The sequence below is a fragment of the Phlebotomus papatasi genome, unplaced genomic scaffold, assembly GCF_024763615.1.
Source record: "Phlebotomus papatasi isolate M1 unplaced genomic scaffold, Ppap_2.1 HiC_scaffold_146, whole genome shotgun sequence".
In the NCBI taxonomy this organism is placed as follows: domain Eukaryota; kingdom Metazoa; phylum Arthropoda; class Insecta; order Diptera; family Psychodidae; genus Phlebotomus; species Phlebotomus papatasi.
This window is the reverse complement of record NW_026604392.1, coordinates 1-52,128: the sequence shown is the minus strand read 5'-3', so window position 1 is coordinate 52,128 and position 52,128 is coordinate 1. Positions and strand designations below refer to the sequence as shown.

The 52,128-nt window shown below is 35.9% G+C and overlaps 3 protein-coding genes across 3 annotated transcripts; all 3 read right to left on the bottom strand.

The window, feature by feature from the left end:
- Positions 1 to 12,057: 12,057 nt before the first annotated feature.
- On the bottom strand, positions 12,058 to 15,149 carry LOC129808872 (uncharacterized; the record flags this gene model as incomplete). The annotated part of the gene is made up of 6 exons (XM_055858778.1): positions 14,769 to 15,149; positions 14,425 to 14,702; positions 13,323 to 13,547; positions 12,924 to 13,247; positions 12,722 to 12,848; positions 12,058 to 12,248 (listed from the first exon to the last, which is right to left on the bottom strand). Coding segments are annotated over exons 1-6 (1,248 nt in total), but the record flags the coding sequence as incomplete, so codon positions are not given.
- A 13,226-nt stretch (positions 15,150 to 28,375) lies between these two features.
- LOC129808871 (uncharacterized protein K02A2.6-like) lies at positions 28,376 to 29,082 on the bottom strand. Its single transcript, XM_055858777.1, has 2 exons — positions 29,032 to 29,082; positions 28,376 to 28,981 (listed from the first exon to the last, which is right to left on the bottom strand). Exons 1-2 carry the CDS (start codon positions 29,080 to 29,082, stop codon positions 28,376 to 28,378), a joined length of 657 nt encoding a protein of 218 aa, XP_055714752.1.
- A 350-nt stretch (positions 29,083 to 29,432) lies between these two features.
- On the bottom strand, positions 29,433 to 32,494 carry LOC129808870 (uncharacterized protein K02A2.6-like). Its single transcript, XM_055858776.1, has 4 exons — positions 31,321 to 32,494; positions 30,842 to 31,230; positions 29,552 to 30,772; positions 29,433 to 29,489 (listed from the first exon to the last, which is right to left on the bottom strand). The coding sequence occupies exons 1-4, from the start codon at positions 32,492 to 32,494 to the stop codon at positions 29,433 to 29,435; spliced, it is 2,841 nt and encodes a 946-aa protein (XP_055714751.1).
- Between the last annotated feature and the right edge of the window lie 19,634 nt (positions 32,495 to 52,128).

Here is a 52,128-nt window from a genome sequence, read left to right as displayed (position 1 = left end):
TTCATCGTTTTATGATTGAGCTGTGCGTGATTTTGAGCGCATCCACCGTTTTATGATTGAGTTGTGCGTGATTTTGAGCGCTTTTACCGTTTTACGATTGATCGACGTGATTTTAAGCTCTTTCATCGTTTTATGATTGAGTTGTGCGTGATTTTGAGCTCATTAACCGTTTTACGATTGATCTGTGCGTGATTTTAAGCTCTTTCATCGTTTTATGATTGAGCTGTGCGTGATTTTAAGCTCTTTCACCGTTTTATGATTGAGCTGTGCGTGATTTTGAGCGCATCCACCGCTTTATGGTTGAGCTGTGCGTAATTTTGAGCTCATTAACCGTTTTACGATTGATCTGTGCGTGATTTTCAGCTCTTTCATCGTTTTATGATTGAGTTGTGCGTGATTTTAAGCGCATTAACTGTTTCACGATTGATCTGTGCGTGAGTTTGAGCTCTTCCATCGTTTTATGATTGAGTTGTGCGTGATTTTAAGCGCTTTCACCGTTTTATGATTGAGCTGTGCGTGATTTTGAGCTCATTAACCGTTTTACGATTGATCTGTGCGTGATTTTAAGCTCTTTCATCGTTTTATGATTGATTTGTGCGTGATTTTAAGCGCTTTAACCGTTTTGTGATTCAGCTGTGCGTGATCTTGAGAAATTTCACCGTTTTACGTTTGATCTTCTTCATGAGCTCTTTCATCGTTTTATGATTGAGTTGTGCGTGATTTTAAGCGCATCCACCATTTTTTGATTGATCTGTGCGTGATTTTAAGCGCTTTTAGCGATTTATGATTGTGCTGTGCGTGATTTTGAGCGCATTAACAGTTTTACGATTGATCTGTGCGTTATTTTAAGCTCTTTCATCGTTTTATGATTGAGCTGTGCGTGATTTTGAGCGCATCCACCGTTTTATGATTGAGTTGTGCGTGATTTTAAGCGCATTAACTGTTTAACGATTGATCTGTGCGTGAGTTTGAGCTCTTTCATCGTTTTATCATTGAGTTGTGCGTGATTTTAAGCGCATCCACCGCTTTATGATTGAGTTGTGCGTGATTTTGAGCTCTTTCATCGTTTTACAATTGATCTGTGCGTGATTTTAAGCGCATCCACCGTTTTATGATTGAGCTGTGCGTGATTTCAAGCGCTTTCACCGTTTTATGATTGAGCTGTGCGTAATTTTGAGCGCATTAACCGTTTTATGATTGATCTGTGCGTGATTTTAAGCTCTTTCATCGTTTTATGATTGAGTTGTGCGTCATTCTAAGCGCATCCACCGCTTTATGATTGAGTTGTGCGTGATTTTGAGCTCATTAACCGTTTTACGATTGATCTGTGCGTGATTTTAAGCTCTTTCATCGTTTTATGATTGAGCTGTGCGTGATTTTAAGCGCTTTCACCGTTTTATGATTGAGCTGTGCGTGATTTTGAGCGCATTAACCGTTTTACGATTGATCTGTGCGTGATTTTAAGCGCCTTCACCGTTTTATGATTGAGTTGTGCGTGATTTTGAGCGCATTAACCGTTTTACGATTGATCTGTGCGTGATTTTAAGCTTTTTCATCATTTTATGATTGAGCTGTGCGTGATTTTAAGCGCATTAACTGTTTAACGATTGATCTGTGCGTGAGTTTAAGCTCTTTCATCGTTTTATGATTGAGTTGTGCGTGATTTTAAGCGCATCCACCGTTTTATGATTGAGTTGTGCGTGATTTCAAGCGCTTTCAACGTTTTATGATTGAGCTGTGCGAAATTTTGAGCGCATTAACCGTTTTATGATTGATCTGTGCGTGATTTTAAGCTCTTTCATCGTTTTATGATGGAGCTGTGCGTGATTTTGAGCGCTTTCACCGTTTTGTGATTGAGTTGTGCGTGATTTTGAGCGTTTTTACCGTTTTACGATTGATCGACGTGATTCTAAGCTCTTTCATCGTTTTATGATTGAGTTGTGCGTGATTTTAAACGCATCCACCGTTTAGTGATTGATCTGTGCGTGATCTTAAGCGCTTTCACCGTTTTATGATTGAGCTGTGCGTGATTTTGAGCGCATTAACCATTTTACGATTGATCTGTGCGTGATTTTAAGCTCTTTCATCGTTTTATGATTCAGCTGTGCGTGATTTTAGACGCTTTCACTATTTTATCATTGATCTGTGCGTGATTTTGAGCGCATTTACTGTTTTACGATTGATCTGTGCGTGATATTAAACGCATTTACTGTTTTATGATTGATCTGTGCGTGATTTTGAACGCATTTACTGTTTTATGATTAGGCTGTGCGTGATTTTGAGCACATTGATCATTTTGTGATTGATCTGTGCGTGATTTTAAGCGCATTTACCGTTTGTGTTTCAATCTGTGCGTATTTGAAGCGTGTTTTTTACCATTTTATACTTCGGCTAAATGTTTGTAGCACATTGTTTATCGTTTTATACTTGAATTTCACTTTTTTAAAGTATACTTTTTACCGTTTTGTGATTGATTTGTATATTTGTTCTAAAGATGTGTAGTATGACTTTAAAATATATAATTTTTCAAATTAAGTCTTCCAGAAAGTAGAATTTTTTGTTCATGGTTGCATATAGATCTTTATATACTTGAAATTCAATATATTATTGTCATAATGGAAGTTGGTTTTCTCCTAATATGTCCCATTTCATTTCATTTACAAACGATAATCTTTGTTATAAATTTAAAATTATTAATCAGTACTCGGTAAAATATTATCCAGTAAATTCTCATAAATTTCATGAAATTTCATAAAATTTCATAAAATTTCATAAATTCCTTGAAAATTTCATTGCCATAATGTCTTACTTTAGGAAATCAGTCAACACCCAATATTAGAAGTTGGTAAACACAACGTGTTTTTAAAATCACATTTGGATTTGTAGTATATATAAATGTCAAAAACGTGTCTATGACATTAAAGTGGCTTACATTGGTTTATAATTATTAAATAAACGATTGGTGTCACTGAAAAATAATACTTTGATAAAATTTGTTGAAAAAAGTAATTTTTTAAGCTTTAAATACATTTGACCTTGAAAAATGTCATGAAGGAATGTTTCAAGGTCATTGGTATGTATGGGCGAAATATCCGTCTGGATAGCATCTACAACATATTTGACAATGAAAACTATCGGACGAGTAGTTTTCGAGATATCCCAAAAAACATGTTTTTTAAGAGAAGGGGAGGGGTGGGGGGAAAATGAAGGTCATATTTAGATTCCTAAGGTCAACTTATAGGGGGGTCACCCGAAGACCCCAAGTCGATATTTCCAACCATCTGGCTTCTAGAGCCAAAATAAAGATTTACCACCCCCGCAATACCCCCCTGTAACGGGTGACCCAATGAATTCCGAAATTAGTGACTATCACCATTGAATTTGTCGTGCCCCAATTAGCTTAAAATGCAATGTCTTATAAGGGCCGGCTTCCGCACGGTTCGAGACCTTCCCAGTGGCTGACGTCAGCAACAGGCACTTGCGCGAACTATACTACTCATGTTCTATAGGAAAATTATAGAGAACATTCTGGTCTACATTTCACCCATATATTACTTTTGTGCCAGTTCATCCAAATCCTTCATATTTTGGTTTAAATACAAAATTTGTATAATTTCACGAATTTTATTCAAGATAACTGAATGGCGACTCACAATTTCAGCTCTAAATCGAATTTGCATGCACTCCGAGTTAGCTCACGTTAAGAATCTCACCTACATAAGCCGGTTAGGATTATCTGTCCCTTTCTTTTAAATATCATTGTTATAATGTACCTTTAAATTCCATATTAATGTAAAAATGTAAATTGTAGACCTGAGGAAGGAGGAAATCCCCTCCGAAACGTCGGTTTGAGAAAGTAAAGGAGAAGAAACCAAAGGTCTTTTCCGTGTTTCAATTATCAATAAATTAACCTATTGACCGAAATTCATCTAGTAATCTGATCAATTCTCTAATTCTGATCTTTCACTCTTCATTAAAACAAACAATTTATCAGAGCACCCATAATATTGAATTTTCTCACTTGTTCATAGGAAAGAAAGATTCTTTTCGTTAATTTTACAGAAACTCCATCAAACAATGAGCACTTTTTTATCCAAATTCATAAATAATTTATTGAAAAATTTGTTTAAAACAAAATAAAAACAAGTTTACACGAATTGCTGCCAGTTGCGCCACACGTCTGAGTATTTTCCCAACACGCCACTAGGTGTAGACTGTGGCGTGAATTTATTTGTCTTGCCACCAGGGGGTTTGCAATAAATAAATCTTGCAACGAGACATTTGAATATCTCCAACGCCATTTTCCGTTCTGGATAATATTGAATTCTGTGGAGTTAAATTTATGTCGTTTTATGTCGAAATTATTGTCAATTCCGCGTCAAATTCTCGTGAAAAATTTCAAATATTGTTCAACTCACGCCCTCTGTTGCAATAAAGGAAACTTAATTGAATGGCTTCCAAAATTTTAATTTTAAATTACAATTTTCTATTAGAAATTTTTTGAGTGTAATGAATGCAATAGTAGTCGATTCTTTGAGATGGTTTTTCTACTGAAAACTATAGTGAATGACTAAAACCACAGTGTATTAAAAATTACAGTGAAATAATGACCTACTTGATCATAATTGCAGTAGATGACAGCACTTTCAATCATTCAAATTCTTTCAAAAATTAACGACACTGTGTCCAGAATAAGACTTTTTATGAATGAATAATGTTCCCACCCAATGTTATTTCATTTCATCCTCTCGTGTATATTTTTCTCCGTCGCTCCAATAGAAAAATGCAAAAAGTTGTCTCAGCGTGCTTTTCAGCCACGCCACACAACGAAACATCAACTGCGCGCGATACTTTTTCTCTCCATCACTCCTGTGAGTTCAGAGCGGGAGATCGAAAGAGAAGAGAAAAATACTCTGTGCGCACAGTTCACACAGCAACACATACACTGAAATTACATTCCTCCGCTCAAGTTAGGGGAAGGTTTTGAACCTTCGTACTAAAAAAAGGAATCCAAAATTTAAGATTTTTTACTGAATACCACACAAACCCAATCAATTATATCAATATGTCAAAAAAATCTCTCACTTATTGGGTTCATAATTCTGCCTCACAAAATTCCTGGAAGTCCTTGGATTTTCCTCTACAGGAAAATGAAAATGTAGTAGCATTTTTTACGAATATATCCGGTACCGGCCGGAATGCTTCGTACCATTTCTTCCAACCCCTGTAGGCCTCATTTTTCCCGGAAACGTTACACCGGAAACAAAAATTTGGGCATCACTACTTAGATGGTATTTTCATCTACTTCTTTTCACTGTTTGTAGAAGATATCACGCATTAAAAGATCAACTTTAAGCTATTTTTCAAACACATGTTTTTTGACACTCGGAAAACCATGTTTTCCCTGCATTCTGACAGTCAGTTCAGAGCTCGGTTAGGTGTGATTCTCTTATAATTACACCTATTGTAATCCTCGGATTTCCTCTGACACCTCCAAACAGTCTTACAGAACATATTTCGGACACAACTAATTTCAAAAATGACCAGCCATCAATTTAAAATGAAATGTGGAAAGTTTCACTTTAAAACAAGGAAAATTTTATAAAAAAAATACTCGAAATACATCGAAGTGGCAACAAAAGAATAACATCTACCTTAAACAGTCTAGTTTCATCACTGCACAAATCAGAAAGAAGCAATCACACCTATTGTAATTCTCGTAATTTCTGTAATACTTCGAATGTGTCTTACAGAACATTTTTTGAACATCAGTGATTCTTAGAATTACCAGTGATTAAATTAAAGTTAAATGAGGAAAACACCGCTTGAAAACAAAGCAAATTGTATGAAAAATGCTTAAAACGCACCGTATGGACAATGAAAGAATCACACCTATCATAAGCAGATTTAGGCTTAATGTTCGATTTAACAGAAGCGAAACAAAAACATCTGATGAAGTCACACTTTGCTGTGGAAGTGTGTGTTTTTCTTCGAGATTTTCTTGAAAAATGTTGTAATCGTTGTAATATCACAATTTTCTTGTCAACCTGTTCAGTGGAATCTCTGGATGGGTCAAAATATCCAGAGCGTCGTGCACAGTGTGTCCCAAAACAGTCTGGAATTCACAGAGTTGGTAGTCAATGATTTTGACTGATATTTTTACGAACCTGCACTGAAGGCAATCTTTGTGAAATTTTCCTCGCCCACAATTCCACCCCCTTCTAGCGAAAGATTTTCACGGTAAATATTAACCCTGATAAACCTTCCATAACTTGGAATGTTGTTTTTCTTCGAAAAGACTCTTAAAGCGTGAAAAAATGCATAAAATAATACACATCAGAATTGCGATTTTAGGCCCATTTTTTATTTTTGCTTCTAGAACCCAGGAAAAAAGGCCGAGGCTCCCAAGGTTCTCCGGAAATGTGAGATGTGGGATTAGCTATAAGAATATATGACCATGGATGATATTTATTTAGTAACTTGGAAAAAAATTAACATTTGCGAACCTGCGACGTTACGAAGGTGCAAAACCTTCCCCTATGTTGGAAGTAGCCCAGTCAAATATTTAGTTCATGCATACGATACCTATGATCGGAAAATTCGCCATTTGGTATTTTTGAAAGTCAAACATGAACCACTTTAGAGTGCTCATTTCATAACCCATTTCTCCTCGAAAGTTCTTGGAATTTCCCACCCGAATAAATCAGTCTCAATCAGCAATAAATTGGTCAAGTAAACGTATGTGATTTATTTTTCCTGAACTGTCTTTCGTATTCAATACAAATTACTTTGTATCCAATTTTCTAGTTCAGAATTCTTTTCTGATTTTTATATCAATTTAATCTATAGTTTACTTGTATACACCCAAAAATCATGCGAAAAGATAATTTATGGAAAGGCGGACCGGACACTTAAGAAAGGGTTTAAGTTTATATGTGTTTCTGTGCTGAAACCGTCTTTCAAATTTCAAAGTCCGATTTTCGATGTGTCGTCTGACTTTCAGCACTGTCCGACTATTATCAAATTACGTTATCTCGTGAGTTCGAACATTCCACAAAACTGGGACGCTTTTTACTGTTGAGTCTTGAAGCTCACTAGTGGTTTCTTCATATTATCCTTTTTTACATTTGTTACAGGATATATGTATGTATGTATGACGCATCCAGAGGGGGTCAAGAGATAGGATCATGCATCTTAAAACATGTCAAAAATCACATTGGAGACAATGTGACAAATCTGACAAATTCGGATAGCTGCGGAGGTCAAAACCGAAACATCAAGGTCACACTCTTATTAATTCATCTGCTGACCGGACACTAAAGTCTTCAAATCATCGATCAAAAATTCTTTGTGTCCGGTCACAGTTATAATAGTGCTGACAGATGTTTCGGTTTAATTGAACGCGCAGCAAAGAAAGAAGAAACTATATCGACCCCTCAAGACTGGATGAGTGCCATCAGGGCCGCAAGACAAAGAAACCCATTTGAAGTCATCAAGATGACATCAGACGACTTTGTGTCATCAAGCGAATTAGAAAGCAATGTTACCAATCGCAATAAGGATACTGAAGGGAACAAAATCAACTGGCTCTACACCCGCCAGTTAAAATACACATATAAAATAAGAATGACTACTTTCGATGGAACTGTCCAATGTTTGGATATTTTTAAGAAAAATGGAAAGAAATTCTCGGAAATAGAATTAAGTCCCATATATCCATATGGTAGACCATTACCTCTTCCGAAGAAGCAGGATTTGAAAGACTTGATGCCTTTTATTAGAGAAAAAGATCGATGCTTTTATGACAAATTAATATTTAACGAACATGTAAAAGACTTTTCTTTGGCCAGCGGAGATGAATCTTCTGATTCAGACTAATTTGTACTAAAATAAAATGGCAAAAAACAAACGAGCAGTAAAAAAATCTAAATGGGCAGTAAAAAATTAAAAATGAGCGGTAAAATATCTAATTATGGTCAGTAAAAAACTTAAATCTTTACAAAATGGGCCCAATTTATATATTTAACATTTAAAATAGTTCCATATAGAGTGAAAAGCCTTTTATTTTCCCTTTGCCAAAATTTGGACGATAATATCACTGTTTCAAATTTTTTTGTTACTGATCAATTTTAACTTTTTGCTGCTCATTTATTCAATGCCAAATAAAATTATGGATTAAACTTACTTTATTTTTTAAGAAGTTGAAACACGGTATTTTGACCTTTGATCTTCTCCTCCTTTATTGCTTGCCAACGTTTCGGAGCTTGATGGCTCCTTCTTCAGGTCTACAATATATACATTTAACATAGGATAATATTTAACAATTTCTAGATCATTTTTTAACAAAGGTTTTCTTACATGGAAAAAGAATGGTGGGAAAGGATGTCAGGGAAATGGTTCACTACTACTTTTTCACAAATGGATGAAGTGGACATCACGATGGTCAGATTGGGAATCATGGGCTTCAGATTTTCAATTCTCATCACAGCTGTAATAGGTCTCCTCTGCTCTTCTATCAGTGTCCCCTCTCATTTTTACTCGTTGTAGGAGAGCTGCATACGTTGAGCTAATTCCCTGCACTCAGAAAAATTTGTACAAAAATTTATTACACCGAGCGCTGCCCAGATTTGAAAAAGTGTTCGTGTAATAAAAACTTTACCAGATGTTAACTTATTTTTCTTTACCCACCGGTAACATTTTTAGAAAGTGTTTGACACACAATTTGTTAACCATCGTTAAAATTTAGAGTAAACTTTTAGTACTCATATTTTTAACAAAGGTTAAAATTTTATTAATATGAATTGCTACACATTTCGTTAACACTTCTTAAGGTTTTCAGCAATTTTCAACTGCTCGTTTTATTAACATTCGTTAAAACTTTTTTAACTTTTGTTAACGTTTTGTAGATTTTCTTAATTCAAATTTTATTAACCATGGTTAACATTTTGATGAAATTTTAGAAAAAAAATATTTTAACAATTAGATAGTGATAGTTATATCACTTAGGTAGTGGAATGCACCAGTTAATGCCTTCTTGAATAAATTGATTTTTTGAATATTACGGTATTAAGGAATTGCGGAATCAAAATAAATATTTGATTATTTTGTTTTGCAATTCTGATATACTATAATATTAAAAAAAATTATTCAAGATGGAATAAACTGATGCATCGCACTAAGTGATGTCACTATCCTAAACCCTTTTTATAATACCTTTCTTCCTTAAACTATGTTATTAATTTAGTTTTTCATTATATAAAAAAAAATTTAGTTATATTTTTTTATTATAGAAAGATATGAAAAAATATATCACAGAATTCAATTTTGTTCAATGTTACATTATAATTTTTTTGGAAACAATATAAAAGCATGAATTTACAATGGACATTGAAAAACATTCTTTATGTTGTATTTTATCAACTTCTATTGTACACATTTCACTCTTTGTTTTTATTTTAAAACATTGCAAATCATTATCAAATTTTTCAGTCTCATATTTTTCAGAGTATGAATAAAAAATACTATTGTACTGAAAAATACTAAGAATTTTGTGAAAGATTGGGGTATTTTTCTTGGGACATTTCAAGGCAAAAAAGAGTCCCACTTTTAAATAAGCATATTTTGGTATTGATTTCACTATTATAATATCTTGCTTAGTTAATACATTCATTTTTTCAGCAATTTCGAGTTGGACTTCTTCATCATTATATACTTCAATTTCCTCTCCAATTTCTTCATTTTTCAACATAAAAAACACTCTTTCTTGATGACGCATTGCTATTGATTTGCAAATGTTTACAAAATTTTTACTCAAATTCGCTGATGATTTTAAGGGTGCATGCTTTCCCTCAAACCTCATACACCACATGTCAATTAAAGGCCCCATTTTCTTGATAATTCCAGGATAGTGGATCATAATATGAAATTTGGCCTTAAATTTGAAATCAGGAAAAACCAATTTCAAGTGATTGTGGTGCAAAAATATTTTCTTTTTTAAATCTTCAATCATAGATATTTCAAACTTATGAGAAAAAATGAGTTGACAGCACTGTATCAAAAGGATGATTACCTTACAAATGTTTTTCAAATTAGAATCAGTCTTGTTTTTGAAATGACTCCAAAAAATCAGTGGCAAATAAGAAAGTAATGTCCAACATTGCGCTGCTTTTTGTCCAATGTTTCCTTTTGTACTTATACGGATGTTAGATGGCAAGTTTTGCCTATCAAGATATCCGAAATTAAACGATTGTATTAAACAGTTAATTTCATTTAATGTGTTGTATTTGTTGGTAATCAAAAAATTGAAAAATAAGTATAAATCGTATTGTATTACTCCTTCTAGCATGTCATGCATAATATCCACAGCTTGTGATTCAATCGTATTGTAATAATTCAAATCATTAAACAAAGTTTTACTTCTCACTCCTCTAATATGATCTACATTTTCAGAAATCTCTAGGACGTCTTTCTCATAAGCCTCTCTTGTACGCATAACAAATTCTTCTTCTTTAAACTTACTTTGTATTTCTTCCAATGTGCAATAACAAAAGCGACAAAAATAGTCACAATTAAATCCTTTTCTGTAACCTAGCAGATCATTTAAACCTAAATTGTCGCCACAAATGTTTATTAAAGCTCCTTTGACATTTTTTATTTGTCCATTCCAATTAATGTTAATACCAACAGTTTCCAATGTTTTTAAATCTTCTATAAGTGGCCGAAGTACGAGATTTATATCAACTTTTTTTAAATCTTCAATTTTAACCAAAGCAAATAGGTAGATATGATGTAGTTTTGAAGCTAGTTCTTTGGGAAAATTTCTGATATTTACATAGAAAGCTCCAATCTTATGTCGACCAGTCTTAGATCCAATCGGATTAACACATTCAAATTCATCAAAATATAAATTAAGATAGAGCATGTTCGATGTTTCTGATTCCGCAAAAGTGTTTTTAAAAAATATTCCATCTTTAAAAGTCAAAATAGTAGTTCCATTATCTTTTACTTCTGAAAAAATTTTGTGTTTTTGGACATGAGACAAACTCAAAACAAATTTTAAAGTCTCAATCAAACTTACTTTTACGAATGTTATTGGGTAAGGCATGTTTAGAAATGACTTTCTTCCCGAATCCAAACTTCTCTTTGATTTAATTCCAATATGAATTTCTAAAGGTTCTGGCATACTTTCAAATATAATATTTCTCCTTAGATAGGTAGTTTTGTAATCAGAAAGGAATTCACATATAGACTTTTCAACTTCAGATAGTCTTAAGATTTTGCAGCCTACCGTTGTAGAAGACATTACAATTTCTCTGATTACGGAAAACAAATGAGACAGGAAAGAAATCAAAAACTTGAATACAAAGTTAAGAACCGCGTTTGATAGAAAAAATCCTTGTAGATCATTTATAAATTTTTCCAAGATAAATTTCAATGTATTGACCGAATCAAAAGACGTATCGCCAAAAAAATCGCTTTGGATTGAAATATTTTCTCCGGGTTGGTCAATCCCATTGCTACTTGAACCTTCAAACTCATCAAAGACAGGGATTACTTCTTTAGATGAATTTTGATCAGGAGTTTTTATATTCTTGTACGAACAATGAATCATATGATACTTCAGCCCACTTATAGTTTCAAATGATTTTTTGCACATTGAGTATCCACATGGTACAGATGCTCCTGAATTCTCAGTGAAGCAATGAATACGTCTAATATGCTTAATATAATCTTCAGTATTACCAATATTACCGAAGTAATTTGTTTCGCAAATACTACACTGAATCATTGTTGTATTATTTTCTTTTTTTACCTTAATTTTTACTCGTTTTGTGCATTCAAGAGAAGCATGCGACACTTGTTCACTGTGGTATTTGGAATGCTCCTGTCAGTTATTTTGAAAACGTAATATTCCAAATACGTAAGAAAATTACGTAGAGTGTCTTCGTATTTGATTTCAAATACAAAATGCAATTTGAAGAATATATCGAATGCGTCAATAAAAGTGTTGTTTGTCACAATGAGAGTACCATCAACTGACACAAAAAACCGTCTTACATCGGATCGTGTTCCACCTTGTGCAATTATAGTTGGAGACGATTTCGGAGTTAGTTCCTCATTTTCCGATTGGAACACAATGAAATCCATGAATGCTCTCTTTAAAGGTGGTCGTTTAGTTCCGCGGCCATTACCAGTCGGACGCAGTAGCGTTATCCAACAGAGTGTCGCAATGATTTCGGAACACCAGTCTAAAATAATTATTTTCATGTAGTTATTTTTCACTCAATTGATTTAAATAGGTATCCATAAATAACAAATAAATACTCTTGCACATTTCTATATTTTTTTAAATTCTATTAAAGATTTATTGAATTTAAACTAAGCAGAGACAATATTTGCGGAATGTTATCTGAAATTTTGATTCAGCTTCAGAATAGAGTTTTAGAGAAAAGAATAATAATATAGTAAGAGGTCAAAACCTGTCAAATGACAGGGATTTCCAAAGGATCTGGCTGCTTGGGGTATTGTTTCGACTAGTTTGATATATTGTTAAAACATTCTTGGCATGCCTTATTTATTTGTAAAATAGGAAAGTATGAAAACTGACTTTTATATATTAAAATTAATGTAACTTTTTTATTGAATATGTGACTTGGCAAATAGTATTTTCTATTTATGTAAATTATAAAAAAGTTTTAAAATTTTACAAATGTGTAATTACCTTTATTTTGTCCTGTAATGGTGTTTAAATTACCGAGAGTCTGCAACTTTTCCTGGAAATCTGGTTGAAACAGACCAACCAAATTTTCATGATCATCCGGATACAACGTCTTGAAGTCTTGGTGGATCTAAAAAAAAGACAAAAATTAAATGAAATATTCTGATACCTTAATTAAAAATCATTTTAAAGACGAAGATATTACCAATCCGTATGTGTCTTGAAATCTCGGATATTCCAAAAGAATATTACTTTTCAGAGATGTCTGCAAAAAGTTCCGACGATATTTAAAGGTTTTCTTCATACAATCAACAATTTTTCGTTTGTGTTGTCGCCAACAGCATACTTTTAAATCCTCCTTAATAGATTCCAACGCAGAATCGTCAAGTTCATCTTCAGATGGATTCACATTTTCGTTTTCTTCATCTTTAGAGTCGAAAACTAAATTTATAGATTTCCTTACGAATATTTTCCTTCTTAGGCAGTTGCCAAGAAAGCCAGCGCGATTTTTGGGATTGTACACAGAATCCTATTGGAAAAATTGTCATATTCCATGAACTAAAAATGTTGAGTAAAAAAGATGAAGTTTTAAGTAATAACTTACGTATCCAAGTTCGGTGTCAATTTTTAGACACGGGAACAATTCAATTGTTGCTTTTGCATAAGCAATTTTGTCTGCCTTTTTTGGGTTTGGTCGGAAAAGCAGAAGATGGTTTGCAACAATATGGATCACTTTTTTTCGCTCTTGGCTGTTCAATGAGGTCTTCTTTAAGAGGTCTGAACCTTTCACAACAACAGTTCTTTGTATTTTAAAATATTCTCGAAGTTCCTACAATAAACAGAGCTCCAATAATAAATAACGACAAAATTTCATCAATATTTTTTAATGAAATACATAATTGTTTCCTTCAAATTCGAGTATTTTCGAAAGTACCTATTTTTACACGGCATAATTTATATATAATGTTAAAGGGAATTATCGGTTCACTGACAGTTCATTAGCAGTTCTTTACCGGTTTATAATTGTCATGGAGTCAAACACTAAGCAACGAGCTCAAACTCGGATAATCGTTTCAAAAAATACACTCCTTAAATTTTTTAACATTTTATCTTTAAAAAGAACACACAGTTATAACGAAATGAAACATTTCCAAGGACAAAAAGATTTCTTAAGCTACTTGTATGACATCAAAAACTTAAAAAAAAAAAAGACAAAATATATAACTCGCATTTGATTTAAATAAAACATTGAAGTGGAAGGAGAGAAGAGGAAAATATGCAGCTTGTAGCATTACGGACGGTTAACTTATTGAGAGGGACCTTCGAATTTTTACGAAAATAACCAACAAAACTATGGAAAAATTGGTTCCTCTGGAAGAAGGGACTGAAATCATAAATATTCCTTGTATTTGTATTATTTGTAAAAACATAAAATTTCACAAAATTTCATTAAAATTTCGAAAATTTCACAACTATTTTTCTAGAATTTTGAAGGATACTTATAAATAATGTGTTTTTAATAAACAGAATAAACATTATCAAAACTTATATTGTAAAATTCAATTAAATTTCATAGTACTAATATTTTTTGAAATTTTGACATGCCTAATTTATTTAGAAACGGATGATCGCGCAAAATGATTACTAAGAAATTCGTAGAAAATTATATGGGAAGCTGTATTTAGGAGGGAAATGGTGAAAATTACCTTCACAATAAGTTTGTAGAAAAGTTCTGGAGCCTTCACAATATTTGAGGGGCCCTCCGCTCCGCCTCCGTGAACTGCAGAAGCAGAATCTTCTACAATGCTAGTAGTTCCTGTGGAAGCTGATTCTGTAGCAGAACAAGATGAAGTTTCACACGTTTCAGTATGCCTCAGAATGAATGATTCCTTGGCCAATTCCGAAAATGTGGCCGGAACAAGCTTGATAGAATTTTCGTCGAAGATTTCCAATTTGCCCCCACGAATGTTCAATTGTTCACGTGCTGTAATCACAAAAAAGTATAATAAATTTCTTCTCCATTTATCCTTTAGTTGTTTCACAATCTCACCTGCACTTTCTAAATCACAATACTGCAGATTTCCACTGAAATTCACCTTAACCCACGCTTTGTCGCCTTGAAAATTCACAGCCAAATATTTAGCGTCCGACATTTTGTTTCACACTAACTTGATCAATGTGAGGATTCTCTCAGAATGTGAGAGCGTAACACAAAATATTTCTTCGTGCAAGCATCGCATGATTTGCTTTTCTCTCATTTTGTATGGCATTTACTCTCTATCGCTCTCCGTCTGAGAGAAAAACTCCATTTAGTAACGAAATTTACCAGATTCTAGCATATTTCGGTTAACAAACCGTGTGTACATTTTTCTGTGCAGTGTTCGTGTAACAAATTTTGTGCACAATAAGTTAATTTTTTTATGTACGTAAATTTTTTGGCACACTTTTTCCAGTGTGTGGTAATCCAGTTTTTTGTTTATGTTGTCATTTTTTGTTAAGTAGATAAGGAGACTCTCTAATATTTCTAGTTTTTTTTATTTTGGGGGCATTTGTCAATGATCTCCGTTTGATCGAACATAAATTGATGTCCATGTTGTTTTGTGTGTGTGACTAATGCAGTGACGTCATGTTTTTGATTCAGCATTGCATGGTGTCTTGTGCTTCTTTTGTGTTGTGATACTCGATCCTTAAGACGTTGAATGGTTTTCCCAATGTATTTCTTCCCACATTCACACGGTATAGAATATACCACCCCGCTTTCCATCCATGGATCAATGTTTTGTTTTGTATTCGAGAGCATTTTTGATATATTGTTGGAACTTTTGAATGCTATTCTTATATCATTAATCTCTGTTTCTATTATTTGTCGAATTAGATCACTAAGTTTTGGAATGTAGGTTATAGTTCTGTAGATTGTGTTTATGCTTTCAGGAGTACTGTTGGGTATTTGTGTATTGGTGTGATGTGGTGTCGAGTGTATGTTCCATAAAGAGTTAATTAAGCTTGATGGGAATCCATTCATCTTAAGTCTGCAGAATATCGTATTTTTTATGTTGTAATTGTCAGCTGTTGTGAGATTCTGGACCCTTTTGATGTATCCGATTGCCGTGCTAATTTTCTGATTCAGGGAGTGTTTGGACATATAGTTCAGCATTCTGTCTGATGCTATTGCTTTTTTGTACCACAATGTCTCTAATTTGTTATTCGTTCTTAAGATGTATGTGTCCAGATATGCTAGTCCTCCTTCCCTCTCTACCTCAACTGTAAACTGGAGTTTGTTGTGGAAATTGTTGAATGCACATAGGATATCCTCGATCCTGTCCTCCGGAACCAAGCAAAAGATATCGTCGACATATTTTGTGAGGCAAATGATGTTTTCTGATATTTTTGTCAATATTTCGCTTATTGCATAGTCCATTACGATATCGGCTATGATCGGCAATAATGGTCCTCCCATTGGCATACCATCAATTTGTGAATAACACTGTCCATCGTAAGCAAAGTAGCTGGTTTCTAGACAGAACTTAACGATACATTGATGGGATAACAAAACAATGCTTAACAACACACAACTCGCACATACCACGTATGTATGGTCTCCCGAAAATTCACAAAATAGGTATCCCTTTGAGACCAATCGTCTCATGCATTATGTCTCCCACTTACGCACTCTCCAAGTTCCTCAATAACATTTTAAAACCTATTACTAATCTCAGAGGGTTCAATGTAAAAGATTCTTTTCAGTTTGTGGAAAGAATAAGAAATATTGATGTTCCTGATGGCTACAAGATGATCAGTCTGGATGTTGTGTCCCTCTTTCCCAACATACCCCGAGATTTGGCATTGGAAATCATCAATGAAATGTGGGACTCCATAAACATTCACACGAATATTAACAAAACATTGTTCATGAGTATCGTTAAGTTCTGTCTAGAAACCAGCTACTTTGCTTACGATGGACAGTGTTATTCACAAATTGATGGTATGCCAATGGGAGGACCATTATCGCCGATCATAGCCGATATTGTAATGGACTATGCAATAAGCGAAATATTGACAAAAATACCAGAAAACATCATTTGCCTCACAAAATATATCGACGATATCTTTTGCTTGGTTCCGGAGGACAGGATCGAGGATATCCTATGTGCATTTAACAATTTCCACAACAAACTCCAGTTTACAGTTGAGGTAGAGAGGGAAGGAGGACTAGCATATCTGGACACATACATCTTAAGAACGAATAACAAATTAGAGACATTGTGGTACAAAAAAGCAATAGCATCAGGCAGAATGCTGAACTATATGTCCAAACACTCCCTGAATCAGAAAATTAGCACGGCAATCGGATACATCAAAAGGGTCCAGAATCTCACAACAGCTGACAATTACAACATAAAAAATACGATATTCTGCAGACTTAAGATGAATGGATTCCCATCAAGTTTAATTAACTTGTGGTGGTTTGTAATTAAAACACTTGTTTCCGATGGGAATGCCAAATGGTAACTGAAATTTATTCGTCTCCGTCAATACAATTTTTGTCAAATCAATTATTGCTTAATACATACTTTTTAGATTAAGGGTTTCGCACATCACACCCTCGTCCTTTAGAATGAATTTACAATTTTGTCAAATTTGATTTAATAATTTTGAATTACAAATTTTCATAGTTAAATTTTGAATTTGGATATTTTTATGTTTTTTTTTTATTTTCTCATTTTTTATTTGATTTGTTTGTTAGTAATTTATTTAATTATAATATAAGAATGAATGAATTAATGAGTGAATTATTTTATTCTTAAATTAATCCCATATACTTATATTTCGAGTTTTCGTTATTATAATCTTTTGTTTTACAAAGATTTCTTATATAATTTTATTCTGTTATTATGTATTGTCTCTATCTTACCAGTGTTTACATGTCTTAAAGTACTATTAACATTTTCTTTTCTTAATACTATAAATGGTCCATAATATGGTGGGTCTCTTTTTGAATTGGTGTCATTTCTTACAACTACTAAATCATTAATTTTATGCACATGAGGTGCTGTGATTTGTCGTTCTTTGCGTTTCTCTTTTTCCTTTCTCAAAAGAATTTGAGCATTTTCATGAGCTGTTTTTAATCTGAATTTTAGTTCACTTGCATAGTCATCTGTATTGTAAATCGGTACAATTGTAGGCTCAATGTTGTATTTATAAGGTAATTTGCCAAATACCAATTCATAGGGTGTATAATTGGTATCGATATTTGGTGTCATATTGTACGAAAACGTAAAATACGGCAACCAAAGATCCCATTCAGTTCCTTGACAAAAAGAAAAAAGATAAACGTTAAGAGCTCTATGGCTTCTCTCCACCACCCCTAAGGTCTGATGGTGATAGGGCGTTGAATTGACATGGTTGATATTTAAAATTTTACAAATGTTATTGAAAATAGAATTATTAAATTCTTTTCCCATGTCTGTCTTTAACGTTTTAAAATTTCCCATTTTCAATATAAAATTTTCTACTAATGCACGCGCTACAACATCTGCTTGTTTATTAGGCAATGGGATTATATCAAGAAATTTGATCAATTCTTATTGAAGAGTTAAAGCAAATTTATTGTTTTTATTTGTTACATTTAATGGACCAACCAAATCTGCTTGAATAATCTCAAAGCTAGTAGATGGAGTATCAGTGATAGTCATGGGATCTATCGTATATCTTACAGTTTTATTCACGATACATTCGAAACAGTTTTTGACATGTTCTTTAACCATCTGAGACATTTTTCTCCAAACGTAGTAATTTCTTATTTTCTTTTCAGTTTTTATAATTCCAAAATGACCTCCCGATGGATTATCATGGAATTCTGTAATAATTCTTTTCATTTCTTCTTTATTGTACACTTTCTTTGGCGGCGTATATATTTTTACTTTCAAAACTGATGCATCATTATTGTTTCTGTGTACCATTTCATAATATTTTTTGAATTCTACCACTCGAAAGTAGTTGAATATTTGATCTTTTATGGATAGCGCTACCGTATTATTTCCGCCTTTTTCTTTATTAATCTCGTAAAGAATTACTTTTATTATACTTTTCAGATCATGCCTCAGGGTATATAAACTGCAACAGACGTGCAATATTTTGATGCCATTAGAAATATTACTTCTCGATACTTTAATAAAATTGTTTGTTCTTTTATCATCGATTTCAAATTGTAATCTTGTTAATCCTTTAATGTCGGTCATTGAAGTACCTTCCCAAATACACGGTTGATCAGGTCGCGTATCTGATGTTTCAACAATTTCATTAGTAGGTACGGCTATATTTTGATTTTGTTCACGTGCCATAGACCTAGTAACGACATTTACTGTATTTTCTGGAATTAACGATTTTAAGTAATCTGAATCGATAACTATTCTGCTTAAAGCATCAGCTGAATTTTGAGTACCAGGATGGTAAATAATTTCGAAATCGTAATCTAATAATTCCAAGCGTATGTTAGTTAGTCTAGCTGAGGGGTTTCGATGAGAGAAGAGACCAATCAATGGACGATGGTCGGTAACGACAATAAACTTTCTTCCATACAAATATGGCATAAAATATGTAATCGCCCAGTACACTGCAAAAACCTCTTTATAAATTATTGGTTTATTAAGGTCATGCTTGCTAAGGCTCTTGCTAGCATACGCTACTGGCCAGTCTTTGCCGACTTCTCCTTTTGACAAGACAGCACCCAATGCAAAATTAGAGCTGTCAGTAGTTAAAATAAAGGGTTTATTGGGATCAGGGAAACATAAGATTTTCGCGCTCATGAGTTGATGTTTTAAATTTTGAAAAGAAGCTTCACAAGATGAAGTCCACATAAAATCTACGCCTTTCTTTGTAAAAGCATTAAGAGGGACACGATTATCAGCAAAATGGGGTATGAATCGTCTATAATAATTACTAAAAGCGACGAAACGCTTTACTTCATCTTTAGTTTTTGGACGGGGATAAAGTTTTATAGCTTCATATTTTTTGGGACCAGGAGCAATTCCTGAATCTGAAATTTTGTGCCCTAAGTAAGTCACTTCATTATTTAAAAACAAGCACTTTTTTGCATTTAATTTAAGATTGTAATGTCTCAAGCGCTGGAAAACTTTAATTAAATTTGCGTTATGATGCTTTATACTGCAACCGTAAACAATTATGTCATCGATGTACAGGAACGCGTTATCAGGAGAAAGTCCGCTCATCGCTATTGAAATCATACGTTGGAAACTATTAGCAGAGATTTTTAATCCAAATGGAAGTCTACGAAATTGGTAATGTCCTTGTTCAGTAGATGAACAGATATTAGAATTATTAAGATGTTATACTACGAATGTAATACTATATAATATCATATGTATTAAGAGTATAATAAAATTCAGTAGTAATAAGTTTTATATTGCAAGATCAAGAAATAAAGCATAAGGCATAAGATCAAAATATATATTGTGATATTAATTAACGGCTAGTTTATATGAATGTAAATAGTATAAATTCCGGCAATATCTAAGATTTCCCCACAATTTTCCCAATATTTCCAATTTCCCCTCAATAATCAAATTGTTAGTGTAAGCAAAATTTATGTATAAAAGGTGATCGATTTTTGGCAATAAATCAGTTCAACCGACCAAGAACTCCAAGTCTTTACTTGCGTTTACATTGGTCCTTCGGTGCCGCCTTGGTTTATCGGGAGCAATCCCTAAGGAGTACTCCAAGGTGTGCCACATCCAGCACGGTGCAGTCTGAGGAAACAGAGCGCAGCAGTATCCAGAGCCAGAGAGGACCCCCCAAGGAAGGAGTCAGATCCCTGTAGTAGAGGAGTCAGTGCCAGACGAGACCCTGGGCAAATTGTGTTCCAGTGCCTGGGAAGATTCCGCATTGTCGTCATCCAGAAGCGTGTCCAGAGGAGGCCGTGAGGCACCCCAGGAGGCCTGAAGTCATTCATTAGCCCGTGAGACGTTCCGGAAGACCCTCCCTCCGGCAGCACCATCCACATACAGTCCACTACGGGTAGAGCGACCAGTCTCTACTCACTCCGCCGCCAGTGCAGCCATCCAGCCGCTGCCAGAGCATTGAAGACGCCAGTGCAGCCATCCAGCCGCTGCCAGAGCATTGAAGACGCCAGTGCAGCCATCCAGCCGCTGCCAGAGCATTGAAGCCGCCAGTGCAGCCATCCAGCCGCTGCCAGAGCATTGAAGCCGCCAGTGCAGCCATCCAGCTGCTGCCAGAGCATTGAAGCCGCCAGTGCAGCCATCCAGCCGCTGCCAGAGCATTGAAGCCACCGCCGCTAGTGCAGACATCCAGTTGCTGCTAGAGCACCATAAATCAGCCGCCGGTACAACCGTTAGCCGCCGCCTGAGCACCGCCATTGTAGCCAGATTAGCCGCTACTAGAGCACTCAGAAAGAAGACGCCGCCTGTGCAGCCATCAACCGCAGCCAGTGCAGCCATCATCGCCGTCAGTACACCCGGAACACTTCACCATAGAGTCGCAGTAGTTTGAGAAATTTTAATACAATAAGTAAGACAATTTATAAATCCTTAGAATCCTCATTCCCAATTCCTATCCTTAAGCAACGCTCCACATAATTTCTGCACACATAGACTGCCTTCATTGGCAACCTGTCACCTCGTGCAAAATTAAGTGAAAATATCAATTTTTAGTTGAGCACTCGTAGAGTGTTTAATCATAAATTGATATTTTTTGAGATAATAATCTTTTTATCTTAGTGAAGCCGGAAAGTTTGCCATATTTTACGGCAAAACCCCTGGGTGAGGGAGAAGAGGATAGGCTAAGAAGGAACGCATTACGAGATTTTCTTAAAGCCGCGGCAGGGAGCAAAGAAGTTCCACCATCCCTGCAGATTCTACCCCCAAGATCTCACCAAACTGACCCGGAGCCAATTCGTATTGGCTCACAAAGGCTCACACTTCAGGAGTGGAAACAGAGAAAGCAGCTTCAGGAAGAAGCAAAATTGACTAAAATTCCGGATGATTCAAATCCACCACGGCTCTTTGCATTAAAGAAAAAAAGGACAAGGGCTGGGAAGAAGACGAGGGAGAGAAAAATCGCGAAAGCATTATCTACATTAAAACATTTTAAATTTGAATTTTGCAACAGTTGTATTAAAAAATTGGAGAAGGAAATAAACTAAAATTTTCAAAAGTATTTCTGATTAAATTACTATGGCGCATGGTATGAAGGATGTAAGTCTTCCTCAGGAAAAGGAGGAAAATGATGACGTGGAATCAAGTTCGGTGAAGAAGGCACTCTATGAGGCAGTGCAACAAGAACAAAAAGACTATGTCGAGTACTTTGAAAAGGTCCTCAGTAACCTTAAAAAACTGCCTAAGGAGAGGATTAAAGAGGACTTTCTAAAAAAGCAATTAAATAGCTCACAAGATATCTATAATATTTTCGTTCGCTCTGAAGAATCTCTTAAGAAAAACTTAGAGAAAAACGATGAGTATTTCAAGAACGAATACTTCGAAAGAGGCGAAGAAATCTTGCAAAAAATTAAAGAGTTTGTTACACTTAAGATTGCACAATTAAAAGGCACTGGTGCAATAAAAAAAACTCACGCAAAGAAAGCACTTTCTTCGAAAACAGATGAACTTACCAAAATTCCTGTTGATGACGCACAAATTCATTCACTTCTCACTGACGATGAAACAGACACTGACGACAATTCCAGCGACTCTGACTCAGAGTCAAGCGAGGAGGATGATAATGCCGATTCAGCAAGAAGAACGCGAAGCAAAATGCATGCAAAGCGAAGGCCACCAAAACTCGAGCCCATCACAATATCAACTTTCACGGGAGAGCCAAAGGAATGGAAGACATTCATACAATTGTATATGAGCATAATCCATAAGAATAAATCCCTCTCCAAAATTGAAAAATTCCAATACCTTTTGTCATATTTGGGCCCAGAACCAAAGAGGGTAATTGGACGCTTGGCGCTAACAGCAAGAAATTACAAAGTTACGCTCGATCTGATTATAAAAAGATATGATAATGACCGAAGAATCGTATCATCATACATCAATGCGATTTTAGATCTCAAAACTGTTGAATACAGGAGTGCAGCAGACATAATCAAATTGCATGATGTGCTGGAGGAATGTGTGACAGCTTTGGATGGCATAAAAAATATTTGCCCACACAGCTTTATTACAGCATTTGCTCTGCGTAAATTAGACTCAGAGAGCACACGCATTTTCGAACAAAACGTGAAAAATGCACGGGAAATGCCTACTATCGATACTTTGCTAGATTTTCTGGAAGCCAGATTCCATGTTCTTACGCAAGAAAAAAAATTGGAGTATAAAACAAAACAAAAGTCCAAGTCTGCAAAAAAGACAAGCTACCACAGCACTGCAGTTGAGACACTATCATGCCCAGCTTGCAATGAATCACACTGGCTATCAAAGTGTGAAAAATTTAAATCAATGACCTATGACGAGAAAAAGAAATTCGTCAAAAATAATTCATTGTGTTTTAATTGCTTTGGAAAGCATAATTCCAAAGATTGCACCAGCAAATATTGCTGTAAAACGTGCAAAAAGAAGCATCATAGTATTATGCATGCCCCAAAGAAGGACTCCAATTCAGCACAATCCACAAGTCTGGTAACCCAGGTCAAGAATAATACTGGAAAAACAAATTCAGAGGCTTGAAATAATAACTCCGCGGGCCAAGTACACGTTCTCCATACAAACAGTGTAGCCCATATTTTTCCAACCGCTTCGGTAAGGGTTCAGGCAGATGATGGAAAATGGTATGTCTTTAGAGCATTATTAGATTCTGGTGCTGGAGACAATTTCATCACCGGTAGAGTAGCTCAAATGTTGAAACTTCCGAAGCAGAGAATAAGAGCATCAATAAAAGGCATTGGAGATATACAAAACAATACATCAAATTTCATTGTAGACATATGCCTAAAATCACATTTCTCAGATCAATACGCTATTCAAGCAAATGCGTATGTGCTCCCAAAACTAACTGGATTACTTCCGTCACAAGATCTCAAGCTAGATGATGGCTTGATTCCATCTAACTTGATCTTGGCGGATCCAAACTTCAATAAAGCTTCAGAAATCGACTTGATTCTAGGGGTTAGTGTGTATAGAAATGTCATTACAAATGGCATTAAGAAGATAAATGATTTAACCCTACGAAAGACACAGTTAGGGTGGATAATTTTCGGAGATCATAAACATGACTCTCCTCAAGCCTATGTTACAAGCATGGTAACAATGGCAGAGATTGACACCAATCTCAGAAGATTCTGGGAAATGGATACACAACCACTGGAAAGACAATTAACTGATGACTTTTGTGAGAAACATTTCCGCAAAACATTTACGAGAAATTGGGATGGCAGATATGTGGTAGCCCTGCCATTCAAAGAGGATAATCCTGTTCTGGGAGACTCCAGACGTAAGGCAATGGCCAGATTTTTAAACATGGAAAAGAAATTTAAACAGGACCCCGAACTAAGGGAAGATTATCATCGATTTATGAGAGAATACTTGACATTGGGTCATATGTCTCTAGCCAAAGAGGGACAAGGAAAATATTATCTTCCCCATCACGCAGTTAAGAAGGAAGATAGTACAACAACGAAAACACGAGTAGTTTTCGATGGCTCATGCAAAACTACAAATGGAAAATCTCTGAATGACTTACTACCCAAGCAGCACACCTTGGTTAGTTAACTGTTGGATAACCGTTTGATAACTTCGCAAAATGTAAAATGGAGTTGTAAAAACGTTGTCCGAAGACCCAAAACTTGGTTGTGAGGGAGTTATGGAGCATTGAAATATACTTACAAATAACTTTGTGAAATAACCTTAAAATAACCAAACGATAACTTCCGATTAAACTCATCGAATTGACGAAGAAGAGAATTTTCTTTTCGCCACCGTTGTGTGGCGCAATGGGCAAATTGTCAAACGCCCGGCGAATTGTGTTTAGTGAATGGTGCATTGAGTGACAAATGTGGTGACAAAAACAATTGATAATTCAATGTGCGTATTTGGTGAGTTTTCTTTAGTTTCCTCATGCGAAATGTTTATGCCAAAGTGCCGGTCGTGTAGAGAATTTACCGGCGCATTTAAAAAGTAGCTTCCCGTTGCAAAATACACAAATATTGTTAATAATTTTTGCGAGATTTTAAGTAGTGCGACAATATTTGCAAATTTTTGTCCATCAAAGTAATTGATTATTTTCAAAATACCCTAAAAAATCAATAATTAATCTGTGGAGACTGTGTTTAGAGAGATATTCAGTGTTAAATTTTCGATATGAGCCACTGAAAAAAAATTCATAGCTCTCTCTCTCTCTCTTTCCACCATTGGAGGGGCTACTAATTGCAAAAATGGTAGAACCTGAAATAAATTTTATTAATTTAATTTGTTTTTATTATAAAAAATTGAAAGTTTTTTTCATTCAATGCATAATTTTTATTTTGGTTCCTATTGGTGCCTTTTTTTATAAGAACTGCAACTACAAGAATATTTAGATACTTTGGTTTTAGTTAAATATTTACCATTTGGCATAAACATTACTAAAAAATAAATGTATATTGTACAATTAATAATCATTTGTTTTGTTTTTGGTTTTTTTTTTTTTTTGAAAGAAAAGAAAACCTTCACAGGGAACTGGACAGAAAATAATTTTTGGGGAACACCAGGCGTCTTAGAAGAAAACGGTCCAGCGAATTCTAAATATTCAGGTAAAAATTATCAGTTAATTTGGTGTATAGTTTTTCTTCTACTTTTGCATAGTATATTTGAAAAGCCCAAAATATTTTTTACAAAAAAAACAACTTTACAAAATTTTTACAAAAAAACTTTTTTCAAAAAGAAATATTTTTATTAAATCCAAAGGCACTCTAAGGCAATATCCTGAATTTGATTCAGCTACCTTGTCCTAGATCTACCTCGAGGTCATGGTCTCCTCACAATAATTTGCATAGCTTTTCTAAGGAATCTTAAAAATTGTATTATTTATATAAAATTCTCCCAAAAATCTAAATTTCATTAGAAAATGTATCGTTGAAGCAGGAGTTAAACCCATTAGGTAACAGGAAATTTTTATTTTTTTCCACGATGAATATACTCTAAAAAATCTTGTCCACCGAAAAGTATGTTTTTTTTCCAAAAAAAAAAAGATTACCGAAAATCAGACTTCAACGGCTGAATTTTTAAGATTTTTAAATGAAAATTTGAGAAAATATAGTTAAAATCTTGTACTTTCATATACTTAAATACATTAATTCTGATAAAAACTTATTATGTTTGACTCTATACTTTTTAACTCTTCAACATTTAGCGGAAAGCTCGTTAACTTCAGACAACTCAAGCTTCGGACAACTTAATTCCTCGTATATGTTCTTAATAGATTTGACCCATGTTCTTTTCAGGAAATATGAGGCATGAAACTAAGTATTTCAATATAATTTTATAATGGGTCAAATTCATTAAAAACATATTGAAAAAGTGAGTTGTTCGAAGCTTGAGACGTCCGAAGGTAACGCACTTTCCCCTACCCTTTAAATACAATAAAATATTTAGAAATTAATGTAAAATTTTAACATGTTAATTTACTGAATTCAAATTAGTTTGAGCAACCATAATTAAACGTTTTAGTATATTTAAACTTGTTTTGTGGACCAAGTACTATGTAACAATAAATTAGTGAAAATCTATCACTTCAAATGATTTTTAATACAAAATAACGAATTAAAGCAATTACTATGAAAATTGATATGAATTTGCAAATTGGAAAATCCTACTGTGACAGCACAGTAATATATATCGATATATATAGTATTAGATTAATATTCAATTTAAGTTCAATTTTTTGGTTTTGTTTTGTTTTCTTTTCTACGGTGAAACTGAATGCAGCGATAGTAAATGATGGCATCAGAAAGACTCATCTGACACAGGGTAAGGGGGACCCAGCGTTGAGCCATTAATTAGTACCCAGCTTTAGGCACTATCTTAGCCCTCGTCGGAAAGATCTGAGTGGTAGAAACGAATCAAGGACTGGATTTTACCACGTACATCAATGGCGGTGGAATGAAACTGTGAATTGCACATCCTACAGTATTGTTACAAAGAAAGTGATATGTTTTGTTTAACCAGTATGAACGATTTAACACTTTAGAAAAGTAAGAACAGTTGTGTAAAAAAATTGTCTCAAAAAAATACCCCCAAAGAAAATAAAAACACGTATTTCAAGGTTGGAAATTTGTTTATAGTTATCACAACACTTTTCTCTATATGAAACGCACCCACGCACATTTATTATTATTAAAAACAAAAACACTAGAATTACTGAGAATCTTTGTGTACATTTTAAAAATAAATAAAATCTTTTGAAAAATACTCGATTTTGTCACTGACAGCTGAACAACACGGTTGGCAACATATCTTTTGTAGTACCAATGCTCATCTCTAGGACTGCAAAACAGTGTCCCTCGCATATATTTGGTAAGGGGTATTTTGTATGAGAACTTCTTAAAAGTAAGGTGTGAAAGATAGGGGTTAATTCAGGTTATAATCCACGCTTATTTGGTCAGACGGGGATTGTCTCAACAGTGGATTTTTTTCATTTATTTAAATAATCATTAAATTTAAATGAAGATTAGATTTAATGATTTAATCATTAAATCTAAATGCGCAGTAATAAATTCAATAATAGTGAGATAAAGAGCTTTTCAAGGAAATTCAAAAATTCTTAATTTTTATTTAATACTTTCCATTGAGTATAAGGGAAGAGCACCCCGGATCGGAATGTTAAGAGACATGCTCGATATTTAGTTGAAAATATAAGCCTCAAAATACTATTTGGTATTTTTGTGCATGCTAATTGGTATATTAGTGATCCATTTAACTATATCTGCGCATTTGAATTTTTAATTTTTACAATAGATTTAAAAAAATAGGTGTAATTGCAAACTTGCAATCTGTACCTCGGATCGTCACGAATTCAATCAGGTGTCTCACGGAAATTTGATTTTATAAATTAAATCAGAGCTAATGCAGTGCATTCTTGTAAGAGTTAATTGTTAAAAAGTAGCTAATAATTTTTAAAAATTCATTTTATTTGGAGCAACAATACGGTAATAACCTGACGATCCGAGGAGCACTGCCGATCGCTGGTACTTTTCCCTTATCTTCCCATACTCTATCTAAAATTAATTATTTTTTTTTAATGGGACCAACTTTTTACCAATTAGTTGCCCCTTCATGAAATTAACCACGCGGCATTCATATGTCATTGGATGTAGTGCGAAGCGCGCAGAGCAAACATAACTGTTGTGGCTTACCTAGGGAAAAACGGAGGATTTAGTGAATATTGAAGATCCCATCCGCTTCGCCGGTTTGCACAACATAAATGATGAGGTGGTAAGGTTTATAATGACTATTTATTGACTACTACTTGAACTACAAACTATACTTTCACTTCACTTGACAAGATCCTCTACGGCCACTGGTTCGGTCCACAGTTGGTTGCAAAGTGAATCTGGTGGTTTTTGACCAGATCTTGTGTGGCCAATTCTTGCAGATGCAAGAATGCATTTTGGCGGGAAATGGTTGTCCCAACATTGCTCCCTCTTTTTTAAAGAAATCTCCTGGTTGGTCGAGGACGCAATGATGGTGGTGTCTTCCTATCCGGTTTTCTCCAGTTCCTGCGCGGTTGTGGTCTGTCACCACTATCCTCTTCATCAACATCCATTTGCTCATCCTCACTCTCATCATCGAGCAAAAGATCAGTAGGAATAGGGCAATCCTGAGGTGTATCGGAATATCGCTTCTTGATTTGATTAACGTGAGAGCGAATAAGCCTTATTCTTCCACTCTTCAGCTGTACGAGAACATTGTACATGACTGCTCCAACTTTCTCAATGATTTCACCAGGAACCCAGAATGATGTGTTTCCTGTGAAATGTTTGGCATAGATCTTCTCTTTTGGCTGGAATACTCTCGGAAGATCTACTGGATCAGGTTGTTTCTCCTCCTGCTCCGCCTCTTTTGGAATCAAAAGTGACAGATTTGTGCGAATTTTCCTTCCAATAAAGGCTTCTGCTGGAGATAAACCATTGTGAGAGTTTGGATTCGGTGTTGATCTATAGTAGTGTAGGAATTTGCACAAATTCTCCTTCAATGATCCTTCATTCTCCATTTTGCGCAGTGATCTTTTGAGTGTATCCACGAATCTCTCAACCTGTCCATTTGATTGTGGATGCTAAGGGCTGCATCTCTCGTGCTGAATACCTCTTGATTGACAGAGCTGTTTGAAAACTCCAGAAGTAAATTGGGTGCCATTGTCGCTGACTATCAACTCTGGATTTCCAAAACGAGAAAATATTTCCAACAGAACACTGATAGTTGCTTCAGCCGTGGTTGATTTCATCTGGATGATTTCTGGCCATTTGGAGAAGGAATCAATGATGAGTAAAAAGTTTTCACCTTTCCATTGAGCAAAATCCATGTGAATCCTTTGCCATGGTTTGTTTGATTTTGGCCATGGACAGAGAGGCGATTTGGTGGGGGCTTTGGATGCTAGCGCACAGTCTTCACACTCACGAACCATCATGCGGATTTGACCATCGATGCCTGGCCAAAACACGAAACTTCTGGCTAGTGAAAGCATTCTTTGTTGACCTGGGTGTGCTTCATGGAGTGTGTGAAGTACTTTCTTTCTGAATATGTGCGGAACCACCAATCGCTCTCTGTAAATCAAACAATCTTTGATCAGTGTGAGACAATCTCTGTATTGATAATAAGATTGTACTTCCCTGTCTTTGATATGGGATTTTGAAGGAGGCCATCCATTGACCACAAATTCCTTGACTGCTTGGAGTGTTGAACACTTCTGTGTAGCCGAAGCCACCTTCTTGAATGTCAAAGGAAGTCTATGGATGCCATCATCCAACGCAGTTGCTACATCTCTCTCAAGTTCTGTGCAGGCAATAATGAATTCTTCATCAGGCTTGGAGTGAGTGTTGATGAGTCTTGAAAGAACATCAGCGTGTCCAAATGAAGATGTGGAAATGAACTTGATATCGAATGTGTAAGACAACAAAGTCAATGCCCAGCGTTGTAAGCGGTTGGCTGAATGCAATGGAATTCCTTTCTTGGATCCAAATATTGAAAGCAGTGGTTTATGATCCGTGAAGAGAGTGAATCGTCTTCCAAAAATGTAACGATGAAATTTGGTGACACCGAAAACAAGTGCTAAACCTTCCTTCTCAATCTGGGAGTAATTTCTCTCGGCTGGTGAAAGTGTACGAGATGCATGTGAAATCACTTTCTCAGATCCATCAGGATATGTGTGGTAAATGCAAGCACCTATTCCAGTGTTGGATGCATCAGCAGCAATGGAAATTGGTTGAGATGGGTCGAAGTGTGTGAGTAGGAGGTCAGAAGACAAAATATCCTTGAACTTCAGGAAAGCTCGTTGGCAATCCTCTCCCCAAATCCATGGTGCTCCATCTCGCAAGAGAGAATCGAATGGTGCTCGAAGAGTGCTCATCGATTTAACAAACTTGCAATAATAGTTGATTGCACCAAGAAAAGATCGCAATTGGGAAATATCCTTGGGAGGAGGCATGTCCTTGATAGCTGCGATTTTTCCCGGATCAGGTCTTAGCCCATGACAATCGAGAATATGGCCCAAGTACTTTACTTGTGTTTGGAAAAAGTTGCACTTCTCCAATTTGATGTGAAAACCATAATCCTGGAGGCGCTGAAGTACCTGTTTGACTGTACTGATATGCGAATTTATGTCTGGTCCTGAGACACAAATGTCGTCAAAATAGACTGCAACATTGTCGATCCCTGAGAGCATACCTTCGACAATGCATTGAAATTGGCCTGGTGCGACTGAAACCCCAGGTGCGAGTCTTGTGAAATGATATAAGCCTCTGTGTGTGTGAATGGTCAATAGCTTCTGTGAATCTTCATCGACAGGAATCTGTAAGTATGCATCAGACAGGTCGATATTGCTGAATATCTAGCCAGAAGCAAGTTTTTGGAAAATATCGTCAGGTGTAGGAATTGGATATTTGTTGTCTTCCAATACCTGATTGAGACCTGTTGAATAGTCACCACAGATCCTTACAGAACCATTTGCTTTTCTTGCCACTACAATTGGTGCTGCCCACTCAGAAGATGTGACTGGTTTGATGATGCCCTTTTGTTCTAAGCGCTGTAACTCATCCTCAACTTGAGCCATGACTGGATAAGGCACAGGTCTTTTTGGTCTGAAAATGGGTTTTGCACCTTCCTTGAGCTTCAATGAGGCTGTTGCTTTGGTACAGAGTCCTAAACCGCTGTCGAACACAGGTTGAAATTCATCTTTGAGCTGCTTTACAATCTTTTCCTTGTTGAATGTCCCTGACTGAATGGCTTCAACATTGCGGCAAAAAGAATTGGCTGGTTTCGACCATAAGTCGAACAATTGAATCCATTCTATGCCAAAAAGATTACAATTTGATGTGGTCACAAAACATCTTCCCGATTGGGTGTTCCCATTGAGTGTAATTGAGCATGAAAACTCACCTAGAATCTTCATACTGTTGAATTGCGCGTCTTTTACTTTGATTTCTGAAGGTAAAAGAGCAGGTGAACCTATTTGTCTCCACAATTGTTTTGAAACTATTGTGAGATCGCTTGCAGAATCATATTGCAATGCAACTGGTTGCGAGTTGATTGAAACATCGATGAAACGTCGTGTTTCATGTGTCGTACAATTGACAATGCGAATGACATTTGATCTCGAAACATGCTTCATCTTCGCCCTACTCGCGCTCTGGCAGTAGCCATCTTTATGCCCGAAAGTACCGCAAGCCTTACACTTATGTTGTTTGAAAGTGCAATCGCGAGAAAAGTGCATATTTCCGCAAAACCAGCAAGGTGTTCGTGGCGTATCTTTGGGTGGATCGTGTGAAGTGGAAGTTTTTGAGGACTTTTTGTTATTGAACTTGGGTTTGGTGAATTTCTTGACTGTTTTCACTGAGGCTGGTGGAGTGTTTGTACCCTCGGAAGATCCCACAAGTGCAGAGTCTTTCTTGAGATTGCTAAGACGTTTAGCTTCTTCAAGGAGATATGAAAGAGTGACTCCCTCAGTTTTCGAATCTAATTTGTGCAGCAAACGCGTACGAATTTCAGCAAAACGCGCATTTTTCAAGCCCAAAACAAAAATAAGTGCTTTGAATGAGTCCAATGTGAGTGTATTGAATTGAAAATCCTCACAAAGTTGATTTACACGTCCCATGTAGGCAATGAAATCTTCTGTCTCGTTCATGTCCACTTGCAGACATTTCCAACGTTTGGAGAAAATGGACATTGGCGCAACAAAAATCTCTTTGAGAATCTTGACAGTGGTCTCAAAATTATTATCACGAGGACTTTTGGGCAAAATATATTTGGAATAGCGAGAAAAGGAAATTGCATCTAGCTTTCTGAGAAGAAGACGTACCTTGGCATCGTCACTGAGAGATTTGCCGTCGATTCTGATGATGTCTTCATGGCGCCTGTACCAATCTTCAAATGTAATTCCATTCTCAGGATCGAATGAAAAATCGCTGCAGGTCTTGGCAAGTGCATCTACAAGACCTTCATGTCCCTCATTTCTCTGCATCATAAGCTCGATCTGCTTTTGCTGCAAGGCTATTTGTTGCTGGGTTGCCTTGAACAGTTCTCCAAGTGCTTGAAGTGTATTTGACTCAGCCATCGATCAAGGTCCAATGTAGGTCGTTGAACTTAACGGAATCCAAATTGGTGATGAGTAATGGTGATGCTCTGACTTTGGCGCGCAAACTTGATGTGCCCAGAAAATTTTCTCAATGGAATGCCCTGATTGGTGAAAATGCCTCGGATTTTCGCTGCTTCGCAAGTCCGTCAGCCTGTCGTCGCCAAGATGTTGTGGCTTACCTAGGGAAAAACGGAGGATTTAGTGAATATTGAAGATCCCATCCTCGTCGCCAAGATGTTGTGGCTTACCTAGGGAAAAACGGAGGATTTAGTGAATATTGAAGATCCCATCCGCTTCGCCGGTTTGCACAACATAAATGATGAGGTGGTAAGGTTTATAATGACTATTTATTGACTACTACTTGAACTACAAACTATACTTTCACTTCACTTGACAAGATCCTCTACGGCCACTGGTTCGGTCCACAGTTGGTTGCAAAGTGAATCTGGTGGTTTTTGACCAGATCTTGTGTGGCCAATTCTTGCAGATGCAAGAATGCATTTTGGCGGGAAATGGTTGTCCCAACAATAACCTGTAAATTAGTCATTGGAAATTTGTCAATAAACACAATTATTTCCTAAATTCACACAAATTTGTCTTTTTTTGGCCTTCTTTTGCGTTATAAACATCCTGATTGTTGTCAAATGGTTATTTTTCAGTAATATCGATGAACACTTAAAACCGCAAAGTTATTTCTCAGTTGTCTCTTAACGTTATTTTAAAAATTCTAATAACCAATTTTTAACGTTGATACAACGATAAATTTTGGTAAGGTTATTTTGTGCCGCTTGGGTATGCGTTGGACCTAAGTTGCAAGAAGATTTAACGAAAATCCTTACCAGATGGCGCAAATACAAGGTCGCTTTCACCGCAGATATTGAGAAAATGTTTAGACAAATTCTTGTCAGAGAAGAAGACAGGGATTACCAACGAATACTATGGCGTTTCAATGAATCTGAACCAGTCCAAGAGTATGTGCTTAACACTGTGACATACGGTACAGCAGCAGCAACGTATTTATCAGTCAGAGCACTTCATCAATTGGCCGAAGACGAAGGCATTAAATATCCTCTAGCACAAAAGATCCTTACTAGGGATTTTTATGTTGATGACTTACTCAGTGGTTCAGATACGGTGGAAGAAGCAATCGAAGCAAGGATACAGCTAAATGAATGATTAAAGCTGGGAGGTTTTAACTTAAGAAAATGGACCTCAAACGATTATAAAATGTTAAAAGAACTTCCGAGACAAATGATCAATACAAATTATGTTGATTTTTCTGAAAATAATTTTATCAAAACCCTTGGAATTCCATGGAACACTCATATTGACAGTTTTACCTTTCGAATTCAAATTGATGATAATGAGACAGTCACAAAACGTCAAGTTTTATCCTCAGTGGCCTCAATCTTCGATCCACTAGGATGGTTGGCACCAATAATGATAAACGCCAAGCTATTTATGCAGCACCTCTGGAAAGAAGGGATCACGTGGGATCAAAAGGCTCCAGAAAACATGGAAATCCAATGGAGAAATTTCAACAGCGATTTAAAAGCCGTAAATGAGGTCAAGATTCCACGATGGATAAATACTTACAAGGGACTTAAAATACAAATACATGGTTTTTGTGACGCATCTGAAAAAGCATACGCAGCAGTAATATATGCTCGAGTATGTTCCGGAGAAAAAATTCAAATATATCAATTGACAGCAAAAACTCGCGTGACGCCACTAAAAAGTAAAGTCACACTTCCTCGTTTAGAACTGTGCGCAGCCACACTTCTTGCAGAACTCATAGCTTCCTTGAGTCTGGAAATTGATGATATTGACCTTTTTGCATGGACAGACTCTGAAATTGTTTTGGCATGGTTGAAGAAAGATCCTTCTACCTGGGACTCCTATGTAGGCACGAGAGTGACAAAGATACATAATGCAATACCACAAGCGAAATGGCAACATGTTTCATCAAACGATAATCCAGCTGATTTGCCTTCAAGAGGAATGTCTGGAGAAGAAGTTGCAAGTTCAGCATTATGGTGGTATGGCCCAGATTGGCTTAAACGGACACCAAACCATTGGCCAAAAGAACGCTCACAATCAGTGCAAACACCAGCAAATTCTGATGATCATGTTTCAGAGGAAAATCACGAAGTCAATAATATGCTTCAAGATGTCCAAATATTCTTTGCAGATACAAATGTCGAAGAGTCTCAAGCATTGTCTATTAGGACAAATCAACGGAAGAAAAATCTCCAAAATACAAACCAGGATGATTATCCATTATCCTACGCCGTTAAAAGATTTTCCTCATTCAATAAATTGAAGAGGATAATTGCACTTTGCAGAAGATTTATTTTTAAGCTCAAATGCAAAAAACTGAAGATCTCCTACGAAATGGTAAATTATTTAACGGCATCTGAACTAGAAGAAGCGGAAGATGCTATTGTTCGATCTTTGCAAAATCATTTTTATAGCAAAGATATACAGGAAATAAAAGAGCGAAAAAAGATATCACCAAAAATGCTGTCCCTATACCCAACATGGGACAAATATGCAGAAATTCTGCGTGTAGGAGGACGACTCTCACATGCAAACATTCCAAGTTATCAAAGAAACCAAATACTTCTGCCAGCAAAAAACCATGTTGCTCAACTGATGATAAAAGAAGCACATGAAAAAATACTGCATGGCGGTGCTCAACTCACACTCAACCAGCTACGTCAAAAGTATTGGATTATGGATGGAAAAAATCATGTAAGGGCCGTATTGAAGAAGTGTATGCAATGTTTTAGACACAATAATAATCCTCAACAGCAATTAATGGGAGATATACCAAAAGACAGAGTAACTCCCACACCTCCGTTTACAGTAACTGGAGTGGACTATGCTGGTCCATATCAGGTGAGATGTTCAAACACTCGTGGAGTAAAAACAATGAAAGGATACATAGCTCTTTTCGTATGTTTTGCTACCAAAGCTATTCACCTGGAATTTGTTAGCGGATTATCAACTGAAGCTTTTCTTGCCGCATTAAAACGTTTTATAGCAAGAAGAGGAAAGCCACATAAAATCTACAGCGATCAAGGTACAAATTTTGTTGGTGCAAATAATACGCTAACAAAGGAACTCCAAAAGGTCATAGCGCAATGTGAGGAAAATTCAGCTAAGTCAATGTCTGAAGAAGGTATTACGTGGTGTTTTAACCCCCCATCAGCGCCACACTTCGGTGGGCTATGGGAGGCAGGCGTCAAGTGAGTAAAATATCATCTGAAAAGAATTCTCTCGCAGACGACACTTTCCTACGAAGAATTCTCAACAGTACTGACGAGGGTAGAAGCTGTGTTGAATTCAAGGCCGATTGCACCACTATCAAGTGATCCAAGAGATCTCGCTGCCTTGAGCCCGGGACACTTCTTAATCGGAAGACCACTGACTGCCCATCCAGAGCCAGAGATTATAGCACAAAATCCAACAAATCGATGGATACTTATTGACAAATTACATCAAGATTTATGGAAGAGATGGTCGCAAGAGTATCTCAACGAACTTCAAAAGAGATACAAGTGGAACAAAGAAACTGCAAACTCAAAGGAAGGTGATCTTGTGCTCGTCAAGGAAGACAATTTACAACCACTTCAATGGCCATTGGCAAGAGTGGTGAAACTTCATCCAGGAACGGACGGAAACGTTAGAGTGGTCACACTTAGAAATCAACAAAACATTGAACGTCAAAGACCTGTGGTGAAATTAGCAAAACTGCCGCTAGATAATGAGGAAGAATTATCCAAGACCGAAAAAACTGAAGTTAAAGACGTAAGCGTCACTGAAACAGAACAGCCTCAGTCCAGTAGAGGACCAACAACTAGAGCCAGGGCAAAGAAACTCGGATTATCAGCAATAATTCAAGTTGTCCTGAATATAATTTTCCTAATTACGACAGTATTTGCTGCAAATACTACGAATCATGACATTGACACGCAACAATTTTATGGACAAAACTACACCATTACTCGTCCAGCAGCAGGTTTATATACAGAAAACCTGGGTGTAGCATTCATAAAGAGAGGAAATCTTCGGGTGGAGGCTATTTTCCCATCAGAAGGGCTTCAAAATGATGAAGACAACATCGAAAATATGTATGTTACGCTACGAGATAGCTGCAATGAGATGTACAATACTACAGAGCATGACATATGCGAAGGTTTAGTGCATCACCTGGAGCATATGAAGAAGTCGATTCAGGGAAAAATAAAGGAGCTTACTAGAGTGAAAAGACAGAAGAGAAATGTCTTTACAGGACTATGGTCAATGATATTTGGCTCTAGTGACGATGCTACAGATCCAAATGCTATATTATTCAATCAAAAGGAATTATTACACACTCTGAATCAACACACAATCATGCTCAACGAAAGTATAAGTCAATCAAATTCCATTGTTGAAAGCAAGTTGGAAAGAGCTGAGAAAAGTATAAATGATCTGTCAAAAAGTTTATCTTCAATCAAGGAGTGATTCTCTGAAACACACCGCAGAGAAATGGAGATTCGATTTCTAACATCATATATGATGATCGAATCATATTACAAAGATCTAAATGCTCTCTATAACAAGGCAATAAATACGATGCACAAAAGGGCATCACTTGAAGACATATTTTCAATTGATGAGATACGAAATGTGACAGAAAAGGCATTAGATAAGTTAAGTCCAGATTTAACAATCATTGACACAACAGGGAACAAGGCATTTTATGATAAGATCGGCAAAGAAATAATTCTTTATGGATTTATAGATGTATTAGACGCAAGAAGATATAACATTCTTCATGTAACTCCCATTCCACACAAGTTAAGCAATGGAACATTTTTATTCCCTGAGCTTAATTGGACTACTATAGCCTTTGACTATAATAGCCAATTCTATTTCATTTTGGACAAAAAAGAGGAAACATGCAAGCTTACTGACAAAATTCACATATGTGAACCAAGATCAATTAACAATCTAGAAAGGCAAAAAGATTGTATTATCCAAAAAATCTTCAGTAAGCAACCAATTTCTACATGCAAAAGCAATCAAGTCCAAATCAAACATGTGCTGTTTAAATCTTTAGCACAAGGAAACTCGTGGCTTTATGCAACACACGAAACGACTACCGCGTCACTTATATGTATGGGACGACGTCAGGAGGTGATACTAAAGGAGACAGGAATAATTCATATCAAAGATGGTTGTAGCTTACAAACAGCACAAGCAACACTTCGAACAAAAATTCAACCAATTATTCGTATTATAGAAGCCTATAGTAGACCCTCGAACATAAGCTTGAGGATGGACAAACAATCGTTGACTCCGGTACAAATTATAACTCCGGATCCAATTGATACAACTGTTCCAATCTTTGCAAAAGTAGTTCCAGTACCAACAACAACTGGTCTTACATTGCTTAAATTAACTAAACATCCTGCTTTCTCGATTACTACTACCTTGCTCATTCTCGCGATTATCACAATCATATGGAAAACGAGACACGTTTGGCAAAAGTTAATAAAACGTAATCACTCAGAATCTCAAAACCAAAATGTAGAAAATAAGATTAATGAGCCACAGCCAAAACCAATTGCACAGGTCAGAGTATCGAGAGCGATTCCTACAATTCAGTTGTACGATGAAAATATAAATAATTATCCTGAGTCTATCAACTCCTCCCGACCCCCTCAAGATGTTCAGTAGATGAACAGATATTAGAATTATTAAGATGTTATACTACGAATGTAATACTATATAATATCATATGTATTAAGAGTATAATAAAATTCAGTAGTAATAAGTTTTATATTGCAAGATCAAGAAATAAAGCATAAGGCATAAGATCAAAATATATATTGTGATATTAATTAACGGCTAGTTTATATGAATGTAAATAGTATAAATTCCGGCAATATCTAAGATTTCCCCACAATTTTCCCAATATTTCCAATTTCCCCTCAATAATCAAATTGTTAGTGTAAGCAAAATTTATGTATAAAAGGTGATCGATTTTTGGCAATAAATCAGTTCAACCGACCAAGAACTCCAAGTCTTTACTTGCGTTTACAGTCCTCCATTTGCAGAAAATGCTGTTATGGGACGAGAAGATTCATTAATTTCAATTAGATGAAAAGAATTTGCTAGATCGAGGGTTGTAAAAAATTTTGCTCTCCCTAAACCATCAAGAATTTCGTCAATGCGTGGGAGCGGGAATTTGTCACCGATAATGTTCTTATTAACTGAGCGATAGTCAAGAACAAGTCGCCATTTTTTAGAATTATCAGTACTCTTTTTGGACACTAATAATAAAGGCGAATTATACAGTGAAACTGAAGGTTCAATTAGCTTGTCATCTAATAGTTTTTGAACTTGTTTATTTAATTCTGGGATTAAAGATTGAGGGGTTCTATAGTTTTTGATATAAACTGGTGTAGGATTTGCCAATGCGATATTTTGTTTGTAGAAATTATTACGTGACAGTTGATCTGATTCAAGGTGGAAAATATCATTAAATTCTTTCACAATATTTATTAAAGAATCTTTGGCAAATTCAGGGACGTTTTCAAAATTTATCTCTTTTAATAATTTTGAAATTCTGTTTTGAGGATTTTGAGTACAAAAATTTGTAGGGTTCGAATTAGTTAGTGAATTTTGAAATTCAATAACATTATAGTCTGACAAACGATCAATTTTGGGTTGAAAATTTTTTATTCTAACATCATTATCCGTGGTGTTTATTATTCTCAAGTAAGCGTTTTGATTTATTAGAGAATTAGCACAGAGAACTCCTTCTTGAATTTCCTGTGATAAAATTGTTGAATCTTCTATGGGTTTTACTTAATCCGTCTCACAACTTCACATCTCGACGGAATTATGAATTCATCATCATTGACATAATCGAATAGAGGTAAAGAAATATTTGTTCCTTGGATATTGATAAGAAACTTCCAATTGTTATAGTCGAGAATGCAATTAAATTTCGACAAAAAGTCTCTTCCTAAAACAACGCCTATAGCCAAAGGAAAATTGTCGTCCACTACTTAAAAATCATGTGTTAGAGAAATTCTGTAGCCGAAATTTAAGTTTGATTGAATTTTTCCTAAAGATTTATATCGATTTTCAGCTACGCCGGAAATAAAACAAATTGAATAATCTACTTGTAAATTTGTAACTAGAGAGGATTTACATAAAGATATGTCAGCTCCCGAATCTACTAAAATAACAGTAGGGACATTGTTGAAATTAATTTTAATGAAAGTTCCATGGGCAACATTTATTGCAAATATTTTTGATAATTCGGAATTACTTGGTGGTACATTCGGTTGTTTGAAATTTGAGCTTGTGTATGGTGTCCGTTCTGTTGGGTTAGAGTGGGCCCATGCCCCGCAATTGGGGGCAAATCCCCGTTTCCCGAGGTAACATAGTAAATGTTACCTCTATTGGAGTTTCTAAAACCATAACCACGATTAGATCTTTCTCTAAAGCTGTCTATACATTAGGAAGCCAGTGATAAGCCTAGATCAGCTTATAAAGGTGCGATTCCTTCATTGCAAATTCGGATTGTGGCAAACTCGAACGATATTTATACATAAATAATGCAAATTTCGTTTAATAATTCTTAAACTGTATGTAACTTATTATCGTTATTGATAAGGCAAATTGGATGAGAAATCCATAAAAGCACCTGAAAATCTTTAAAGTCGGTTATCTCGGAAACTTTGAGAGATAGAGGCCTCAAACTTTACATCCGTTTAGAGCAGACCTGTGGTCGTTAAATGTCGTGTAATATCGGAAATTTTGTGTTGATAGTTCTAATGGAAATTACAGATAGCCATACTGGTAACACTAATCCCGCTCATTCACGGTGCCATGATAAATATTTTTGCGCCAAAAAGACATAACAGAAATAAAAACTCATATAGAAAGAAATTGTCTTCTTCATATTTTTGTCGGAAGACGGATAGTTTTGTTCACGACACATCCTTTTACTTGAATCTTGCAGAAATACAAAGAAATTAAATGCAAACATCACTTCAAATGGAAAGTTCTTAAATCGAGCGCAATTCAACTCGAGAGAGAGATAGAGACACAAATAACTCACTTGACAAACATCTGGAGGCGCTGCGGTTGCAAAAAATCTCTAAAACTCCACAATACATTTTCTTTTCTATTTTATGCTTCTTAGCAGGTCGTGTACCTTCTTCTAATATGTACTTTTGCATTCCTTATTAACCGAAATAATGTTGTACTAAAGGATCTTTCTCAAACCTATCCTGAATTTTGAGACATATGAGTCTTCCAGCTCAAAATTTTATCCCAATGTTTTTGTTGTAATTTCGACAATTTATTCACAATTAACCCAAAATAACTGTATTCAAATAAATTATTAAAAGGATTTTCTTGTAAAAATGACTTAACTCTAAGGAATTAAACAATTTTCACATTGAAAAACCTGTCATTTTCTCTACGTGAATTTTCGCGGCATTTCGAAGAATTCTAACAGGCACCACCAAATTAGCTTCGGCTTTTCTTTTAGCTCAGGTCTGGTTTAGAGCCTCCTACAGGCTTGAGATGTGCAAAATTTCATTTGAAAATGAGCAAAGTTGTATGAGAAATGCAAAAAAATGTCTGAAAATCTTTAAAGTCGATTATCTCGGAAACTATGAGAGATAGAGCGCTCAAACTTTACATCCGTTTAGAGCCTTCTTTAGGCTTGAGACGTACAAAATTTCATTTGAAAATGAGAAAAAATTGTATGAGAAATGCAAAAAAATGTCTGAAAATCTTTAAAGTCGATTATCTCGGAAACTATGAGAGATAGAGCCCTCAAACTTTACATCCGTTTATAGCTTTCTTTAGGCTTGATATGTGCAAAATTTCATTGGAAAATGAGCAAAATTGGACAAGAAATGCATAAAAATGTCTGAAAATCTTTAAAGTCGATTATCTCGGAAATTATGAGTTATAGAGGCTTCAAACTTGACATCACATTATATTTTCATTTATTTTTAGAAATTTTGCCACCCACGAAAATCGGCGAAAAATTTCGAGGCCCGCGAAAATCCGCGAGAAATTTCGCGGCCCGCGAATATACGCGACAAAAATCGCGACCCGCGAAAAATTTCGCGACCCTCGAAAAATTTCACGACCCGCGAAAATCCGCGAAAAAATTCGCGACCCGTGAAAATCCGCGAAAAATTTCACGACCCGCAAAAATCCGCGAAAAATTTCGCGATCCGTGCAAATCCGCGAAAAATTTAGCGGCCCGCGAAAATCCGCGAAAAATTTCGCGACCCGCGAAAATCCGCGAGAAATTTCGCGGCCCGCGAATATCCGTGAAAAATTTCGCGACCCTCGAGAAATTTCACGACCCGTGAAAATCCGCGAAAAATTTCGCGACCCACGAAATTCCGCGAAAAAATCGCGACCCGCGAAAATACGCGAAAATTTTCGCGCCCCCGCGAAAATTCGCGAAATATTTCGCGAACCGCGAAAATCCGCGGGTATATATAAACATATATACTATGTTTATATATATATATATATATATACAGTTCTGTCTCTCTATATGCACACTCTCTATATGCACAGCTTTTGTGTCGGTTGCATTCAAAATCAATTTGTTTACATTTTGACAAAGTAATAAAGAAAATTATTTTCTTGGTAACTAATTTTTCTCGTTTTTCATTGTCTTAATTTTATTTTTTCTGTCTCATATTATAGTTAAAATAACACGGGAAATTCTAAAACAATAAAAAAAAATAATAATTTATTAAAAGAAGGAGAAAAACCGTTGGGATTTTCAAAAATTTGTGCATATTCAGAGAGAGAACTGTCAAAAAAAAGTACCCAAACTGTGCATATAGCGAGACAGCACTGTATATATATAGATATATGTATACGTATAGAGGGTGAGAGAGAGAGAGAAATGGCGCAATGCCATGTGTGACGCCGCTTCTCCCGCTTCTTTTCCCACCTGACGGTTTGAGCAAAATTTCTTAAAATTGCAATCTTTAACTTGAAATATCTCGAGAAATCATGGAGCAATCTCCAATTTTTTTTTTAAATTGGTCTACTCAAGTAGCGCTACAACATGAACATAATATGGTTCAAATTGCATAAGCCAGTTTCTAGAAAACCTATAAAAACCGGTTTTAAACCGGTTTAGAACCGGTTTTTCAAAAAACTAATCTTTTAGAAATTATCGTACGCGCAAGTAGATATATTTAAAAAAGAAATTTATGAAGATATCTCTTTCCAAACCGGAGTTATTGCGTACTACGGACTGCCGGACGGCCGGCCGGACCCGAAAATGGCGGACTATCATTTTTGGCATCAGGTATGTTGAAAACGTATACCCTGTGAATTTCAGCTCGATCGGAGCACTTTTAGAAAATCGGAGTATCACAATAGGTGTGAGTAGTAAGGGGACAGCAGAGTACTGTTTTGTGGGCGTGGCTTTCCATGGAGCACGAGACTGTTTTGTGACGCCACATCGATAACTCTGGTGGGGTGGGCTACCTGCAAGCCCGATTCCCCGGTCCCCGCCCCTCTTCTCCCCGCCCTGCTCTCCCTGCCCTCCTCTCCCCCCCGCCCTTTCCTGCTACTATTGCGTTTTGGTTAATTATTTTAACTGAATATGGAGCACGATACTGATTTGTGGGCGTGGCTTGTCTGTGGAGCACGATACTATCGAGTGGGAAGCGATTTCATTGGCTGTGGAGCACGATACTGCTGAGGGAAGCGATTTCATTGGCTGTGGAGCACGATACTGTTGAGGGAAGCGATTTCATTGGCTGTGGAGCACGATACTGTTGAGGGAAGCGATTTGATTGGCTGTGGAGCACGATACTCTTTCTTTGAATGTATGAACCGTTTCAGTGATCCTATTAGACTTTTAAGTTGTAAGCTTTACGGTGTTATCACACCAGAAAATTTCACATTGAAAAGTTGCTCATTAAAACTTCTAGAACCACTCGAAATCGCTGATTTAGCCAGAACACATTGCTAGAATTGCTCTGTTGCGATTTCATGTGGGTTGTCAGATGAGTGATTTTGGTTTTGAAGCATATTTCAGACGTTTGAGTGAAAATGTGTGATTTTAGTGACGAAGAGGAAGTTATCCTCCTGTACACTGCTTTTGTGTCGTGCAAAAGGACCCGCCAAGCGAAAAGAAGGAGGGTGTTGGCGAGAGATTGGCTTTTAACGCGACCTTCACGTGGTTTCGTTGAAAATCTTTATGACAACATCGCAAGTGGAGATTTTTTTGGAGACAATGATTTTCTCCGTATGACTTCGGAGGAATTTGAAGAGCATCTTCAAATCGTAGGGCCCTATCTACAAAAGAAGGCGATTTGTGACTCAATTTGTCGCAAACGGATTGAAAACCATCAGATCGGCTGCCTCTATTTTTGTATTCTCGACATTTGTAGTCCCAATTGACGGATTCTTGATGTACAGCCTCAATCAATTTCGCTAGGCTCTCATTTGTCCACGAAATCCTAGAAGTTTATGAACGAATATAAAATGTAGATCGAACACATTTTTGTTTAGCTTTTTTCTTACTTATCCTCTTCACCGATCTTTTTCAATGCCTTTTGCCCTTTCTTCTCCATCTCGTTTACGATAAATTTGCACTACTTCAATTTCATCACTAATAAACTGGTGGGAGAGTTGTGGTGCAGAAACTACCCAAATGACTGCAATAAAGTAGTACCAGATGCAAATGTAATGAGCAAATTTTGCTCATTATTTGCTCATTAGTTATCAATCGTATTTATGCTATTTTAATCTATTTAAACCAATTTTCAATGACTCGAGTCTACTTTTTTATCACTAAATGAATCGATTTCTAAAAGTTCTTGAAGAAAATTGCACAATAGGGCATATATCAGCAACAATTGATGTGAATCATATGAAAATTTTCATGTGAAATTCTCTAGTGTGATACCACGGTTAGACGCTCATCTTGAGCTTTTTTTGAGCTTTGAACTTTTTGATATTTTTCGCTTTTTGATGGTCATTTTGAATATTTGAATTAACGGAAATTACTTTGGTGGACTCTTTCACATGTAATTTTTTTCTCCCTATACATTTGTGTGTGAAAAGATCTGCCGTCCATGGGGATTGATCACGGGACCTCTCGGTTACGAGTCCAACGCCTTATCCATTATTCCAGTCGTGTCATGATAGAAGATTTGTCAGAAGTCTTTCCTATGCAGTGAATGAAATTTTAGGTGATATTCTTCATAATCTTTTTCTTCTGCACTGTCCAAGTGTGGAAAAATGCAATGCAATATGAGACCTTTCCGCGCGCTCGCTATGGGCAAGTGTGTGGCTATCGCTGAGCGCAAGAATTTGATTCCACCAGATGAATGAAGCAACACAGAAAAAAGTCTACGGTGTGCGATGCAATTTGACTGATGAGTGGAATTTCACAATATTTTGAAAATCTTATTTGGTGAATTTCACAATAAGTATAAATAGGCGATATTGATAATGAAATAAGTTATTTAACCATGAATACTCTCCAAATTAGGGAGAAATTGCTTGGTAATACTCACACAAGAAACTTTTTTAGTGGAGTTTACCCTATAGACAGGCTTCCCAAACATGTGAAATTTCCTTCTATAATAATCGTCAACACGGCCCCTTTTCATCATCCCGGTAAACATTGGATTGCAATTTATCTTCCTTCAGATAATAATGCAATTGAAATTTTTGATTCATATGGTCGTTTTCTAAGAAATAAATATTTGACTAGATTTATTAAACAACATGTTCATCACAGAATAGTTATTTATAATAAAAAACAGCTTCAGGCTGAATTTTCATCAGTGTGTGGACAATATTGTTGTATGTATGCGTATTTTCGATCTAAAGGAAATTCTATGGCCGAATTTCTCCGAATATTTGGCACAAATACATATGCAAATGATCGGAAAATACGAAAACTCTTTAAAAACGTATATCAATGAAATAAAATAAGGACTTTTGTCAGTTTGTCACTAGAATTCGAAGAGTGAAGTAATGGGTAATACACAATCCAAGATGGGTAGAAATTGTGGAGAAGAAAAAGAATAAAAAAGTTGCTAAAAAGCAAAATGAAAAAAAGATTCCACCGAAACAATCTCCAAATAAAAAATGTGGAAATGTAAAAAAAGGAACTTCAAATCAGAATTCAACTATAGAGCCAGCTTCCATGGACATTGGACCATTTATGGAAAAAGAACCTAAAGTACTGACTGAGATGACAATTCTAAATGGATACACGTACTTTCTAAACGACTTGAATACTACTTTTGTCACTGTTGGATTCTGGATCCATGAATTTACGCCGATTGTGAAAATTTCTGCAACAAACTACTGGCTTGGATCTGACAGTATTTATTTTACCCAAAAGTCGTGGAATATGCTGTGTTCCAGCGAGGCGAATATTAGAGAACTCCTAAAGAATGGAGAAACAGACCTCATGCACGGCGGATATATTAATTCAAGATTTGAAAATTTGGAAATTAATTTCATTCAGGTAGAAAATATGAAACCAATAATGCTGTCTCAAAATGGAAATACAATTCTCTTAAACGAAAAAGAATTTGACTGTCTCATGAATTTAAAATATTTCATAAATGTCACTTTGATTTATAATCATTCCATTCAGAATTATATTAAACAATATTTTGAGAATTATATACAAACTTGTAAAATAGCAGGAGTTAATAAACTTGAAGCTACTTCATTTACACCTCCTGTAGAAGATCGCTCACCGATAAATTACTTCAGGTTATTTACCGAAATAAGTTTTTATATCGATAAAATTTATTCATCCACAAAATTAAGTGAAGAAAAAATGTAATTTTATGATTTTAAAAATAAAGAAAAAATATTCACAAACAGTAGCTGTCTTTTCTTCACTTCTTCAACTTCTCAAAGTGGAAAACATCAACGTTGTAATACAGTGGAAATTGAAAGATATTTATTTTCAATATAAAATCATTTATTAAACAAAATTTTAAAGTATATAACCTATACTACTTATATACTAAAAATATTATTCAATCGGTATAATATATTTACAAAAATTAAAAAAAAAATCTTATTCCAAATCTAAAACTAAAATCCAAATGGTAGTGTATCATTATTTTCAATGCAACGACGCTTTATTAAAGTAAATTGGGCTGTTTTTGAAGAGGGTTCAGATATGATTTTAAAATGTTTCTGACGTTGAATTTTGCTAGGGTAAGTTACTTTAATTTCTTTAACGTCGCAGAGGACCAAGGATTTTAAACTTTCAAAATTTATGTACGGTTTTGTGATATCCCCTTGCACACTACATTGTAAGAATAAGAGTTTGTAGAAGGGGAGTAGATTTTCAAGCCATAGGCTTTTGGCCCTGTGCTTACAAATTCTTCGATGAAGGCTCCCTCACCGAAATCATCCAATTCATCAGTTAACTCTCCCAAAAATTTACCAGTGGAAAGAGGATTCTCTTCCCCTGAAGGGACTATGTAGATGACTGAATCCGTATCACAATATAAAATATTATGTCCTATCTTTGATAAGATGGAATACAACTTGATCCTTGCATTGGTTGTGGTGCAGATTCCAACACCCATATTTACGTATTTCGATGGAGGCTCTGAATCATGAATGTGCTTCCATGAAACAAAAATTGGTTGTCACTTGCAGAAAGGAATTGTACAATTTCAATAGCTTCTGATGAAAGAAGTTCATTCAATTCCTCAGGAGAATTGCAAATTGTAGTTTTCGTGAAATTCTCCTGCATTATGAATCTGCCCCACAAACTGTTCAACATTATTTTTGCAAGTGAACGCATACCTTTGTTAACGCGAATATTTTCTTTATCAAGCTGTATTCCCTCATTTTCAAGGAATTCGCGGATATAATTATCTTTATCAGAATCGGACTCAACTCCCGAGGGCCATCCACTAGCTTCCTGCTTAATTTTGAGAAAGTTGTCGACGTAATCGGCAAAAAGTCCACGTTCACCCGTCTCGCGATTGTATTGAGAAGTTTTATATGCCCAAACTTCAAAGCATTTTGTGATCACGTATCCATGATCAACAGCGAGACGGACTTCATCAATGGACCATATTCCGGTGAGGGATCTTTCATCATCTGAATGGAGACACTGATCAGTATTAAGATCTTCCGCACATTTTCGACAGAGAGGAAAGAAGAGTCGGTTATTGCACCTAAAGGGAAGACAGGGGATGTAAAGACCTTTTGGTGGTAGAATAGTGCATTTCACCACACCGTCATGCTTCAATACATCCGCCTGACTTGGGATGTCTTTGATAATTTTTGGGTGCCCGATAAAATACTTCGAATATTTGTTCGCCCACGGGTAGAGTGACGTGAAGTCATAGTAATAAATTTTATCCCCGGGGCGACATTTGTAATATGTGCGAAAAACCTCGGTTCGCCCCCCGTCAACCGCTGATCGTAAATCAAATCCTGAATCTACAACTTCAGGGTGATTGTTCAGTCTCTCCGCAAGCACAGGGTCCGATTCTAACATCCGACGGAATTCACACTCCCAAATTGAAATAAGATTATACCCCAATTGACGAATGTGATCCAATCGTTTCAAAGTAGCCTCATAACGACTCTGCATGTTATCATTGGGTTTCTTCGAAAATGCATGCCCTCTATTTAAAAAGCATGTATGTCCATGGAAGAAGCAACCCTAAAAACTATACACAGTGTTAGTGGCCTCATCATATCCATCAGCAATATATCGAGAGCCGCGCAGTTTGACCTCATACTTTATATTAGGATTGGAAGTTTCCTTCATATACACGAGCCATTTCAAAGAAATTTTGCTCTGCATTTGAAGGAAATTGGAATTGTAATTACTTTTAGGAGTAATAGCGATGGTGTTGGGAGTAAGGTATTTCTTCCTGTAGGCCTTCATCACAGCGTCAGCTATGGTGATAGCCTGCAGGAAGGGATTTAGGGATGTGGTTTCGATAAAGGAATGCATAAAGTTGAGGCATTCCATCATCAAGATTTTAACATCTTGACGGCAGTAACGGATGAGTTCTTTACGGTTGTCAAAGGGGAGTTCTTTGACTTGCTCATACCATTCTAAAAATTCGGCATATTGCTGGGAGGACATGGATTCAATTGGGTACATTTCAATTGAAGGATAAGGCCCAATGTAAGAGCGGTTTTCCGTGATGTTGAATTTGTAGGGATAATAACCCTTATCACAATCAGGCAATCCAAAACTCTTTGAGAATTGTGACAGAGGGAAGGGAATAAAGGAAAGAGAGTCTAGAAATGTGACTCCCTTGACTTTAGCAAACAATATTTTGCAACCTTGTAGAACAGGTTCTATCTTCTCTTCTCTCTGACACAACTCTTCGAGTATGAACTGTCCATCGTAGCTTTTGGCATTGTGAGCGATAGCAACAGTGGGCATAGGTCTAAAGGTAAGAACATAATCTACAAATTTTGCTACCGCTGACCTGTTGCTGTCGCTCTCAAAAACATGTTCCACGGGGCTGCAATTAGGGCAATTAGAATCTAAAGAATTACTACACAAGTGACACACTGTGTATGATATACAGAGATTTGGAACATGTTTTGAAAATCCGTTCCCTATATCTACAAACTCTGACTCAAAATCGTAGAAAATCAGAGTATATTCTTTGGAAGCTTTTTTCTTATACCTCTGCATATAACAATAATGGGGAAGTGTGCAAGTCTTATAACATATATCACATGTACGTGAATCGCAGTCGTGAGGGGTGGAGGGATCAAACATGATAAAGCATTGATCGCACATTTTTATACGATTACATACCCCATTGTTAATATGCTGTTGAAGGCAATTAGTACCCCTGAATGAACGATTGCAAGAGATACATGGGATCATATCCCTTACAGAAGCACACGGTGGGGTATTTGTGCAGTATTTGCACGTTTCTGGACAAATGTGACTAGTTTTATATAAAGTATCGCAGTATTCACATTGTTGATTGAAATTTAAAAAAAAACCTTTTACTGATTTAATACAGAAGTAATGCTTCTCTACTTTATCATAAAATAAATTTATTATATTGTTTTGATTTTCCTTGGCCCTCCGCGATTTGTACACTATACTTTCAAAATTCCCCGGATCGTCATAAATATTGATTCTAAATTGATTTCCGAATTTTTTATCAAATCTATTCACAAAATCGAGCCCGTATGAACCCTCTTCACTAACAGGCCCACCAACACTTTTAATTAATTTTTGTACTTCTTTTTTGAGGGCGATAGGGTAGCGTCTAATACTGTGTAATTTCCTTTTACATTCCTCCTGATTATTTATTAATAGACACTTACCAACAAAAATTGAGGTTGGTAAGCAATTAGATGTCCCAGAAATATCTATGATGCTTTTCTGCTTGTACTTTCTCATCTCTGACAGGTTCGTCCTCCCAGGATTATGCCGTTTTCCTCGTCATGCGGAATTTATTAGAAACAAATTTATTGTTTATCGTTATATTATTGTGTGTTGATACGAGCAAATAGAGCAAAAAATATTCAACATGATTCAGAATTGCTTACCTTCCATTTGATGAAGTATATAAGCTCTAACACCCAGGACATCGGCTGCATTGAAGGCTGCTGTGCTTTGTTGTACTTTTTCGAAAGCCGAAAATACAGCATCCACTGTTAAAGTACCCAAACGACGGAGACCCAAATATATGGGCTTGTTGATCGAGTTCTCAAGAAATATCTCCAGGATGATTCTATCACCCTGACCACCCTCCTGCTGAATTGCTCCAATAACTTCGTTGAAAGCTTTGTTTAGCCAATCCCTGCAGGTGTTCCTAACAGGACATCTCAGCTCAAAGCTCAATTCAAGTTGCGTAGAGTTAAAACGTTTGTTGAATGATTTAACTCTCTGAAGAAACTTCACGAATTTCTCCTCCTCGGCAAGAATCTCCATCGGTATTTAGAAATTGCTTCCACTCATTTTTTTTTCACCAAAACTTAACTTCTTCACTTGTAGAGCACGAGATAGTGTAATCACCAAATTTGCAGCGACTGTGACAGAATTGCATTCCGCGATGGGTTTTTATACTCTCATTCATCTATCGCGAAAATGCATTTTCCCATAGAATGGACAAACTTTGTCCAGACAAAATCTCCAATTTCAATTGCACGTGGGATTAAAATTTCTTATTCCAAGAAAAAAGTCGCGATCGCGAAAATTCAGTGGTGTCTTCAATGCTTAGCCCATGAAGAGGGAAAGTGTCCAATTTCATTCTCCGCAAAATGATGCTTTTCCAAGAAATTATTGCGCAATTTTGCATTTTCTATGACACTTTTATTGCACGTGTGCAAAGAATCATATTTCAGGTGGGAATGGAATTTTTTCCAAGAAAAGTTTGCGATCGCGAAAAATTCAGCAGTGTCTTCGCGATAAACTTAGTCCGTGCAGGGAAAAGTGTCCAATTTCATTTTTTGCAAAATGATGCTTTTCCAGGAACTTATTTCACAATTTTGCATTTTCTATGAGATTTTTTATTGCACGTGTTCAAAGGATCATATTTCAGGTGGAATGGAATTTTTTCCGAGAAAAGTTGCGTTCGCGAAAATGCATTTTGATAGCGTCATCCAGACATGTTCGAAACATGTCCTAGTGCAGACAAAGAGGAAAAGTGTCCAATTTCATTTTTATCGGGTGTGGTGTTTTTTTCCAGGAAATTATTTCACAGTTTTGCATTTTCTTATACTGAAAAATCATATTTCAATTTCCCGTGGGATAATTTTTCAACTGATGCACTTCTTGGGCAGTATATAATGCAATCGAATTTCAAAATTTTAATTATTCTACAATCAGCAGTCGGAGTGTCAACATTTACGTTTGCTGTTGTAGTGCCGTGGTTTTTTTGAAAATTGAAAATTTTTCTCCAAGTACACGTCCACCTCAGGAAATCCTCCAGTCGGATCGGTCCAGCGGATAGTGAATAACAAAGGGTGTTGGCACCAAAAGTATTTATTTCACTTCTTGAATTACAACCAGTGATCTCAAGAGAAGTCACTGGCAACTGAACAATTATACTAATTTCGGCAGCCCTTTTATACCAGAATCTCAGCTATAGAAGACACTATTCTCCAATCATTGAACCCTATTTTTCTTACTGCTGTTTGCGTTATTCCCTTTTTTATTTTACTATTGGTTGTGTGCTATTTTTGGCTCTATTTTTTGTACTGCACCTGCACCCACGAGATGTGGACATCTCATAAATTATGATCGTAAATTATCTCTGCGCGATGGCTCCTCATTTTTTTTGTCATTCTCCAAGTGAGAATTTCTCCATCGAACTATTTTTAATTTGTCTTTGGTCTTGATCTTCGTCAAATCCCATAAATTATCTTCGCAGAGTGATCCATAGAATATGGATCATTACAGATCATCTTAAATTCCACCAAATAATTTTACAGAGTGATCCATAAGATTTGGATCACTACATTCCTTTCCCCTTAGAAGAAGGAGGTTCGGGTGTTTCTTTGTTTTTTGTTTTAGGGAAAAGTGTCTTTTACATTACAAATATATCTGAGAT

Excerpts from the sequence above, each read along its gene's own strand:
- LOC129808871 (XM_055858777.1), bottom strand. The coding sequence starts at position 29,082 with ATGGCACCCAATTTACTTCTGGAGTTTTCAAACAGCTCTGTCAATCAA. Across the intron at positions 28,982-29,031 it reads ACAGCTCTGTCAATCAAGAG|GTTGAGAGATTCGTGGATAC; the intron begins GTATTCAGCACG and ends TCAAATGGACAG.
- LOC129808870 (XM_055858776.1), bottom strand. The coding sequence starts at position 32,494 with ATGGCTGAGTCAAATACACTTCAAGCACTTGGAGAACTGTTCAAGGCA. Across the intron at positions 31,231-31,320 it reads CAACAGTATGAAGATTCTAG|AATGGATTCAATTGTTCGAC; the intron begins GTGAGTTTTCAT and ends TTTTTGGCATAG. Across the intron at positions 30,773-30,841 it reads ATTCAACAGGTCTCAATCAG|ATATTCAGCAATATCGACCT; the intron begins GTATTGGAAGAC and ends GCTTCTGGCTAG.